The sequence below is a fragment of the Moschus berezovskii genome, chromosome 5, assembly GCF_049115385.1.
Source record: "Moschus berezovskii isolate FMDL1 chromosome 5, NW_MosBer_1.0, whole genome shotgun sequence".
In the NCBI taxonomy this organism is placed as follows: Eukaryota; Metazoa; Chordata; class Mammalia; order Artiodactyla; family Moschidae; genus Moschus; species Moschus berezovskii.
The window spans coordinates 94,257,096-94,329,184 of NC_142464.1; the positions used below are offsets into that span (position 1 = coordinate 94,257,096).

At 37.6% G+C, this 72,089-nt stretch overlaps 1 pseudogene; it reads right to left on the reverse strand.

The window, feature by feature from the left end:
* Positions 1-565: 565 nt before the first annotated feature.
* Positions 566-38,994, reverse strand: LOC129561647 (UDP-glucuronosyltransferase 2C1-like; annotated as a pseudogene).
* Between the last annotated feature and the right edge of the window lie 33,095 nt (positions 38,995-72,089).

Below are 72,089 nucleotides of genomic sequence, written 5' to 3' on the forward strand. Positions count from 1 at the left end.
TGCTTTTTACTGTGGTGCTCGAGAAGACTCTTGAGAATCCCTTGGACTGCAAGGAGATCCAACCAGTCTATTCTAAAAGAGATGAATCTTGGGTGTTCATTGGAAGGATTTATGCTAAAGCTGAAACTGCAATACTTTGGCCACCTCATGCGACGAGTTGATGCACCGGAAAAGACTCTGATGCTGGGAAGGATTGGGGGCAGGAGAAGAAGGGGATGGCAGAGAATGAGATGGCTGGATGGCATCACCAGCTCGATGGACATGAGTTTGAGTGAAATCCGAGAGTTGGTGATAGACAGGGAGGCCTGGCACGCTGTGATTCATGGGGTCGCAAGGAGTCAGACACGACTGAGCGACTGAACTGAACTCATAGATGTCAAAGTCCATGGTGAATCATTTACCGAACTTGGTTAATACATCACATCATCTGAGTTAAACTGAATAACGTTTTTGACATCAAGGGCAAATTATTGGCAAGCATACTGAAGACAGATTTTTAGAAAAGAAAGGAAGAGATATTTTTTTTTAATGGAGAATTTGGTGGAATTTCAAGACAAAATCTTGGCTAGAACTCCCCATATTCACCTATAGGATTAGAGAAGAAAGAAAAAATAATAATATTCTATGTTTAGAGACATGTTTATTTTTATTAAAATTCAATTTATGTCTTCATATTTGCTGCAGATTTTAGGCTGATGCTAGTTAGTAAGATGCCTAGGTGCTTGTGCTTAGTATAGTAGTCACAGTACAGCTCATGAGAGGACCAGGAGAAATATTGAGACAAAGTAAAAGAAATAAATGGATTAACTCCTGAATTTCTGAAGAAGAAATCATCCCCAAAGAAAACAGCATTTATGGGAAGTGCATTTTCTGTCCAAAGTATTTGCAGTGCAACTCTAAACAGTTTTCCTCTTCTCTGCAAATATTTATATTGTAAGTAAAATTAATGTAGGATTCAAGTTAAGTAAATTTTTTTGTAGTTGTTGATATCTGACTCTTTGTGACCCCATGGACTGCAGCACACCAGTCTCTTCTGTCCTCCACTCTCTCCCAATTGTTGCTTAGTTGCTAAGTCATGTCCAACTCTTTGCGATCCCCTGGACTGTAGCTTGTCAGGCTCCTCTGTCTATGGAATTTCCAAGCCAAGAATACTGGAGTGGGTTGCCATTTCTTTCTCTGGGGGATCTTCCTGGGCCAGGGATCAATGAGAGCCTTCTGCATTGGTAGGCAGATTTTTTACCAGTAAGCCACTAGGGAAGCTCTCACTATCTCCCAGAGTTTTCTCGAATTTATGTCCCTTGAGTCAGTGATGCTATCTAACCATCGCATCCTCTGCCAACACCTTCTTTTGCCCTCCATCTTTCCCAAAAGTAGGGTCTTCCCCAATGAGTCAGCTCTTCTCATCAGGTGGCCAAAGTATTGAAGATTTAATGGCAGCATCAGTCCTTCCAGCGAATATTCACAGTTGATTTCCTTTAGTATTGACTTGTTTGATCTCCTTGCAGTTCAAAGGACCCTCAAGAGTCTTCTCCAGCACTACAATTTTAAGGCATCAGTTCTTCACTGCTGGGCTTTCTTTATGGTCCAACTCTCACAAATATACAGGAAAAAGGATAACTTTGAGTACATAGACCTTTGTCTGTAAAGTGGTATCTCTGCTTTTTAACACATTGTCTAGGTTTGTCATAGCTTTTCTTCTGAGGAGCAAGGTTCTTTTAATTTCATGGCTACAGTCAGCATTCACAGTGATTTTGGAGGACAAGAAAGTTCTGTTTCCACTTTTCCTCCTTCATTTGCCATGAAGATGGGAACAGATGCCATGATTTTCATTTTTTTTTAATGCTCAGCTTTAAGCCAGCTTTTCCCTCTTTTACCCTCATCAAAAGCTCTTTAGTTCCTTTTTACTTTCTGTCATTAGAGGGGTATCATCTGTGTATCACCTGAGGTTGATATTTCTGCAGCAATCTCGTTTCCTGCTTGTGATTCATCCAGGCCAGCATTTCGCATGATGCACTCTGCTGCTGCTGCTGCTGCTGCTAAGTCACTTCAGTCGTGTCCGACTCTGTGCTACCCCATAGATGGCAGCCTACCAGGCTCCCCCATCCCTGGGATTCTCCAGGCAAGAACACTGGAGTGGGTTGCCATTTCCTTCTCCATGATGCACTCTACATACAGTTAAATAAGCAGAATGACAATATACAGCCTTATTGTACTTAAGTTACTTTAAAAGAGTGGGCATTAAATTCCAATCATTTACTTTGGTCCATTGTATCGATAACCATGAAAACATACAATAATCAGCTAGTTCTCTGAAGCCAAGAAATGTTACAATACAAATGAAGTACTATTATTAGTATCCAAATGAAGGCTAGTCTTTGAAAAACAAACAAACAAACAAAAATGTTTTGTATTCCAAGGGGGACAAAGTCTAATGTGTCATATGGAAGGAAATTGATGTAAATGTGCTTTACAGCAGAGTAGAAATTCTATCAGGCTTCTGATATTACTGACTGGCAAAGAAGCTCTGGTTAGAGTGTGTTCTGCATTAGTTCTTGTATAATTCTTGTAGAGAATATGAAATAATTAATGAATATTGAACCCAAAATTATGTTAGATATTTAAGAAATATTCAACCTGTTCAGTATGGAAATAAAATTAATCATTATGTTCCAGAGACTCACCAGCATCTCAACTGGTTGAACTGAAAGCAATGAATAAAAAAAAGCACTAAGTCTTTAATGGCAACAATTTCCATGTGTTTATTCATTTGTCATATCTTTCTAAAGAATAGATCATTTTAAACCTTAATTCTGAATCATGTGGCTTATTTCTGGAGTGAGTCTTTGATCTTTGTCTTGATAAGTTGAAGACTGGACAAGAACCCAGAAGAACAGGAGATAAATCTCTTCAAATCAGTGGCTGGATTATTCAGATGGACTCTGTCAAGGTTTCTAGCCCAACTATTACAAAAAAAAAAAAAAGGCAGAAGAAGACTACTCTCTCTTTTTCTTCTTTGCAGTCTTACCAAACTTCCAGCTACAAAATAGGCAACATTTAGTGATCAGGAATGCAACAGTTGCCACACAAGCTAGCAGGAAGCCAATCACATCCAAAGAGTGGTACTGGAACCAGGTGAGGTCATGGAAAGCTGGTCGAAGGTGCTTGGCTCCTTTGTGGAGCATGACAAACTCAACCCAGAAGACTGCTCGGTTCAGGGGTTTTACAGGATGATCATGATGAATTCTTGATAACTTCATAGCATTCTCTTTATAGCTAAAATTGAATATATAAATAACAACCTGTAAAGTTTATTAAGGACATGATATACCTAAAACAGATATATATTATTAAAAAATAAATTGCATAATTAATTATATGATAAGTTGTGTCATAATTTATATCTCTAGAATATGAAAAGCATATGAAAATTTATTTCCTCTTGAGATATTTCTAGATATGATGGATGGCTGGAATCTGTTGGATGCTTTAAAGTTTCTTCAAAGTAAAGGAAACTATAAGCAAGGTGAAAAGACAGCATTCAGAATGGGAGAAAATAATAGAAAATGAAGCAACGGACAAATAATTAATCTCAAAAATATACAAGCAACTCCTGCAGCTCAATTCCAGAAAAATAAAAGACCAAATCAAAAAGTGGGCCAAAAAACTAAACAGACATTTCTCCAAAGAAGATATATAGATGGCTAACAAACACATGAAAAGATGTAAAACGTCACTCATTATCAGAGAAATGCAAATCAAAACCACAATGAGGTACCATTTCACACCAGTCAGAATGGCTGCTATCCAAAAGTCTACAAGAAGTAAATGCTGGAGAGGGTGTGGAGAAAAGGGAACCCTCTTACACTGTTGGTGGGAATGCAAGCTAGTACAGCGACTATGCAGAACAGCGTGGAGATTCTTTAAAAAACTGGAAATAGAACTGCCATATGACCCAGCAATCCCACTGTTGGGCATACACACTGAGGAAACCAGAATTGAAAGAGACATGTGTACCTTAATGTTCATCACAGCACTGTTTATAATAGCCAGGACATGAAAGCAACCTAAATGTCCATCAGCAGACGAATGGATAAGAAAGCTGTGATACATATACACAATGGAGTATTCAGATCAGATCAGATCAGATCAGTCGCTCAGTCGTGTCCGACTCTCCGCGACCCCATGAATCACAGCACGCCAGGCCTCCCTGTCCATCACCAACTCCCGGAACTCACTCAAACTCATGTCCACAGAGTCGGGGATGCCATCCAGCCATCTCATTCTCCGTCGTCCCCTTCTCCTCCCGCCCCCAACCTTTCCCAGCATCAGAGTCTTTTCCAGTGAGTCAACTCGTCGCATGAGATGGCCAAAGTATTGCAGTTTCAGCTTTAGCATCAGTCCCTCCAATGAACATCCAGGATTGATGTCCTCTAGAATGGACTGGTTGGATCTCCTTGCAGTCCAAGGGACTCTCAAGAGTCTTCTCCAACACCACAGGTCAAAAGCATCAATTCTTCGGCGATCAGCTTTCTTCACAGTCCAACTCTCACATCCATACATGACCACGGGAAAAACCATTGCCTTGACTAGACAGACCTTGGTTGGCAAAGTAATGTCTCTGCTTTTTAATATACTATCAAGGTTGGTCATAACTTTCCTTCCAAGGAGCAAGCGTCTTTTAATTCCATGGCTGCAATCAGCATCTGCAGTGATTTTGGAGCCCAAAAAAACAAAGTCTGACACTGTTTCCACTGTTTTTCCATCTATTTCCCATGAAGTGATGGGACCAGATGCCATGATCTTTGTTTTCTGAATGTTGAGCTTCAAGCCAACCTTTTCACTCTCCTCTTTCACTTTCATCAAGAGGCTTTTGAGTTCCTCTTCACTTTCTGCCATAAGGGTAGTGTCATCAGCATATCCGAGGTTATTGATATTTCTCCCAGTAATCTTGATTCCAGCTTGTGCTTCTTCCAGCCCAGCGTTCCTCATGATGTACTCTGCATATAAGTTAAATAAGCAAGGTGACAATATACAACCTTGACGTACACCTTTTCCTATTTGGAACCAGTCTGTTGTTCCATGTCCAGTTCTGACTGTTGCTTCCTGACTTGCATACAGGTTTCTCAAGAGTCAGGTCAGGTGGTCTGGGATTCCCATCTCTTTCAGAATGTTCCACAGTTTATTGTGATCGACACAGTCAAAGGCTTTGGCATAGTCAATGAAGCAGAAATAGATGTTTTTCTGTAACTCTCTTGCTTTCTCCATGATCCAGCGGATGTTGGCAATTTGATCTCTGGTGCCTCTGCCTTTTCTAAGACCTGCTTGAACATCTGGGAGTTCACGGTTTACATATTGCTGAAGCCTGGCTTGGAGAATTTTGAGCATGACTTTAGTAGCGTGTGAGATGAGTGCAATTGTGCGGTAGTTTGAGCATTCTTTGGCATTGCCTTTCTTTGGGATTGGAATGAAGACTGACCTATTCCAGTCCTGTGGCCACTGCTGAGTTTTCCAAATCTGCTGGCATATTGAGTGAAGCACTTTCACAGCATCATCTTTCAAGACTTGAAATAGCTCAACTGGAATTCCATCACCTCCACTAGCTTTGTTAGTAGTGATGCTTTCTAAGGCCCACTTGACTTCACATTCCAAGATGTCTGGCTCTAGGTCAGTGATCACGTTATCGTGACTATCTTGGTCATGAAGATCTTTTTTGTACAGTTCTTCTGTGTATTCCTGCCACCTCTTCTTAATATCTTCTGCTTCTGTTAGGTCCATACCATTTCTGTCCTTTATCGAGCCCATCTTTGCATGAAATGTTCCCTTGGAATCTCTAATTTTCTTGAAGAGGTCTCTTGTTTTTCCTGTTCTGTTGTTTTTCTCTATTTCTTTGCATTGATCACTGAGGAAGTCTTTCTTATCTCTCCTTGCTATTCTTTGGAACTCTGCATTCAGATGCTTATATCTTTCCTTTTCTCCTTTGCTTTTCGCCTCTCTTCTTTTCACAGCTATTTGTAAGGCCTCCTCAGACAGCCATTTCGCTCTTTTGCATTTCTTTTCCATGGGGATGGTCTTGGTCCCTGTCTCCTGTACAATGTCACGAACCTCCATCCAGAGTTCATCAGGCACTCTATCAATCAGATCTAGTCCCTTAAATCTATTTCTCACTTCCACTGTATAATCATAAGGGATTTGATTGAGGTCATATCTGAATGGTCTAGTGGTTTTCCCTACTTTCTTCAATTTAAGTCTGAATTTCGCAATAAGGAGTTCATGATCTGAGCCACAGTCGGCTCCTGGTCTTGTTTTCCCTAACTGTATACTGCTTCTCCATCTTTGGTATTACTCAGCCATTAAAAGAATACATTTGAATCAGTTCTAATGAGGTGCATGAAACTGGAGCCTACTATACAGAGTGAAGTAAGCCAGAAAGAAAAACACCAATAGAGTATACTAACACATATATATGGAATTTAGAAAGATGGTAATGATAACCCTGTATGTGAGACAGCAAAAGAGGTACAGATGTATAGAACAGTCTTTTGGACTCTGTGGGAGAGGGCGAGGGTGGGATGATTTGGGGGAATGGCATTGAAACATGTATATTATCATATGTGAAATGAATCACCAGTCCAGGTTCAATGCATGATACAGGGTTCTCGGGGCTGGTGCACTGGGATGAACCAGAGGGATGGGATGGGGAGGGAGGTGGGAGGGGTGTTCAGGATGCAGGACACATGTACACCCAGGGCGGATTCAAGTCAATGTAAGGCAAAAAAAATATACAATATTGTAAAGTAAAATAAAAATGAAAAAATTTTTTAAATAAAAAATAAAAAAAAATAGAGTCTCAGTAATTACTGGAGGTAGGGAAGAAAATAAATTCCAGTAGAAAATAGCATTCTCAGGTACAGAAATAGGAATGGATTAATAGAATATGTAGCTTGAGAATACAGAATTTTGATCTAACTTTCTGAGTGTGGTATTGGGAACATGATAGTGTAGGAAGCAGCATGGAGGGGAAGGTCTATGAAAAAGGAACACTTTCCCCACTACTTCACTCTTCCCCAGGTTTTGTCTGGAGTATCAGTATTAATAAGACTTCAGCAGTAACAGGAAATTATTTCAGTATGTGATCTTCATGGTCCTGACATTACAGATGAAAGCAAGAAAGCTTCATGTGATCCTCTAGGCAAGAAGTAGGGCCTGAGACTGAATATATGCTGACATTTTTGCCTGCAGACTCAGGCTAAAGAGGGCTGTGTGTTGAAAAGCAGAAACATTACTGTGCCAACAAAGATCTGAATAGTCAAGGCTATGGTCTTCCTAATGGTCCCATACCATTGTGAGAGTTGAACCATAAAGAAGTCAGAATGCCAAATAACTGACACCTTCAACTGTGGTGCTGGAGAAGACTCCTGAAAAGTCCCTTGGATAGCAAGGAGATCAAACCAGTCAATCTTAAGGAAGATCAACCCTGAATATTTACTGGGAGGACTGATGTTGAAGATGAAGCTCCAGTATTTTGGTCATCTGATGAGAATAGACAACTCACTGGGAAAGTCCACAGTGCTGGGAAATATTGAGGGAAGAAAGAGAAGAAGGCATCAGAGGATGAGATGGTTGGATGGCATCACTGAAAATGAACATGAACTTGGGCAAACTCTGGGAGATGGTGAGGGACAAGGAGGCCTGGAGTGCTACATTTCATGGAGTTGCAAAGAGTACACACGACTGAGCAACTGTACAACAACAGAGGGCAGCACCTGCAGTGGTGAGATGGAAGGATGGCAATAGCTAGAACACTAATCCTTCTAACTTCTGTCAAGGAACAGAAGACCACACCAGGGTTTTGGTTTAAGGCTTTGAATGGCTGACTTAGAAGCAAGATTTCCTTGGGTTTGTGAAGGAGGGAGGTTATTCACCCACACCAAAGTGCAATCATCATTGATAAAGAATACAGAACATTAAATAGTAGAAAATCATGGGAAAGCATTCAAATTTTGAGGACGAGAACTATAAACCAGAAAAAAGTAAACAAAGCCCTGTTGCCCTTTGGTTTAAATGACCAAGGCAGGCCTTTTTTAATACACAAGAATTTAAGGAATAAGTACCTTTGAATACATCTCAGGAAAACAAACAATAGCAACAGAAATTCCAAGATAGACACAGACAGAAAATATTTATCAAATAAAAAGTCAATAAAATACTCTCAAAACACAAATTGGTTCATTAAATCCATATAAATATGAAATTAATGTTAAATGATATTGGAAATTATGGTCATGGGCAAGATGTGTACTTTGTAAGCTTTGATAACACTGTACTGATAACGTAGCAAAGAAATCTAAGATGTGATGTTTAAGAGACACTGATGGAACCCACATCCTGTTTTACAGAGTGAAGGAAGTCAGAAGGAGAAAGACAAATATCATATATTAATATTGTAACCTAGGAAAAAAATTGTACTTATAACCCCATTTGTAAGGTAGGAATAGAAATGCAGATGTAGAGGACAGACTTGTGTATACAGCAAGTGATGGGACACAGTCGGACAAACTGAGGAAGTAGCATTGACATATATACTATCATGTGTGGAGTAGATAGCCATTAGAATTTGCTGTATAACACAGAGAGCTCAGCCTGGTATTCCGGGGCTTCCTAGGTGGCTCAGTGCTAAAGAATCTCCCTGCCAACACAGGAGAGCAGGAGATGAACATTAAATCCCTGGGTCAGTAAGATTCTCTGGAGAAGGAAATGGCAATCCATGCCAGTATTAATCACTGGAAAGTCCTATCAACAGAGGAGCCTAGCAGACTACAGTCCATGGAGTCGAGAAGACTTGAATATACCGAAGAGATTGCCACAAACACAAAAGGGTGGAACGGGGTGGAGGTCAAAGGAAGGCTCAAGAAGGAGGGGATTATAAATATATATATTTATGGAGGATTCACATTGTTGTACTGGAGAAGGGAATGGCAAACCACTTCAGCATTCTGCCTTAAGAATCCCATGAACAGTATGAAAAGGCAAAAAGATATGACACCTAAAGATGCACCCTCCAGGTCAGTAGGTGTCCAAAATGTTACTGGAGAAGAGCAGAGAAATAGCCCTAGAAGGAATGAAGAGTCTGACCCAAAGCGGAAATGACACCCATTTGTGGATGTCTCTGGTGGTGAAAGTAAAGTCCGATGCTATAAAGAGCAATATTGCATAGGAACCTGGAATGTTAGGTCCATGAATCAAGGCAAATTGGAAGTGGTCAAACAGGAGATGGCAAGAGTGATCAATATTTTAGGAATCAATGAACTAAAATGGACCAGAATATGCAACTTCAATTCAGATGACCTTTACATCTAATACTATGGGCAAGAATGCCTTAGAAGAAATGGAGTAGCCCTCACAGTCAGCAAAAGAGTTCAAAGTGTAGTACTTGGGAGCAATTGCAAAAATGACAGAACGATCTCTATTCGTTTCAAGGCAAACCATTCAACATTACAGCAATCCAAATCTTTGCCCAAGCCACTAATGCTGACGAGACTGAAGTTGAATGGCTCTATGAAAACCTACAAGACTTTCTAGGACTAACACCAAAGAAAGATGTCCTTTTCATCATAGGGGACTGGAATGCAAAAACAGGAAGTCAAGAAACACCTGGAGTAACAGGCAATTTTTGCCTTGGGGTACAAAATGAAGCATGGCAAAGGCTAACAGAGTTTTGCCAAGAACACGTACTGGTCATAGCAAACACCACCCTCCTCCAACAACACAAGAAATGACTCTATATGTGGTCAATGTGTAGAGATGGTCAATCCCAAAATCAGATTGATTATATTCTTTGAAGTTGAGGATGAAGAAATTCTATACAGTCAGCAAAAACGAGACCAGGAGCTGACTGTGGTCAGATCATGAACTCCTTATTGCCAAATTCAGATTTACATCAAATAAGGAGGGAAAAACAGTAGACCATTCAAATATGACCTAAATCAAATCCATTACAATTATACAGTGGAAGTGACAAATGAATTCAAGGGATTAGATCAGGTAGACAGAGTGCATGAAGAACTATGGACAGAGGTTTATGACATTGTACAGGAGGCTGTGATCAAAACCAACTCCAAGAAAAAGAAGTAGAAGGAAAAATGGTTGTCTGAGGAAACCTTCACAAATAGCTGAGAAAAGAAGAGAAGCAAAATGCAAAGGAGAAAAGGAAACAAATATCCATCTCAATGCAGAGTTTCAAAGAATAGCAAGGAGAAATAAGATAGTCTTCCTATGTGGTCAATGCAAAGAAATAGAGGAAAGCAATAGAAAGGGAAAGATTTAAGATTTCAAGAAAACTAGAGATAACAAGGAAATATTTCAAGTAAAGATGGGCACAATAAAGGAGAAATGGTATGCACCAACAGAAGCAGAAGTTATTAAGAAGAGGTGGCAAGAATACAAAGAGTTCAGTTCATTTCAGTTGCTCAGTCATGTCTGATTCTTTGCTTATGGACAGCAGCACACCAGGTTCCCTGTCCATCACCAACCTCCAGAGCTTGCTCAAACTCCTGTCTATCAAGTTGGTGATGCCATCGAACCATCTCATCCTCTGTTGTCCTCTTCTCCTCCCACCTTCCATCTTGCCCAGCATTAGGGTCTTTTCCAATGAATCAGTTCAGGTGGCCAAGTATTGGGGTTTCAACTTCAACATCAGTCCTTTCAATGGATATTCAGGACTGATTTCCTTTAGGATGGATTGGTTGGATCTCCTTGCAGTCCAAGGGACTCTAAGAGTCTTCTCCAACACCACAGTTCAAAAACATCAGTTCTTCAGTGCTCAACTTTCTGGATGGTTCAGCTCTCACATCCATGCACGACTACTGCAAAAACCATAGTTTGACTAGATGGACCTTTGTTGGAAAAATGTCTGTTTTTTTTTAATATGCTGTCTAGGTTGGTCATAGCTTTTCCTCAAAGGAACAAGTGTCTTTTAATTTCATGGCTGCAGTCACCATCTGCAGTGATTTTGGGGAACTATAAAAAAAGATCATGATCCAGATAACCATGATGGTGTGATCACTCACCTAAAGCCAGACATTCTGCAGTGTGCAGTCAAAGGGCCTTAACAAAGCTAGTGGATGTCATGAAATTCCAACTAAGGTATGTCTAATCCAAACAATCCTGGTGGGCTACAATCCATGGGGTCTCAAAGAGTCAGACACGACTGAGGAACGAAGCACAGCAGAAAAGATGATACTACTGAAGTTTTGCACTTAGTATGCCAGAAAATTTTGAAAGCTCATTATTGGCCACAGGACTGGAAAAGGTCAGTTTTCATTCCAATCCCAAAGAAAGGTAATGCCAAAGAATGTTCAAACTACCACACAATTGCACTCATCTCACTCATTACTAGCAAAGTAATGGTCAAAATTCTCCAAGCTTGGTTTCAATACTATGCAAACCAATAACTTCCAGATGTTCAAGCTGGATTTAGAAAAGGCAGAGGAACCAGAGATCAAAATGCCAGCATCCACTGGATCATCGAAAAAGCAATAGAGTTCCAAATCAATGTCTACTTCTTCTTTATTGACTACACCACAGCATTTGACTGTGTGGATTACCACAAACTGTGGAAGATTCTTCAACAGATGAGATATATCTGATGGGATATTATATCTCATATCTGCCTCCTGAGATATCTCTATGAAAGTCAACAGTTAGAACTGGACATGGAACGGACAGGTTCCAAATTGGGAAATGAGTACATCAATGTTGTACATTGTCACCCTGCTTATTTAACTTTTATTTAGAGTACATCATGGGAGATGTCAGGCTGGTTTAAGCACAATCTGGAATCAAGAATGCTGGGAGAAATATCAATAACCTCAGATACACAGATGACACCACCCTCATGGCAGAAAGCGAAGAAGAATTAAAGAGCCTCTTGATGATAGGAAAGAGGAGAGTAAAAAAGTCGGCTTAAAACACAGCATTCAATAAACTAAGATCATGGCATTGGACAAATCACTTCATGGCAAATAGATGGGGAAACAATGGAAACAATGAGAGACTTCATTTTGGGGGGCTCAAAATCACTGCAGATGGTGACTGAAGCCATGCTATTAAAAGACGCTTGCTCCTTGGAAGAAAACCTATAACCAACCCAGACAGCATATTAAAAAGCAGAGAAATTACTTTGCTGGCAAAAGTCCATCTAGTCAAAAACATGGTTTTTCCAGTAGTCATGTATGGATGTGAGAGTTGGACTATAAAGAAAGCTGAGTGCCGAAGAATTGATGCTTTTGAACTGTGGTGCTGGAAAAGACTCTTGAGAGTCCCTTAGACTGCAAGGAATTCCAACCAGTCAATCCTAAAGGAAATCAGTTCTGAACATTCATTGGACGGACAGTTGCTGAAGCTGATTGCTATCATACTCCATGGGGTTGCAAGAAGTCGGACATGACTGAGCTACTTAGCAACAACAAAATGTTGTTGCAAGATATAAAAGAACACCATTGTAAATCGGTTACCCCCCAATTGAAAATAAGTTAAACAAAAAAGAGAGACGCTGATAAGAAGTTAAGTGACTTCATAGTAAAAAATCATTCAATGTTTAAAAAATTAAAACTTCTAAGAAATAATTTTAATCTCTAATGCTCATGTATAGATTTATATAAAATTTCTATCAAGAATTTATCTGACATATAGAAACATTTATTCAACCCTGGCAAATTATTTAATTTTAATTAGTTTCTTTTTTCCAAAGAATATATTTGATTTATATTAAATATAATTACATCTTTCATTACTGAGAATTTATTTGTTTATGATCACAGCTAACCACCATGATGTACGAAGTTCTCCAGAACTTATTTTATTACTCAAAGCCTGATCCCTATTTCTCAAAGCTTGTCTTTCCACTCTCCCACTCTCCTAGGCCCTGGAAAACATCACTCTACTCTCTGCTTCTATGAGTTTGAACTTTCAGGTTATACATAGAGGAACTAAAAATCCTCTTGATGAAAGTGAAAGAGGAGAGTGAAAAGGTTGGCTTGAAGCTCAACATTCAGAAAACAAAGATCATGGCATCTGGTCCCATCACTTCATGGGAAATAGATGGAAAAACAGTGGAAAGAGTGTCAGACTTTATTTTTGGGGGCTCCAAAATCACTGCAGATGCTGATTGCAGCCATGAAATTAAAAAACGCTTACTCCTTGGGAGGGAAGTTATGACCAACCTAGATAGCATATTAAAAAGCAGAGACATTACTTTGCCAAAAAAGTCTGTCTAGTCAAAGCTATGGTTTTTCCCGTGGTCACTTATGGATGTGGGAGTTGGACTGTGAAAAAAGCTGATTGCCGAAGAATTGATGTTTTTGAAGTGTGTTGTTGGAGAAGACTCTTGAGAGTCCCTTGGACTGCAAGGAGATCCAACCAGTCCATTCTAAAAGAGATCAATCCTGGGTGTTCATTGGAAGGACTGATGTTAAAGCTGAAACTGCAATACTTTGGCCACCTCATGCAATGAGTTGACTCACTGGAAAAGACTCTGATGCTGGGAAATGTTGGGGGCGGGAGGAGACGGGGACGACAGAGAATGAGATGGCTGGATGGCATCACCAACTCTGTGGACATGAGTTTGAGTGAACTCCGGGAGTTGGTGACGGACAGGGCGGCCTGGCGTGCTGTGATTCATGGGGTCGCGGAGAATTGGACACGACTGAGCGACTGAACTGAACTGAACTGAATCTTAACCAATGTTTGTCATTCACTGTCTGAGTCACTTCACTCAGCACAATTCCATGTTTTCACAAATGGCAGTATTTCCTTTGTCTTCTTTGCTAAATAATATTCCTTTACATACCTATACCACATCTTCTCAATCCATTCATTGACAGACACTTAGGTTTTTATTCATATTTTGGTTTTTGTGAATAATACAGCAATTAGCACTGGTACAGCAATTAGCACTGGTACAGCAATTAGCACTGGGGTGAAGGCATCTCTTCCATATTTTGTTTTCATTTCCTTTGGTTATATATCCAGCAGTGAGATTGCTGGATAATGAAGACGTTTTGTTGTTGTTGTTGATATTTTGACAAGCTTCCATACTGTTTTCCAAGTGGCTGCACCAATTTTCATTCCCATCTGGAGTATACTGGAGTTCTTTTTCTACATCCTCACCAATACCTCTTAGACCTTGTCTTTTGATGATGGCCTTTCTAAAACTTCTAAGCTGGCTTGAAACTCAGCATACAAAAAATAGACTGTGGCATCTGGTCCCATCACTCCATGGCAAATAGAAGGGGAAAAAGTGAAAGCAGTGATAGATTTTATTTTCTGGGCCACAAAATCACTGCAGACAGTGACTGCAGCCATGGAATTAAAAGACACTTGCTCCTTGGAAGGAAAGCTCTGATAAACCTAAAAAGCATATTAAGAAGCAGAGATATCACTGTGCTAACAATGGTCCATACAGTCAAAGCTATGATTTTCTAATAGTCATGTATGAATATTATTTCATGCCTGTGTGCTCAGTTTTTCCTGCTCATTGAAACTTCACAGATTAAAGTAGTCCAGGCTCCTCTGTACATGGGATTCACTAAGCAAGAATAATGGAGTGGGTTGCCATTTCCTACTGCAGGGGAAGATTTTCCAAACAAAAATACTAGAGTGGGGGCCCTTTCCGACTCCATGGTATGATCACTCACCTAGAGCCAGAAATCTTGGTGTGTGAAGTCAAGTGGACCTTAAGAAGCATCACTATGACAAAGCTAGTGGAGGTGATGAAATTCCAGTTGAGCTATTTCAAAACCCAAAAGATGATGCTGTTAAAGTGCTGAACTCAATATGCCAGCAAATTTGGAAAACTCAGCAGTTGCCACAGGACTCAAAAAGGTCAGATTTAAATCCAGGCCCAAAGAAAGGCAATGGCAAAGAATGTTCAAACTATTGCATAATTGCATTCATTTCACGTGCTAGCAAAATAATGCTCAAAATTCTCCAAGTTCAGCTGCAATACTATGTGAACAAAGAAATTTCAGATATTCAAACTGGATTTAGAAAAGGCAGAGGAACCAGAGATCAAAATGCCAACATCCACTGGATCCTAGGAAAAGCAAGAGAGTTCCAGAAAAACATCTACTTCTCCTTCATTGACTATGCTAAAGCCTTTACTGAATGGGTTACAACAAAGTGTGGAAAATTCTTCAAGAGATGGGAACTCCAGACCACCTTGCAAGTCAAGAACCACCTGTGTGCAGGTTAAGAAGCAACAGTAAGAAGTGAACACGGTACATTGGACTGGTTAAAATTAGGAAAGGAGTACATCATGAGAAATGCCAGGCTGGATGAAGTTAAAGGTGGAATCAAGATTGCTGGGAGAAATATCAAGAGCCTCAGATATGCAAATGACTCTGCCCTTATGGGAGAAAGCAAGGAGGAACTAAAGAGCCTCTTGATGAAGGTGAAAGAAAGTGAAAAAGCTGGCTTGAAACTCAACATTAAAAAACACTAAGAATATGGTATCCAGTCACATCACTTTGTGGCAAATAGATGGGGAAACAATGGAAACAGTGGCAGGCTTTATTTTCTTTGGCTCCAAAATCACTCTGGAGAGCAACTGCAGTCATGAAATTAAAAGGCTCTTGCTGCTTGGAAGAAAAACTATGACAAACACAGACATCATATTAAAAAGCAGAGACATTACTTTGCTGACAAAAGTCCCTATAGTCAAAGCTATGGTTTTTCCAGCAATCATGTATAGATGTGAGAGTTGGACCAAAAAGAAGGCTGAGCATTGAAGAACTGCTGCTTTCTAATTCTGGTGCTGAAGAAGACTCTTGAGAGTCCCTTGGACAGCAAGGAGATCAAACTAGTCAATCCTAAAGGAAATCAACCCTGAATTTCATGGAAGGACTGGTGCTAAAGCTGAAGCTAAAATACTTTGGCCACCTGAGGCGAAGAGCTGACTCACTGCAAAAGAACCTAATGCTGAGTCAGATTGAAGGGAAAAAGAAAATTGGGCAGCGGAGGATGAAATGGTTAGATAGCATCACCAACTCAATGGACATGTATCTGAGCAAACTCCAGGAGATAGTTGAGGACAGGGTAGCCTGGTATGAAGTAGTCAATGGCGTCATAGAGTCATCCACAACTTAGTGACTGAACAACATCAACAACAATTCTAATAAGTGTGAGGTGGGATTTTTATTTGCATTTTATGATGCTTAGTAAAGATCATGGCATCTGGTCTCATCACTTCATGGGAAATAGATGGAAAAACAGTGGAAACAGTGTCAGACTTTGTTTTTTTGGGCTTCAAAATCACTGCAGATGCTGATTGTAGCCATGAAATTAAAAGACGCTTGCTCCTTGGAAGGAAAGTTATGACCAACCTAGATAGTATATTAAAAAGCAGAGATGTTATTTTGCCAACCAAGGTCCGTCTAGTCAAGGCTATGGTTTTTCCCGTGGTCATGTATGGATGTGAGAGTTGGACTGTGAAGAAAGCTGATCGCCGAAGAATCGATGCTTTTGAACTGTGGTGTTGGAGAAGACTCTTGAGAGTCCCAGGGACTGCAAGGAGATCCAACCAGTCCATTCTAAAGGAGATCAATCCTGGATGCTCATTGGAGGGACTGATGCTAAAGCTGAAACTCCAATACTTTGGCCACCTCATGCGACGATTTGACTCACTGGAAAAGACTCCGATGCTGGGAAGGGTTGGGGGCGGGAGGAGAAGGGGATGACAGAGAATGAGATGGCTGGATGGCATCACCGACTCTGTGGACATGAGTTTGAGTGAACTCTGGGAGTTGGTGATGGACAGGGAGGCCTGGCGTGCTGTGATTCATGGGGTCGCGGAGAGTTGGACACGACTGAGCGACTGAACTGAACTGAACTGAAGTCTAGAGTTTGGTGACATTAAAAACATCTACAATGTTTGTAACCATTAACTATATGGCATGGCATCCAGTCACAGTCGTGTCTGACTCTCTGCGACCCCATGGACTTTAGCCTGCCAAACTCTTCTGTCCATGAGAATTCTCCAGGTAAGATTACTGGAGCGAGTTCCTCCAGGGCATCTTCCTGACCCATTGGATAGAACCCAGGTCTTCTACATTGCAAGTGGATTATTTACCAACTAAACCACCAGGGAAGTCCAATCAGCTCTACATTTACCTCAAATATTTTCATCATCTATTACATCAACTCTGTGTCATTAAATAACTTCCTTAGCCCCTGATAATCTCTGCCCTACTTTCTGTCTCCATAATATTGGACTACGCTAGGTAACAGGTCGGAGAAGGCAATGGCACCCAACTCCAGTATTCTTGCCTGGAAAATCCCATGGATGGAGGAGCCTGGTAGGCTGCAGTCCATGGGGTTGCTAATAGTTGGACACTACTGAGCGACTTCACTTTCACTTTTCCCTTTCATGCATTGGAGAAGGAAATGGCAACCCACTCCAGTGTTCTTGCCTGGAGAATCCCAGGGTCGGGAGTGCCTGGTGGGCTGCTGTCTATGGGGCTGCACAGAGTCGAACACGACTGAAGTGACTTAGCAGGTAACAGGTTCAAATGGAATCATACATTATTTGTATACATAAATCATACAGTATTTGTCTTCTTCTGACTTAGCATTATTTTATTTCAGGATTCATGCTTGTTTCAACATATCATAACTTCCTTTCTTTTTAAGGTTGAATATTTGCCAACCAAGGTCCATCTAGTCAAGGCTATGGTTTTTCCCGTGGTCATGTATGGATGTGAGAGTTGGACTGTGAAGAAAGCTGATCGCCAAAGAATTGATGCTTTTGAACTGTGGTGCTGGAGAAGACTCTTGAGAGTCCCTTATACTGCAAGGAGATCCAACCAGTTCATTCTAAAGGAGATCAGTCCTGGGTGTTCATTGGAAGGACTGATGCTAAAGCTGAAACTCCAATACCTTGGCCACCTTATGCAAAGAGTTGACTCACTGGAAAAGACTCTGATGCTGGGAGGGATTGGGGACGGAAGGAGAAGGGGACGACAGAGAATGAGATGGCTGGATGGCATCACTGACTCGATGGACATGAATTTGAGTGAACCCCGGGAGTTGGTGATGGACAGGGAGGCCTGGCGTGCTATGATTCATGAGGCTGCAAATAGTCGGACACAACTGAGTGACTGAACTGAACTGAATATTTCACCATATACACATATGTAAACATATATATATGTATGTATGTATGTAAATAAATTGCAAAGCAAAAATGGAGGAACAGGCATAGACAACAGATGTATGGATACCAAGGGGGAAGGCAGGTGGGATGAAATGGGAGATAGGGATTTACATATATACACTACTAATACTATGTTTAAAGTAGATAATTAATAAGAACCTGCTATAAAGTACAGGGAACTCTACTCAATGCTCTGGAATGATCTATATGTGAAGGAAATCCACCAAAATGTAATATATGTATATATATAGCCGATTCACTTTGCTGTATAGTAGAAACTAATACAACATCGTAGAGTAACTATACTAAAACAGAACTAAAAACTATTAACCCTCCAAAAAAATAAAAAACAAAATAAAACAAATTTTTTATCCATCATTTTTCTGACATGAAAATTGTTGCTATGACTTGTTCAGTCGCTCAGTTGTGTCTGATTCTTTGCAACCACATGGATTGCAGCATGCCCGGCTTCCTGTCCTTCACCATTTCCCAGAGCTTGCTAAAACTAATGTCCATTGAGACAGTGAAGCCCTCCAGTCATCTCATCCTCTGTTTTCCCCTTCTCATCCTGTCTTCAATCTTTTCCAGCATCAGGGTCTTTTCTAATGAGTCAGCTTTTCACATCAGGTGGCCAAAATATTGGAACTTCAGCTTCAGCATCATCCTTGCAATGAATATTCAGGACTGATTTCCTTTAGGATTGACTGGTTTGATCTCCTTGCAATCTTGACTCTCAAGAGTCTTCTCCAACACCACAGTTCCAGAGCATCAGTTTGTCAATGCTCAGCTTTCTTTGTGGTACAACTCTGACATCCATACATGACCCCTAGAAACACCATAGCTTTTACTATAGGGACCTTTGTTGGTAAAGTAATGTATCTTCTTTTTAATCTGCTGTCTATGTTTGTTATAGCTTTTCCTCCAAGGAGCAGGAATCTTTTCATTTCATGGCTGCAGTTAATATCAGCAGTGATTTTGGAGCCCAAGAAAATAAGGTCTGTCACTGTCCATTTTCTCCCCATCCGTTTGCCATGAAGCAATGGGACTGAATGCCAGGATCTTTGTTTTTTGAATGTTGAGTTTTAAGCCAACTTTTTCACTCTCCTCTTTCAACTTCATCAAGAGGTTCTTTAGTTCTTCTTCTCTTTCTGCCATAAAGACGTTGTCATCTGTATATCTGAGGTTATTGATATTTCTCCCAGCAGTCTTGATTCCAGCTGGTGCTTCTTCCAGCCCAGCATTTCACATGATGCACTCTGTGTATAATTTAAATAACCAGGGTGACCATATACAGCCTTGACATACTCCTTTCCCAGTTTTGAATCAGTCCATTGCTCCAGGTCTGGTTCTAACTGCTGCTTCTTGACTTGCATACAGGTTTCTCAGGAGGCAGGTAAAGTTATCTGGTATTCCCATCTCTTAAAGAGTTTTCCACAGTTTTAGCGTGGAAAGTTTTAGTTTTCCACACAAAGGTTTTAGCGTAGTCAATAAAGCAGAAGTAGATGTTTTTCTGGACATCTCTTGCTTTTTCTAGGATCCAAGGGATGGTTCCCCTTCCTTTTCTAAATCCAGCTTGAATATCTGGAAGTTCTTGGTTCACATACTATTAAAGCCTATCTTGGAGATTTTGAGCATGAACTTGCTATCATGTGAATTGAGTACAAATGTGTGGTAGCTTGAACATTCTTTGTCATTGTCTTTCTTTGGGATTGGAATGAAAACTGACCTTTTCCATTCCTGTGTCCAGTGATGAGTTTTCCATATTTGCTGGCATACTGAGTGCAGCACTTTAACAGCATCATATTTTAGCATTAGAAATAGCTTAGCTGGAATTTCATCACCTTCACTAGCTTTGTTCATAGTGCTGTTTCTTAAGGGCCACTTGATTTCACTCTCCAAGATGTCTGGCTCTAGACAAATGATCACATCATCATGATTATCTGACTCATCAAGTTACTATGCCTATTAATTTACAAATATGTGGTTTAATCACTGATTTCAATTCCTTTCAGTATATAGCCAAGATAGAATATCTAGTTCATACTATCCCATGTTTAACTTTCCAAGAAATCACAAAAATGTTTTTCGCAGCAGATGCTACTCCTCGTAGCAGTCCACCAAGCCCTATTTCTCTACATTCTCACCAACATGTTATTTTCCTTTCTTTCCTTTCTTTTTCTGATAATAGATATCCTATTGAATGAAGTATTAATTTTATGTGCTCTTGATTTTCATTTCCATAATGATGATGATGTTGAGCTTCTTTTCATATATTTTTTGACCATTTGTATATTCCTTGAAGAAATCTATTCAAGTAGTTTACCAGTTTTCAATTAGATTTTGTTGTTGTAGAGCTGTAGCAGTTCTTTTATGTATTGTGCACATTAATTCCTTATCAGATACATAATTTGAAAAGATTTTCTCACAATCTGTATATTTTATCTCACTTTCTTGATGGTATCTTTTGATGCACAAGGGTCTTCATTTGAAGAAGTCTAATTTATATATATTTTTTTCTTTCTGCATTTGCATTTGCTGTCTTACCTATGAAATCATAGTAAAATCCACTGTGATGAAGTTTTACCTTAGATTTTCTTATAAAAATATTATATTTTTACTTCAAAGTTTAAGTCTCATAGATTTTGAGTTGATTTTTTGTATATGTTATAAGGTGAGAGTCCAAATTTCTTCCTTTGTATGTGGACATCAAGGCCTTTTCTGCTAGTCTTCTGGTTTTACTCATTAACAGTTTCTCTATAAATTTTTGCTCTTTCGGTATGCCAGAGGGAAGAAGTGAATTTAGCATCTTCCTACTCAGCTGTTTTGGCTACACTTCTATCATAGTTTCTTGTAATCCTTTTTATATCTATAACACCATTAGTAATCTCTGTAGGTTCATTTCTGACTTTATTTGCATCTATTCTTTTTTTTGTCTTTGCCAGTTTAGCTAATATTTTGATAATATTACTGATCTTTTCAATCAACTAGCTTTTGGTTTTACTGATTTTCCATTATTTTTATTTTCTTCTTTAAAAAATTATTTATTTTAACTGGAGGCTAATTACTTTACATTATTGTATTGGTTTTGCCATACATTGACATGGATCTGCCCCGGGTGTACATGTGTTCCCCATCTTGAACCCCCCCTCCCACCTCCCTCCCCATATCATCCCTCTGGTTCATCCCAGGGCACCAGCCCCAAGCATCCTGTATCATGCATCGAACCTGGACTGGCGATTCATTTCACATATGATAATAAACATGTTTCAATGCCATTCTCCCAAATCATCCCACCCTCACCCTCTCCCCCAGAGTACAAAAGACTGTTCTATACATCTGTGTCTCTTTTTGCTGTCTCATATACAGGGTTACGTTACCATCTTTCTAATCTTCTTTTAATCTCTGCTCTAATCTTCATTATTTGCTTCCTTCTACAAGCTTTGGGTGTAGTTTGCTTTCATTTTATAATTCTTTAAGGTATAATATTAGAATATTAATTTTAGATCTTTCTTCATTTTAAAGGTAGGCACAGACAGGTATACATTTCCCTCTGATCCCTTCTTCCTCTGAATCTCTTGTTTTGATCTCTTGTGCTTTCATTTATTTAAAAAATATTTTTAATTTTTCTTGGGATTTATTCTTTGATGTATTTATTTTTAGCTTCAAAGCATACAAAAACTCTGTTCTTTAATATCTCCATCCAACTCTTTCTGTAATTAATGACATAAATTACATATTTAATCAGTGTTCCTAATTACATAAGCTATAATTGTTTTATGTATTTTATTTCAATTGAGAAAAATGAAATAAATTGGAGTTACAACCAAGTTTAGAATGATATCAGCTTTTGAAATTACTTTTTATCTTAACTTTACTGAAGCCATTTTTGTCTCCATGTGGGTTGCTTTACTATCTAGTAGCTTTTCATTTTGGAGAAGGCAATGGCACCCCACTCCAGTACTCTTGCCTGGAAAGTCCCATGGATGGAGGAGTGTGGTAGGCTGCAATCCATGAGATCGTTAAGAGTTGGACACGACTGAGCAACTTCACTTTCACTTTTCCCTTTCATGCATTGGAGAAGGAAATGGCAACCCACTCCAGTGTTCCTTCCTAGAGAATCCCAGGGATGGTGGAGCCTGGTGGGCTGCCGTCTATGGGGTCACACAGAGTCGGACATGATTGAAGCAACTCAGCAGCAGCAGCAGCTTTTCATTTCATCCCAAAAGAGTCCCTTTTGTATTTTTTTATAGGCAAAGTCTAGTGGTAATGATGTACCCTAGCTTTTGTTTTTCTGTTAATGTCTTAATTTCTACCTCATCTTTGAAGGAAACTTTGTCTGAAAAAATTGTCAATTAACTTTTTTTTTTCTTTCAGCACTTAGAATTTATCAATCTACTGCCTTCTGGTTTGCAGAGTTTCTGATGAGAAATTTGCTGATCATCTTAATGAAGATATCTTTTATGTGATAAATTACTTCTGTCTAGCTCCTTTCAGTATTTTTTCATTGTCTTTGGCTTTCAACAGCTTGAATTTAATATGTCTTTGTATAGGTCTTTTTGATTTTATCCTACTTGAAGTTCTCAAGCTTCTTAAACTTGTATATTCATGAAGTATTTCATTAAATCTGGAATATTTCATGCCATTATTTCTTTAATATTCTTTCTGTCCATTTCTCTTTTCCAAAAAGTCCTATAATCTCTATAATTATTCACAGGGGAGTGTCCCACAATTGCCTTAGGGTTCATTTTTCTACATTTGTTTTTCTTTCTGTTTCTCCAATTTGATAATTTTGATTATCATTTCTTCAAGTTTGCTGATACATCTTCATACATACATGTCTGATTTGAAACCTGTGATGTGAATTTTTCATTTCAGTTATTGTAATTTTTTAGCTCCAGGGTTTTTTGTTGTTGTTGTTCTTTAATTTTTCCCCATTATCAGTATTTTACTTACTTTCTACTTCATTTTCTTCTCTTTATTGTTCTCTTCTTGCCTGGAGAATCCCTATGGACAGAGAAGCCTGGTCGGCTACAGTAAATAGGTTCGCAAAGAGTTAGACATGACTGAGTGACTAAGCCCACAAAAGGCAAACATACAGTAAAGACAGGATAACATCCACACACAAATATGATATCAAAACCAGCAACGGTGACAAGTGTAGATTACAGATATTGGAAATGTATTTTTGAAATGATATTTGAAATTAAAAGATCAGCAACTTAAAACAACCATATATATAGATGCTATACCAAAACCTTATGGGAAATGCAAAGCAAAATCTACAATAGCTACACATATAAAAAAAGAAAAAGCAATCCAAGCGCAACACAAAAGACAGTTATTCAACCACAAGAGAGGAGGGGGAAAAAAAGGAGGGAAGAAAAAGACCTATGGAAATAAACCTCAAACAACTAAGAAAATGGCAACAGGAACATACACATCAATGATTACCTTAAATGTAAATAGATTAAAAGCTCTAATCAAAGGATATAAACTGACAATTGGTAAAGAAAACCAGACTCATATATATGCTGTCTACAAGAGACTTACTTTAGACCTAGGGACACATACTGACTGAAAGTGAGGAGATGGAAAAAGATATTCCATGCAAATGGAAAGCAAAAGAAAATTGAAGTAGTGATACTTATATCACATAAAATAGACTTTACTACAAGGACTGGTACAATAGAAAATAAAGGGCACTACATAATAATCAATGGATCAGTGTAAGAAGTAATAGCAGTTGTAAATGTATATGCACCCAACATAGGAGATAAATGCTAACAGCCTTTTATAAAAGGAGAACTCAACAGTAATACAATAATAGTGGGGCACTTAAACCAATGGGCAGGTTATCCAGACAGAAAATCAATAAGGAAACACAAGCTTTAAATATACATTAGATCAAATAGACTTGATTGATATATATAGGACATTCCATCTGAAAGCAGCAGAATACAGTTTCTTCTCAAGTGGACACAGAACATTCTCCAAGATAAATCACATCTTGGGTCACAAGGCAAGTTTTAGTAAGTTTAAGATAATCGAAATTGTATCAAGCATCTTTTCTGATCACAAAGCTATGAGATTAGAAATCAATTGGGGGAGGGGAATTCCAAAAAATACAAACACATGGAGGCTAAACAGTATGTTACTAAACAGTGGATCACTGAGGAAATTTAAGGATTAAAGAATCAGACACGACTGAGCGACTGAACTGAACTGAACTGAACTGACAACAAATATACAATATCAAAAACATATAGGATACAGTAAAAACAGTTCTAAGAAGGGAAGTTTTAGCAATACAATATTACCTCAAAAAATAAGAAAAATCTCAAGCAAATGTCCTAACCTTAACCTGAAGCAACTAGAGAAAGAAGACTAAACAAAATCAAAGTTAGTAGAATGAAGTCATAATGATCAAAGCAGTAATAAATGAAACAAAGAAAACAGTAGCAAAGATCAATGAAACTAAAATCTGATTCTTTGAGAAAATAAGCAAAATTAGCAAAACTTGAGCCAAACTCATCAAACAAAAAAGGATGAGGGCTCAAATCAATAAAATGAGAAATGAGAAAGAAGTTACAATGCAAAATACAGAAATACAAAGGATATTAAGAGAGTACTAAAAGTAACTGTTTATCAATAAAAGACAATTGCATGCTATGGAAGAAACAGACAAAGTCTTAGAAATGTACAATCTCCCAAGACTGAACCAGAAAAAAAAAAAAAACAACATAAACAAACCAATCACAAGTACTGAAATTTAAGCTGTGATTAAAATTCCTCCAACAAACAAAAGTCCAGAACCCTGATGACTTCACAGGCAAATTCTATCAAAATTTAAAGAATCAACACCTATCTTTCTGAAACTCTTCCAAAAATTTGCCTAGAAAGGAATATTCTGAAACTCATTATATGAGTCGACCATCACCCTGATATCAAAATCAGACAAAGATATCACAAAAAAGAATATTACAGGCCAATATCACTGATAAACATGATGACAAAATCTTCAACAAAACACTAGCAATCTGAACCCAACAATACATAAAAAGGATTGTACACTATAATCAAGTGGGATTTATTCCAGAGATGCAAGGATTGTCCAATATACACAAATCAATCGATGTGATACACGACATTAGCAAAGTGAAAGTCTCTCAGTCGTGTCTGACCCTTTGCGAGCCCGTGGACTCTACAGTCCATGGAATTCTCCAGGACAGAATTCTGGAATAGTTAGCCTTTCCCTTATCCAGAGGATCTACCCAACCCAGGGATCGAAGCCAGGTCTCCTGAATTGCAACTGGATTCTTTACTAGCTTAGCCACAAAGGAAGCCCAAGAATACTGGAGTGGGTAGCCTATCTATTCTCCAGTGGATCTTCCTGACCTAGTAATTGAACTGGGGTCTCTTGCGTTGCGGTTGGTTTCTTTACCAACTGAGCTATCGGGAATCACATTAACAAACTGAGTAGTAAAGCCATATGATCATCTCAACTGATCCAGGAAAATCTTTTGACAAAATTCAACACATATTTATGATAAAAAAAAAAAACAACAACTTTAAAAAGTGAGCCTAGAGGAAAGTTACCTCAACAAAATAAAGGCCATATATGACTAACCTGTAGCAAACATTATTCTCAATGATGAAAAACAAAGCATTTGTTCTAAGACCAGAAACACAACAAGGATGTCTCCTCTTGCCACAGTTATTCAACATAATTTTGGAGAGTGAGAGTTCTTGGTGCCTCTAGCCCTTCCTCAATGCTACTCCTAAGCATTGTATTTTAATGCAATTAAAAATGCAATGATTTTATGAAGATTTTTTTAGATTAAATATTTAAATGGGTATTATTTCTGCAAAGCAATTTTTAAAAGTAATTTGGATATAATATTTGAAACACAGTTGCTGTAATGGTCTATTTTATCTAAAGCTAGGGAAAAGGTGTCACTCAGTTATAACCTAGAATGATGTCAATAAAAAATTAGAGTTTGCTGGAATATTGTAAAGTATACTCCTAAATCTTTTACTGGATTATTAAAGCTTTAACTGTTTCAGAATCATTATTTAGGATTTCATTTAGGATTATTTTTAGGATTCATTATTTAGGATTATTAGAAGAGACATTATTTAGGTTTAATTTTAGAATATATGTTCTTATTTCCAGGTTTAATTAAGACAATGTTCAAAATCATTAATTATAAGAAAATATAGTCCCAAGACATGCTGTGAATCAAACATTATTTTGAATATCTTTTCCTTTATTCTCTGTCATGTTATTTGTAACTTGTTTATATGATTCAGATTTAAAAGATATATATAAGAACAGCAAAAGATGTTAAATTACATGGATGACTTAAAACCTAGGCTCAAAACTGATGCTTTAACAGTAGTGTATGATTAATTTTATTCATTATTTAAAGAAAATACTGCAATAGAATTTTCTGTTAATAATGCCAGGTTTAAAGCAAGATAGCAGTCAAATACCCCCTTTGATCATTTGTACTTTTTCTTTAGCACTCACAAGTTGAGACTAACAATATCAATAGCCTTTCCTGCATTTTAAAAGTATACTTTACGGTGATCGTGGATTTTAAAATAACTATCCCTGAAATAAATATTATCTGACCTTCTGTGGAATCTGGGCAAGGGCTGATGCGATCACATTAGACTTTTCTTCGGATAGGTTTTTGATCATTGACCCCAGAGTAAACACCACGATTCCATCTTTTCCAGAGCTTTGAACAAACTCTTCGAACTCCTGTGAAGAAAACAGTCTTTGAAGTATAAAAGTTGACAGTTATAATAGATTTCACAGTCTTTTCTCAATGTGTCTGAATTATTAGAACAATTCTGTACTTTCATTATGTTAACCATTTCAGTGTATAATAGATGACTTGAAATCCTTATTAGGTAAATTAAAAATTATTGTTACTAAAGGCTCATTTAGTAAAGCATATTTGAGGTATGTGTGTGTCTTTGTGCTTGTGTTTACAAATTATTGACTGCCTGTTATCTTTTGCCATTTGCTGAGTTCTTTCCATGTATCATTTAACTTACATATATGGTGATTTTATGAGATATGTATACATTTACAGATGGGAAATCTATCTCAGTAAGGTTAAGTAATTTGTCCAAGACTACACAGCAGTAGCTGGCAGAACAAATTTCTACCTTTAAGTTAAATAGTTCCGGTGCTGTACTTTATATTTAGCCTTAGATGCTAATAAGATTATCTTTCATTTTTCTGAACATCTGACCAGACAAGCAATGCCGAAATATCTATAAAGCATACTCTGAGGATTATAGGAATATATTAGAAATATATAATTTTGAATTAAAAATAAAAACAATGTATTCAACCATACTAAAATAAAAATAAATCTTTTCATCCTATCTTGAAATACTAGCAAAACTAAGCCAATTAAATAAGATAAGAAAAAAAATGTGTGAGGTTTGAAATGGAAAGACAGGGAAAAAATTTATATTAAGGGATTTCTTACATGGTTATGGAAGTTGGCAAGTTTAATCTGCAGAACAGCACATTAGGCTGGAGACTCAGAGAAGAGCCACTGCTGTAGTTTAAGTCTGAAGGTGGCCTATGGGCAGAATTCAGTCTTTTGTTCTAGTCACATCTGCAACTAATTGAATGAGGCTTACCCACATAATGAAGAGTAATTTGTTTACTCAGGGTCCACATACTTAAAAGTTGATTTCATCTAAAAAGAGCTTCTCAGTAACTTCTGGAAAAATGTTTGTCTAGATAGCTGGGTACCTAGCCAGGCAGGTTAACAGATAAAATTAATCATTACACTATGTTTACAGATGATTTAAGATATAATGTTATATTTATGCTCAATTATACCATAGTATTAGAGAAGGGAATGGCAACCCACTCCAGTATTCTTGCCTGGAGACTCCCAGGGACAGAGGAGCCTGGTGGGCTACTGTCTATGGGGTCGCACAGAGTCAGAGATGACTTAAGCGACTTAGGAAAAAGAAAAGAAGCATAGAATTCGTAAGATACTAGGAAATATTTTAAAATTTATATATAATACATTTTCACGTGTAATGAATGGGCTTTGAGCAAGAAAAGAAAATATCGAGGACTACTTCAATCAGATAGTAATACAAAATCCAAAATAAAGGCTACTCACCTTCTTACTGTAGTATATAGTCTAAGAAAATAATGACCATTAAATTCTATGTCTGTTTTCTCTGTTTGGGGATCAAATATTGTTAACAATAAACCAGAAATCATTTTAAGAGATAAATACTCATAGCTGGGTCAGGAAGATCCCATGCAGAAGGAGATGTATATTCCACTCCAGTATTCTTACCTGGAAAATTCCATGGACAGAAGAGCCTGGTGGATTACAGTCCATGGGGCCGCAAAGAGTTGGATATGACTGAGTGACTAACACTTCACAATTTATTCACGTAGGAAAATAATAGGCACATTTATTTACCTTAGGTAGGGGTTTTGCAGGCTTGCAGTGCAGTCCTCCAACAAATTTAGTATTAGGTAAGTAAGGTTGAGGAAATTCAAAATCCCAGTAACTTCGAAATAACCATATGTCAGCTTTCCCCATAATCTCACATAGTGTGGTAGGTTTTCCTGAATATAAATGAAGGATAACAAAGGGAAAGGAGTCTGATACGTTAAATGGGAGATATTTCTCCACCTTATTTTCTAAGTAAATTCTTAAAGATCAGTACTGAGCCTATGCAACCCAACTTAAATCAATTGGCCTTTTCCCCCGAAGAGAACACAATAGTCAGAATATGAAAAAGTAAGCATAGATTTAAGTATGGAACAAAACCAAAAGCTTGTTGCTTTCTCTCTGTCAATGGAGTCTTTCATCTTGAGCTAAGCCTGAACCCACTCATGTGCTTCTACTAAGTACAGGAAACAGGCAGCAATCCTCAGCTTTCTGTGGTAGAGTCACACCTTCTTTTCTGGAATTCCAATTAATCTCATCCTCATTGCTCCAAAAGCCTCTGATTATGTTGAAAAACAACTTGTGCTTTACCCATCTTTTTTCTACTGTTTTCAAGTGTGCTATCACAATTAATTACATCCTGAGTACTTTTAATACAATTCTTAAAGTGTCTCCTTTGCTATAGTTAATGAAAGTTCTTATTTTACAAGATTTTATCCTCATTGGTGAACATATTGCACTGCATAATAATCTGGTGGTGAAATAATTTCTATTTTATAATGAAGCTTACCCAGAGTTTTGGTGTCTTTTTGAAATATGTGCTCCATGTCACTGAGAGGAGGAAACCATAGCTATCTGGTTTCTCACCACATGACTTTTTGAATATTCTTCTTAATGTTCTAAGTGTGCTAAAGTTTATATTAGAAAATATAAGGGATTTGAACTCCTAGGAAGATGCATCTGCATAAGAGATCAAGGCAAATTTCAGTAAATGAGGGATTTTATTCTGGTAATGACAATATCCAGTTTCATACTAAGCACATATCTTTAGGAAAAGGTACATAGGCTTTACTTTGTCATTTTATTTTTTAATTTACTTTTGAGTTAAAAACACATTGAAGTTAATTGTTAACTGGGAATATTTCTGTCTAGTAGAAAATGTCATCTCCCAAATTATGATTTTGTTGCTCTACAGGATATTTTTGACCATTGCTTTGTCTAACCTAGGACTTTTATTCCAAAATTCCTTTATCCCCTGAAAGGTTTATAAAGAGCTTCTCAATTTTTTGTAATGAATGCTGTCATTCTTGTTTTTTTTTTCCTTATCAATTATCTGAACATATCTATGACATGTTTTAATGAATAATTTTGCAAATTATGTGTTATATCTTTAAAACTTGAAGAACATACTTAGAATACATAACATAATGAAGATTTTAAATTCTGAATACCTAAGTTATATCTATATCTTAGAGCATTTTAACATTTATGAGAGTAAAAGAAATGTGTTTCTTCTATTTATCAAGTTTTTACTCTTCTTCTCAGATTACTGATATATTCCACCAAAAATAATATTCTAAGTTGCTAATAACTATGGAAGAGTCAGGGACAGAGTAATACCCTATCTCTAAGCCTTCACTCAAAAAATTGTTCCTATACATCTGTGTCTCTTTTGTGATGAACATTGGAGTACCTGTGTCTCTTTCAATATTCTCAAATGTGAAACAAATCACCAGTCCAGGTTTGATGCATGATACAGGATTCTTGGGGCTGGTGTACTGGGATGAACCAGAAGGATGGGATGGGGAGGGAGGTGGGAGGGGGGTTCAAGATGGGGAACACATGTACACCGGGGGCAGATTCATGTCAATGTATGGCAAAACCAATACAATAATGTAAAGTAATTAGCCTCCAATTAAAATAAATAAATTATAAAAAAAAAAAGAGAGAGAGAAACAAACAAAAAAAAGTTGTTTCTAAACTGAGTGTCAGACTGCCGGACCAGAAGTAAATAAAGTTCAACCACGTTGTAGATCAGTCAAGGTTTAATCCAGTATCAGAAAATGTAACCTAGATGAGATTTTAAGTTATTTTTTCTTAGTGTTGCCTTTTGTAGCTTGAAATCTCAGCATGAATGTGTGATGGTTTCTGCCCACATTTTATAGGGCCATGTCTAGAGATATAAGTACCCGTTTTTGTCACAAAATGCCCAGAAGAAGTTTCAATGCAACATGTCAAACCTGATTAGGTCATATGACTTTTTTAAACATATTGCCAGGCAGCACAGTTCATTAGAAGCACTCATGTTTGTGAGTTGTTGAATAACTTCTTGGAGGAAATATTGAATAGATACTCAAAAAAGGAAGTGGCTATGTAAAATAAGAGATCATAGGTATATTTTCTTTTCAGTTTTTTGGAATAAACACATTTTTCAGTAATAAAAGTGTATTAGAGATACATCTGTTAAAATTAGTAACAAGGAAATTAATAAAAATTCAAATAAAAATGAAAAAGTTCCAATGAAAAAATCATTTTTGAGAAAGAAAAACAAAGCTGTAGGCATCACACACTCTAATTTTAAAGAATATTGTAAAGCTATAGTAATCAAAACTATACATAAGGTTTAAAAACAGTCACCAGGTCCGTTAGAATAGAAGCAAAAGCCCAAAGATAAACTCATGCATATATAGTCAACTAGTATTTCACAAGGGAGCCAAAAATATTCAATGAACTTACTCCACTACAAAATTATATTAAAATGGATCAGGCTTTGGTACATATACACAATGGAGTATTACTCAGCCATTAAAAAGAATGCATTTGAATCAGTTCTAATGAGGTGGATGAAACTAGAGCCTATTATACAGAGTGAAGTAAGCCAGAAAGAAAAACACCAATACAGGATACTAATGCATATATATGGAATTTAGAAAGATGCAAATGATAACCCTGTATTCGAGACAGCAAAAGAGACACAGATGTATAGAACAGTCTTTGGGACTCTGTGGAAGAGGGTGAGGGTGGGATGATTTGGGAGAATGGCATTGAAACATGCATATTATCATATGTGAAATTAATCGCCAGTTCAGGGTTGATGCACGTTACAGGATGTTTAGGGCTGGCGTGCGGGGATGACCCAGAAGGAGGATAAGGGGAGGAGGGAGGTGGGAGGGGGGTTCAGGAAGGGGAACTCATGTACACCCAGGCAGATTCATATCAATGTATGGCAAAACCAACCAATATAATATTGTACAATAATTAGCCTCCAAAAAAATTTTTTTTAAATAAATAAATAAAAAATAAAATGGATCAGGCTTAAATATAAGACCTAAAACCATAAAATTCACGAAAACAATGGGAAATAATTCTTGACTTTCATCATGGCAGTGAATTTAAATATGACACCTAAAGTATAAGTAACAAAATTAAAAATGAACAAGTGGAACTACTTGCACTAGAAGTTACTGCACACACACACACACAAAAAAGATCAACAAAACAAGAAGGCAGCCTATGAATATAGAAAAAAAATTTGCAAACTATATGTCTGTTTCTGGGTTGTTATTGATGTTCAGTCACTCACTCATGTCTGACTCTTAGTGACACCATCAACTTCAGCATGCCAGGCTTCCTGGTCCTTCACTGTCTCCTGGAACTGACTCAAACTCATGTCCACTGAATTTGGTTGGTGATGCCATCCAACCATCTCATCCTCTATGGTTCCCATTTCCTCCTGCCTTCAATCTTTCCCAGCATCAGGGTCTTTTCTAAGAGTCATCTCTTCACATTAGGTGGCCAAAGTATTGGAGCTTCAGTTTCAGCATCAGTCCTTTCAATGAATATTCAAGATTGATTTCCTTTAGGATTGATGGGTTGGATGTCCTTGCAGTCTAAGGGACTCTCAAGAGTCTTCTCCAACCCCACAGTTCTCAGCTTCCTTTATGGTCCAACTCTTGTATCCATACATAACTATTGGAAAAACCATAACTTTGACTATATGGACCTTTGGTGACAAAGCAATGTCTCTGCTTTTTAATATGCTGTCTAGGTTGGTCATAGCTTGTCTTTTAATTTCATGGTTGCTGGTACCATCTGCAGTGATTTTGGAGCCCAAAATCACTGTTTCCATTTTTTGCCCATCTGTTTCCATGAAGTGATGGGATTAGATGCCATGATCTTTGTTTTTGAATGTTGAGTTTTCAACCAGCTTTTTCATTCTTCTCTTTCACCTTCATTAAGCGACCCTTTAGTTCCACTTTGATATCTGCCATAAGGGTATTGTCATCTGCATTTCTGAGGTTATTAATATTTCTCCAGAAATCTTGATTCCAGCTATTGTTTCATCCAGCCCAGGATTTCACATGATGTACTCTGCATATAAGTTAATTAAGCAAGGTGACAATATACAGCCATGATAGACTTCTTTCACAATTTGGAACCAGTCCGTTGTTCCATGTCTGGTTCTGTTGCTTCTTGACCTGCATACAGGATTCTCAGGAGAATTTTCCAGTTTGTTGTGATCCACACAATCAAAGGCTTTGGCATAGCCAATAAAACAGATGTAGATGTTTTTCTGGAATTCTCTTACTTTTCTAGGATCCAGCGGATTTTAGCAATTTCTGTGGGATCTCTGGTGCCTCTGCCTTTTCTAAATCCAGCTTGAATGTCTGGAAGTTCTTGGTTCAGGTACTGTTGACGTCTAGCTTGGAGAATTTTCAGCATTACTGTACTAACCTGTGAAATGAGTGCAAGTGAGCAGTAATTTGGACATTCTTTGGCATTGCCTTACTTTCAGTTTCAAATGAAAACTGACCTTTTCCACTCCTGTGGCCACTGCTGAGTTGTACAAATTTGCCGGCATATTGAGTTCAGCGCTTTCACAGCATCATCTTTTAGAGTTTAAAATAGCTCAACTGGAATTCCATCAACTCCACTAGCTTTGCTTATAGTGATGCTTCCTAAGGCCCACTTGACTTTTCATTCCAGTATGTCTGGCTTTCGGTGAGTGATCACACCATAGAGGTTATCTAGGTCATGGAGATCTTTTTTGTACAGTTTTTCTGTATATTCTTGCCACTCCTTCTTGATATCTTCTGCTTCTGTTAGGTCCATACCATTTCTGTCGTTTTTTTGTGACCATCTTTGCATGACACGTCCCCTTGGTATGTCTAATTTTCTTGAAGAGATCTCTAGCCATTCCCATTCTATTGTTTCCCTCTATTTCTTTGTATAAATCACTTAGTAGGAGTTTCTTATCTTTCACTTATATTCCTTGGAACTCTGTATTCAGATGGGTATATCTTTCATTTTCTCCTTTGCCTTTTGCTTATCTTTTCTCAACTAGGTGTTACCATCTAAAATATAGGGAGAACTCACAAAATTCAATAACATAAAAATAAATAATTCCTAAAAAATTTAGCTGAAGACCTGAATAAACATTTTTTGAAGAAAAGATTCAAATAGTTAATAAGAATATGGAATAATGCTGAACGCTACTAGTCACCAAGAAAATTCAAAGCAAAGCTACAAGGAAGTAACATCTCGTACCTGTTATGATGCTGCTGTTCCTAAGTCACTTCAGTCATGTCAGACTCTGTGTGACCCCATAGACGGCAGCCCACCAGGCTCCCCCGTCCCCGGGATTCTCCAGTCAAGAACACTGGAGTGGGTTGCCATTTCCTTCTCCAATGTGTGAAAGTGAAAAGTGAAAGTGAAGTCACTCAGTCATGTCCGACTCATAGCAATCCCATGGACTGCAGCCTACCAGGCTCCTCCATCCATGGGATTTTCTAGGCAAGAGTCCTGGAGTGGCTTGCCTTTGCCTTCTCCGAACCTGTTATGATGGCAATCATCAAAATGATAAGAGACAACAAATGTTGGTGAGTAGGTAGTGAAAAAGGACAACTTTACATTGTTAATGCAAATGTAAATCAATATAGTTAATATGGGAAATGTGATGGTGATTCCTCAAAATTTAAAAATAAAGCTACCATATGATCCAAAATTTCCACTTCTGGATATAATATAAAAAAAGAAAAAAGAAAAACAAATAAACAAGCAAACAAACAAAAAACATGTCACAGCACTCTCAGGCTCATTGAAGCATTATTTACAATAGCCAAAAACATGGAAACAATTAGGTGTTTATAAATAGGTGAATGGATAAAGAAAACATGATGACAGATGGAGTGGAATATTATTAAGTCGTAAGTAACAAGGAAAACTTGCCATTTGCCTCAACATGGATGGACCTTGAGAAGATTACGCTAAGTGAAGTAAAACCGGGAAATATATCACTTATATGTGGAATCTAAAGAGAAAACAAAACAAAAATTAAAACAGGCTATAGACACTGAGAAGACTGGTGGTTGCCAGATGCTAGGTTTGGAGCATGGTCACAACAGGTAGGTGAAGGTGGTCAAATGGTACAAAGTTCCAGTTTTAAAATAAATAATTAGGGAGTGTAATATACAGCCTGGTGACTCTAGTCACTAATACTGTGTTACATTTGAAAGGTACTAAGAAAGTAGATATTAAGAGTTCTCAAGTAAAAACCATTTGTATTTATGTGTAGTGATGGATGTTATCTAGAGTTATTGCAGTGATTATTTCACAATATGTACAAATATCTAGTCATTTTGTTGTATATCTCTGTTGAAACAAAACAAGTTTAAGTCAGGACAGAAAAATTTTGCATAAAAATTTCTCTGTCAGTTGAGGCACTCCCCGTTTTAGTGTGCAATGTGTTTCTGCATTACCCATTAACAGCTGCTGCTGCTAAGTCACTTCAATCGTGTCCGACTCTGTGTGACCCCATAGACGGAAGCCCACCAGGCTCCCCCGTCCCTGGGATTCTCCAGGCAAGAACACTGGAGTGGGTTGCCATTTCTTTCTCCAATGTGTGAAAGTGAAAAGTGAAAGTGAAGTCGCTCAGTCGTGTCTGACCCTTAGCGACCCCACGGACTGCAGCCTACCAGGCTCCTCCATTCATGGGATTTTCTAAACCCATTAACTAGATCCCCTTAAAAGACACAGGAAAATTTGCTTACAAAAAAGAAAAATTTCCTCCTTGTGCCAGCAAAGTGACTCCCTAGGAGGTAACATTCCTTCCTTAACTTCTTCAGGGGTCACAATGACCCAGTACTCATATTATAGGACTACATAAACTGGCAATCAAATGTTGTGATGTATAATCCTTTCTCTCAAAAACTTATATGACAGTTCTTTCACTTCTAATGGGCAGAACATTCCTCAGAGATTCCTGACATATTTTCTCTAGGGTTATACACTTCAGTTCAGTTCAGTCGCTCAGTCGTGTCCGACTCTCCGCGACCCCATGAATCACAGCACGCCGGGCCTCCCTGTCCATCACCAACTCCCGGAGTTCACTCAAACTCATGTCCACAGAGTTGGTGATGCCATCCAGCCATCTCATTCTCTGTCATCCCCTTCTCCTCCCGCCCCCAACCTTTCCCAGCATCAGAGTTTTTTCCAGTGAGTCAACTCGTCGCATGAGGTGGCCAAAGTATTGCAGTTTCAGCTTTAGCATCAGTCCTTCCAATGAACACCCAGGATTGATTTCCTTTAGAATGGACTGGTTGGACCTCCTTGCAGTCCAAGGGACTCTCAAGAGTCTTCTCCAACACCACAGTTCAAAAGCATCAATTCTTTGGTGATCAGCTTTCTTCACAGTCCAACTCTCACATCCATACATGACCACGGGAAAAACCATAGCCTTGCCTAGACGGACCTTGGTTGGCAAAGTAATGTCTCTGCTTTTAAATATACTATCAAGGTTGGTCATAACTTTCCTTCCAAGGAGTAAGTGTCTTTTAATTTCATGGCTGCAATCAGCATCCGCATTGATTTTAGAGCCCCAAAAAATAAAGTCTGACACTGTTTCCACTGTTTTTCCATCTATTTCCCATGAAGTGATGGGACCAGATGCCATGATCTTTGTTTTCTGAATGTTGAGCTTCAAGCCAACTTTTTCACTCTCCTCTTTCATTTTCATCAAGAGGCCTTTGAGTTCCTCTTCACTTTCTGCCATAAGGGTGGTGTCATCTGCATATCTGAGGTGATTGATATTTCTCCCGGCAATCTTGATTCCAGCTTGTGCTTCTTCCAGCCCAGCGTTCCTCATGATGTACTCTGCATATAAGTTAAATAAGCGAGGTGACAATATACAACCTTGACGTACTCCTTTTCCTATTTGGCACCAGTCTGTTGTTCCATGTACAGTTCTGACTGTTGCTTCCTGACCTGAATACAGGTTTCTCAAGAGGCAGGTCAGGTGGTCTGGGATTCCCATCTCTTTCAGAATTTTCCACAATTTATTGTGATCGACACAGTCAAAGGCTTTGGCATAGTCAATGAAGCAGAAATAGATGTTTTTCTGAAACTCTCTTGCTTTCTCCATGATCCAGCGGATGTTGGCAATTTGATCTCTAGTGCCTCTGCCTCTTCTAAAACCTGCTTGAACATCTGGAAATTCACGGTTCACATATTGCTGAAGCCTGGCTTGGAGAAGTTTGAGCATGACTTTACTAGCGTGTGAGATGAGTGCAATTGTGCAGTAGTTTGAGCATTCTTTGGCATTGCCTTTCTTTGGGATAAACCTCAGATTGGCTCAAATAAAATTTTCCTTTTCTTTCATAGGTTGACTCTTGATTAACATTTTTGTCACCAACTGCAACTAATACAATGTTACATGCTAATAATACCTCAAAAAAATCTATCTGAAAGTGAAAGTTGTTCAGTCGTGTCCGACTCTGTGACCCAATGGACTATACAGTCCATGAAATTCTCCAGGCCAGAATACTAGAGTGGGTATCCTTTCTCTTCTGCAGGGGATCTCAAAAAATCTAACTAAAGGATATAAGAAAGATTCTGCTTTCTGAAGGGTAATTTACCCCTTATGTAAAACTTCCTTAACATAATCACATAATCACCTTAACATAATAAAAAATAAATTATTCAAAAGGAAAATAGAAGGGGTAAATGGATTTGATAAAATAGAGAAAAATTTTGTGCTCAGGGTCAAAAGTCACTAGTTGACCTCTAATGCAATTTTAAATAGAACAATAAGAACAAAACACTGAGGTGAGTTTAAAAAATTAGAAATATGGTCCTTCAGGGGAAAAAAAATCTTCCTGTTTTAACACTTTAGAAGACAAGAGAAAATGAAACCAAACTACATTATTTATTTTATATTTTCATGTTTACAACATTGCAAACCTGTCCACCAAGTAACCATTCCTTCACAGAAGGCAAATATAAAGTCTTAGAAGGTGCAAGTTAATCAGAAAGAAAGTAGTCTGCATAAGAGCAGAAGTGAAAAACAGAAAACTAATCCTAGGTTAGAGAAATCAAGCACACTGTCTGATTTGGGTTCTCCAGACACTCCAAAATATTATGCATGAGTATAGAGAATATTCCTTAATCATATTACCAAAACCATAAAAAGGCGTGTTATTATTTTTTAAATTCAAAACAGTGTAGCCACAGAAACTTGGATCTTCACCTAAAATACCATTTGTAAGTTTTCATACAGTCAGATAAATATTTACATTTTTCATAGTATATAAGGATACTTACTATATACACATTTCTCTTACCTAAAACCTTGCTGTAATATTCATCCCATTCTGGAAATACATAATATGAATATATCATGTCATTCACTCTATACAGTAACCAGTTCTCCAGCCTCTGTATAAAAGTCATGTTGTCTGTCAGTCTTGATGTCATACCAGGAACATATGAAGGAGGCATAGGAAGCCCAGCACAGAGTCTTTCAATGACATTCCCAGAGAAAATCCGAAAAGTGTATACAAATGGAATATTCAAGAGTTCAGCCACCAATTCCCCACAAAAACTTAAAGGGTCGGCAATACAGACATCAAACTTGGCTGCCTGTAGCCTGCTGAGTAACTCCTTGTTAGTGACAGCACTGTCACACACTCTTCTGACAGTTAATAACAATTTTCTGCTTACATTTGCCAGTTTTATTTGCATTTCCCACCATGAGAGTTTTGACATGTCAAAAGAAGCTTCATGGAGAATGGTATTGATCTCTTCCATGGAAGTTTCTTTAGTTACCGAAAGTTGGAGTATCTCCACATTATACGGAAGCTTGGTATGATCAATCAGAAGACTTTGTGAAGGTACCAGGACAGTTATCTCATGCCCACGATGATGAAGTTCTTCTAGAATAACTTGTAAATTAATCCAATGACTAAAATCCGCAGGCCATACAAGAACTTTGCCAGTCCTTCCAGAGTCAAGGAGATATAGATGCAGCACGAAAAGGATGCAGAAGACTTTCACAGTCTTCATGGTTACCTCTTCCCTGAATTAAATCTGGGCTTAAATCAAGTGCATGAAACTCACAATCCAAAGATCTCTCCTTAACTTTCTCAATCATTTCCTAGTAGGTTGGGCTGAACTTTGAATTGTGTACTTTGTATTATGGATTAAAATGAAAAATGACTGCTTTGATGGGGAAGAAAAAAAAAAGCAACAGCCTCTTTAAACTCAACCCCACAGTCAAAAACATCAATTCTTCAATGCTCAGCTTTATTTATAGTCCAGCTGTCACACCCATACATGACTACTGGAAAACCCATAGCTTTGACTAGATGGACCTATGTTGGCAAAGTAATGTCTCTGTTTTTTAATATGCTTTCTAGGTTGGTCATAACTTTTCTTCCAAGAAGTAAGCATCTTTTAATTTCATAGCTGCAGTCACCATCTGCAGTGATCTTAGAACCCAAAAATATAAAGTCTGTCATGGTTTCCCATTGTCTCCCCATCTATTCACCAAGAAGTGATGAGACCAGACGCCACGATCTTTGTCTTTTGAATGTTGAGTTTTAAGCCAACTTTTTCACTCTCCTCTTTCACTTTCATCAAGAAACTCTTCAGTTCCACTTCACTTTTGGCCATAAAGGTGGTGTCATCTGCATATCTGAGGTTATTGATATTTCTCCCAGAAATCTTGATTCCATCTTGTTCTTCTTACAGCCCAGCATTTCAAATTATGTACTCTGCATATAAGTTAAATAAGCAGGGTGACGATATACAAACTTCACATACTCCTTTCCCAGTTTGGAACCAGTCCATTGTTCCATGTATGGCTGTAACTGTTGCTTTTTGACCTGCATACAGATTTCTCAGGAGACCAGTAAGATGGTAACGTGGTCTGGTGTTTTCCACAGTTTCTTGTGATCCACCAAGTAAAAGGCGTTGGAGGAGTCAGTAAAGCAGATGTTTTTCTGGAACTCTCCTGCCTTTACTATGACCCAACAGATGTGAGCAATTTGACCTCTGGTTCCTCTGTGTTTTCTAAATCCATCTTGAACATCAGGAAGCTCTCACTTCACGTACTATTGAAGCCTCACTCAGAGAATGTTGAGCAATACTTTGCTAGCTTGTGAGCTGAGTGCAGTTGTGTGGTAGATTGTACATTCTATGGCATTGCCTTTCTTTGGGATTGGATGAAAATTGACCTTTTCTAGTCTGGTGACCACTGCTAAGTTTTCCATATTTGCTGGCATATTGAGTGCCACACATGAACAGCATCATCATCTAGAATTTGAAATAGCTCAGCTGGAATTCCATCACCTCCACTAGCTTTGTTCATAGTGATGCTTCCTAAGGCCCACTTGACTTCACAATCCAGATTGTCTGGCTCTAGGTTAGTGATCACACCATCGAGGTTGTCTGGGTCATTGAGATTTTTTTGTGTAGTTCTTCTGTGTATTCTTGCCACTTTTAAAAAAATATCTTCTGCTTCTGTTAGGTACATACCATTTCTGTCCTTTATTGTGCCATCTTTGCATGAAATATTCCTTTGGTGTCTAATTTTCTTGAAGAGGTCTCTAGTCTTTCCCATTCTATTGTTTTCCTCTATTTCTTTGCATTGATTTCTTAGGAAGGAAAGCTCTCTTTTCTTTATTTGCTATTCTTTGGAACTATGCATTCAGTTGGATATATCTTTCCTTTTCTCCTTTGCCTGTCAATTCTCTTTTTTTCTCAGCTATTTGTAAGGTCTCCTCAGAAAACCATTTTGCTTTTTCGCATTTCTTTTTCTTGGAGGTGATCTTGATCACTGTCTCCTGTACAATATCATGAACCTCCATCTAAAGTTCTTCAGGCACTCTGTTTATCAGATCTAATCTATTTGTCACTTTCACTGTATAATCGTAAAGGATTTGATTTAGGTCGTACCTAAATGGTGTAGTGGTTTTCCCTACTTTCTTCAATTTAAGTTTGAATTTGGCAAGAAGGAGTTGGTGATCTGAGCCACAATCAGCTCCCAGTCTTATTTGTGCTGACTATATAGCACAAACCATCTCCTGCAGGAAAAAATATAATCAATCTGATTTCAGTATTGTCCATCTAGTGATGTCTTTGTGTAGCATTTCCTTTTGTGTTGTTGGAAGAGTGTGTATGCTATGACCAGTGCGTTCTCTTGCAAAACTCTGTTAGCCTTTGCCCTGCTTCATTTTGTACCCCAAGGATAAACTTGTCTGTTACTCTAGGTATCTCTTGACTTCCTACTTTGCATTCCAACCCCCTGTGATGAAAAGGACATCTTTTCTTGGTGTTAGTTCTAGAAGGTCTTGTAGGTCATTATAGAACCATTCAACTTCAGCTTCTTTGGCATTAGTGGTTGGGGCATAAACTTGGATTACTGTGATATTGAATGATCTGCCTTGGAAACGAACAGAGATCATTCTGTCATGTTTGAGATTACACCCAAGTATTGCATTCCAAACTATTTTGTTGACAATGAGGGCTATTCCATTTCTTTCTAGGTGATTCTTGTCCACAATAGTAGATATAATGATCTTCTGAGTAAAAATCTCCCATTCTAGTCCATTTAGTTCACAGATTCCAAAAATGTCAATGTTCATTCTTGCCATCTCCTGTTTGACCACAGCCAATTTGCCTTGATTTATGGACCTAACATCCCAGGTTCCTTGCAATATTGTTCCTTACTGCAATATTGTTCTTTACAGCATCGCAGTTGACTTCCATCACCAGTCACATCCACACCTGGGTGATGAAAATACACTTTCACATTTTCATAAATAATGAATGAACTTTAAAAAAGAAAATTAAATACAGAAGACTACATCATCTGATAACAATGCAGAATACAAAATGCATTGTATAAACTGCTAGCAGACTAAATGAACAATAGAATAATGTAGTTAGGAGAAAATGAGAACCACATGTATGTGAAAGCACCCTTATACTAAAGATGGTATCAAAATTCACCAGGAAAGTCAGTGAGAATTTCATACAGAGTAGATTGTTTATCAGATAGTGGTATAATAATATATTGACTATCTAGACAAAACAGGGAGGTGAATGTTTACCTTGAATTATGTGTTAAAAAAATTTGAATGCATTAATCACATTAAAATATAATATTATACATTTAAAAATAAAACATAGGAGAATGTCTTTTTAACCTTAGAAAAGAGGAATATTTCAAATGAGACATTGAAAACAACAAATAAAGTATTAAAGGACAGATTCTATTATATCGGTTTGTTATTTTATGTTTTAAAAGGGAAATTAGAGATAATATTGACAGATAAATGAAGTCACAGGAGAAGACATTTGCAATGGCTAGATCAAGGACTGAGGGGCTTCACAGATGGTGCAGTGGTAAAGAATCTGCCTACCAATGCAGGAAATACAAGAGACACAAGTTTGATCCCTAGGTGGGGACAAGCCCCTGGAGTAGGAAAGGGCAAACTACTTAGATATTCTATATTATAGAAAGAATTTGTATTACTTGAAAAGTTAAAATATCCCAAATAATGTACTAAATATATGTTTCACAGAGGGAAAATAAGAATAGTTGATATGTGTATGTGTGTGCTCAGTCATGTCTGACTCTTTGCAACACCCTGGATTGTAGCTCTCCAGGTTCCTTTACACTTGAAAGAAAATGAAAGTGTTAGCTGCTCAGTTGTGGACTGTAGCCTCACCAGGTTCCTCTGCCCACAGAATTCGCCAGACAAGAATACTGGAGTGGGTTGCTATTTCCTTCTCCAAGGGATCTTCCTGACCCAGGGATTGAACCTACATCTCTTGCATCTCCTCCATTGGCAGGTGGATTCTTTACCACTGTGCCACCTGGGAAACCTGGTAAGTTTCTGAAAAGATGCTCAACTTTACTTTTAATGGAGATTACAAATCACTGCCTCACTATCTCATAGCAAGGACTATGGAAAAAACAAAATCAAACAACAACCAAATTCCATAATTCCACAAACTTATATTTTGGCATTCACAGTCAAATAGTCATTTTTTTCATGTTTTGAGTACATGTGTCATATTGAAATTCTATGATACATCTGAATACATGTATCATATTGAAATTCTATAATAAATCATGTGACAAATAGTGCTACTGCCATGAATGCTATTGAGAAATAATCTATTTTGAAGCTAAGTGATAACTTTAACCTTAAAGTTGTAATTTAATGTCAATTTGAAAACAAGTACTTTTTGTTCTGTGTGAATAAATATTATTGTTGGAATTAGACTGTAGATAAAAACATATGAGATGGTGGTTTCTACATAGTATTCATATATATTGCTTTTGTAAATGTTGGTGTTTATAACTGTAAATATTATTATAATTGGGATTGTTAATATGAATAGTGCGACTAGTGTGAAGGATATAAAGAAGTTTATTATTTTTATTTGGAGGGAAGTTTTTCATTCTTCTCCTCAAACCTTTTCCTGTATCTTTCTTACAAGGAAGATATGAAAGTTTGAATGTTATTGTAAATCCCTAGTTTCATTACAGGCTTGTTGTACTGTTAGAAGAACACACAAGTTAAGTCAGAAAAAGAAAAAACAAATATCATATATTAATGTATATATATGGAATCTAGAAAAAATGATACTTATTTGCAGGTCAGGAACAGAGACACAGATTCTGTGGAAGATGAATGGACATGTAGACATGGGGGGCAAGGGAAGGGGGGAATAATTGGGACAGTAGCACTGACATGTATACACTACAGTGTATAAAATAGTTAGAGGGACACTATCTCTTCTAAAGAAAATTGGAGATATCAAAGGAACATTTCATGCAAGGACAGGCACAATAAAGGACAGAAATTGAAAGGACATAACAGAAACAGAAGACATTAACAAAAGGTGGCAAGAAATCACAGAAGAGCTATAAAAAATGATCATAATGACCCAGATAACCACGATGGTGTGGTCACTCACCTAGAACCAGAAACCCTGAAGTGTGAAGTCAAGTGGGCCTTAGGAAGCATTACTACAAGTAAAGCTAGTGGAAGTGATGGAATTCCAGCTGAATTATTTAAAACCCTAAGAGACGATGCATAAAAGTGCTGCACTGTATATGCCAGCAAATTTGGAAAATTCAGCAGTGGCCACAGGACTGAAAAATGTCAGTTTTCATTCCAATCCCAAAGAAGCACAATCCCAAACAATGTCCAAACTACAGCACGTTTGCACTCATTTCACACGCTAGCAAAGTAATGCTCAAAATTCTCCAAGCTCAGCTTCAACAGTACATGAACCAAGAACTTCCAGATGTTTAAGCTGGATTTAGAAAAGGCAGAGGAATTGGAGATCAAGTTGCCCATATTCATTGGATCATAGAAAAAGCAAGGGAATTCCAAAAAAACTTTTTCACTGTCTATGCTAAAGCCTTTGACTGTGTTCAGTTCAGTTCAGTTCAGTTCAGTTGCTCAGTCGTGTCCGACTCTCCGTGACCCCATGAATCACAGCACGCCATGCCTCCCTGTCCATTACCAACTCCCGGAGTTCACTCAAACTCATGTCCACAGAGTTGGTGATGCCATCCAGCCATCTCATTCTCTGTCATCCCCATCTCCTCCCGCCCCCAACCTTTCTCAGCATCAGAGTTTTTACCAGTGAGTCAACTCATCTCATGAGGTGGCCAAAGTATTGCAGTTTCAGCTTTAGCATCAGTCCTTCCAATGAACACCCAGGATTGATCTCCTTTAGAATGTGTAGATCACAACAAACTGTGGAAAATTCTTAAAGAGATGAGAATATTAATACTATCTCCTGAGAAACCTGTATGTAGGTCAAGAAGAGACAATTAGAACCAAACATGGAATAATGAACTGCTTCCAAATTAGAAAAGGAGTACATCAAGTTTGTATATTGTCACCTTGCTTATTTAATTTATATGCACAGTATATCATGTGAAATGCTGGGCTGGATGAATCACAAGCTGGAATCAAGTTTGCTGGGATGAATATTAACTATCTCAGATATGCAGATGATATCACTATAATGGCAGAAACAGAAGCGGAACTAAAAAGTCTCTTGATGAAGGTAAAATAAAGAGCAAAAAGAGCTGGTTTAAAACTCAATATTCAAAAAACTAAGACCATGGCATCCAGTTCATCACTTCATGGCAAATACAAGGATAAAAAAGTGGAAACAGTGAGAGATTTTCTTTTTCTTGGGCTCCAAAATCACTACACATGGTGAATGCAGCCATGAAATTAAAAGACTCTTGCTCTTGGAAGGAAAGCCATGACAAACCTAGAGAGCATATTTAAAAGCAGACATCACATTGTTAGCAAAGGTCTATATAGTCAAAGCTATGGTTTTTCCAGTAGTCATGAACAGATGTGAGAGTTGGACCATAAAGAAGTCTGAGTGTGGAAGAACTGATGCTTTTGAATTGTGGTACTGGAGAAGACACTTGAGAGTCCTTTGGACAGCAAGGAGATCCAACCAGTCAATCCTAAAGGTAATCAACCGTGAATATTCATTGGAAGGACTGATGCTGAAGCTGAAGTTCCAATACTTTGGCTACCTGATGTTAAGAGCTGACAAATTGGTAACAACCCTGATGCTGTCAGATTAAAGGCCGAAGGAGAAGTGGGCCACAGAGGATAGATGGTTGGGTAGCATCATCAACTTAATGGACATGAGTTTGAGCAAATTCTGGAAGATAGTGAAGGACAGTGAAGCCTGGTGTGCTACAGTCCATGGGATCACAGAGAGTAGGTCATGACTTTTTGAACAACAACTACAAAGTAGGTAACTGCTGTACAGCACAGGGAACTCAACTTGGTGCTCTGTAATGCCACCCTAGATGGGTGGCAAAAGGGGAGTGGGAAGAAGTTTCAAAAAGAAGGGGATATAAGTATATAGAGAGCTGATTCACTTTGTTTTAAAGAGAAACTAATGCAACATTGTAAAGCAACTGTACTCCAATTAAAAAAGCAAAGAACACACATACATGAGTAGTTGTGGCTTTCCTTCTACTTCTTCAATAGATGGAGCCTAAATACTCACTGGAAAAGACTCTGATGCTGGGAGGGATTGGGGGTGGGAGGAGACGGGGACGGCAGAGGATGAGATGGCTGGATGGCATCACCAACTCGATGGACATGAGCTTGAGTGAACTCCGGGAGTTGGTGATGGACAGGGAGGCCTGGCGTGCTGTGATTCATGGGGTCGCAAAGAGTCGGACATGACTGAGCGACTGAACTGAACTGAACTGAACTGAAAGGTTAAAAAGTAAAGACCCTGTTCCAAAGAAAGGCCTTCAATATTGCTTTTTTATTTTAATATTTACATTGACATCATTAATTTGACAAAGCTGCCTGATGTTGATATGATTTTGGTTCAAGGGAAGAAGCAGCAGTGTTGGGTGAGACTAATCAAATGATCCAGACTAATTTACCAGAGAGCTCTGCATAGAGAGTAAGACACAATGTAGTTAAAAGAAGTGTTTCCACTTATTTATCATTGGACGTTTTATGTACTTTAACTCAGAAACAGCACATAAATACTACTGTTTGTGGACAGGTTCACATTTTATCAGTTTCTCTATCATGTTGCTTTATTTTAGAGCCTCAAATCTCATGATTACTTTTCTCTATATACCTTACTTTGCACATTCACTTTGACTCTTTTTTTTAAGCTGTAATAGTTTAAGAAGGGTCTTTATTTCTTTTACACAGCTGTGAAAATTATATATTATACATTTTGTGTGTGCAGGCTTAGTCACTAAGTCATGTCTGATTCTTTTGCAACCCCCTAGACTGTAGCCTGTCAGGCTCCTCTGTCCATACAATTTTCCAGGCAAGAATACTGGAGTAGACTCTTGTTTTTGTATGTAAATGTAAATATAGTATCCTTTAGTGTCTGCGTTTTTATATTTAGGGATACTATTGAAAATCTTGAAATACTTTAGTACCAAAATTAATCATGTGGATTGTTCAACCAAATATCATGAAAACACTTGCTATGTTAAAGAACCCTTACAGCCATGATAAATTTTGGAATATTTTTTATTATATTTATTTATGTTTTTATCAGTGTGAGAGCATGTTGTTATGTGACTGTGGTTGGGCTTTTCTAGTGTCCCCAGGGCCCCATTGTTCTCAAGTGGGCAGAAACAGGGAAAATAAGATCCATTAGAAATACTTCAAAGCTCTTATACTTTCTGAACATCCTTAAAGTTCATATAAAATAACATCAGTTAGATCCTTGGTGCCACATTTTTGGTAAAATAAATATATAAATGCACACAAACACTCATTTTATATATATACACACATGTATGTGTTCAGAAAATGAAAGTGAAAGTCACTCAGTTGTGTCCAACTCTTTGCAACCCTATGGACTATACCCCAGCAGCCTCCTCTGTCCATGGAATTCTCCAGGCAAAAATACTGGAGGGCCATCTCCAGGGTATCTTTCTGAGTCAAGGATGGAACCTAGGTCTCCCACAGTGCAGGCAGATTCTTTACCATCTGCGCCACTTTCTGGATCAATAATAAGGCTATAGAAGAATTCTGAACATTTTAAAATTATTAAATATGGCCAATATATTATTTTGTCTTATACTATCTCAACAGAGCATAGACATTTTATCAAAAAGTATGAAATAAAATTTAAAAAGACACAGAATATTTAAGTGATTGCTTTCTGAGTAGAAACAATGGCTGAGAAGAGTGTAGAATAGATATCTAGTATCTAGAATAGATATCTAGTATCGTTTAACGTCAAGATATTAATGCACTCATACAACATTAGTAGATGATAAATAAATAAATTAGTAGAGGGTAAAGTAGAAATTCTTGTTTCATGATTTAAAAATTATCAGATATTCTCAAACTTTTCAATGAGTAGTATTTCACGTACTTCTGGCCTTACCTAAAACTCAACTCTTGCCCTATAATCCTTTAAGTATATGCAATCGTTTTACCTTACCTACAGCAACCAAGGTCCAGATGGAGGTTTGCTCTGTGTCCTGCTTTCTTCTGATTGCATTTCTGATCATTTTGTTTTCTCTTCTTTTAAAACATATCCTTATCTTTATGTCTTTACTCTGTATTGTAAACTACTCATGCTGTTTAGTGTGAACTATCAGGCTGTCAGGAACAACCTGTGTTCACTGAAGCCTTAGGCATCTGGCTTATAGTCTCCTGATGAATGACACATTTTGTATTTTACTCTGGGTGATGTAATGTTTAACATAAACAGCCAGTAGAAAACCATGTGTTCTTATTCCTTGACATCCCTAATTTAAAACTACTACTCATAGAAAATGCAAAACTATGGAGTGAGTAAAAATAAGGATTTCTAGAGATTTAGGGTGATGAAAGTGAAAGAGGAGAGTGAAAAGGTTGGCTTGAAGCTCAACATTCAGAAAACAAAGATCATGGCATCTGGTCCCATCACTTCATGGGAAATAGATGGAAAAACAGTGGAAACAGTGTCAGACTTTGTTTTTTTGGGCTCCAAAATCACTGCAGATGCTGATTGCAGCCATGAAATTAAAAGACGCTTGCTCCTTGGAAGGAAAGTTATGACCAACCTTGATAGTATATTAAAAAGCAGAGACATTACTTTGCCGACCAAGGTCCGTCTAGTCAAGGCAATGGTTTTTCCCGTGGTCATGTATGGATGTGAGAGTTGGACTGTGAAGAAAGCTGATCGCCGAAGAATCGATGCTTTTGAACTGTGGTGTTGGAGAAGACTCTTGAGAGTCCCTTATACTGCAAGGAGATCCAACCAGTTCATTCTAAAGGAGATCAATCCTGGATGTTCATTGGAGGGACTGATGCTAAAGCTGAAACTCCAATACTTTGGCCACCTCATGAGACGAGTTGACTCACTGGAAAAGACTCTGATGCTGGGAAGGGTTGGGGGCGGGAGGAGAAGGGGACGACCGAGAGTGAGATGGCTGGATGGCATCACCGACTCTGTGGACATGAGTTTGGGTGTACTCCGGGAGTTGGTGATGGACAGGGAGGCCTGGCGTGCTGTGATTCATGGGGTCGCGGAGAGTCGGACACGACTGAGCGACTGAACTGAACTGAACTGAGGGTCAGGGAAGGATGAAGAAGTGAAGCACATGGGATTTTAAGAACAGTGGAGATTTCTGTATAAGGGTAGATACAGCCCATTATCACTCAGATGGTAAAGAATCTGCCTGCAATGCAGAATACCCCAGTTTGATCCCTGGGTCAGGAATATCCCCTGAAGAAGGCCATAGCAATCCAATCCCTGGAGAATTCTATGGACAGAGAAACCTGGTAGGCTACAGTCCATAGGTCGCAAAGAGTCAGGCGTGACTGAACAACTACACACACAAGTAAGTATGCATTTATGAAAGCATATGGAATGTACAGGGCTTCCCCAGTGGCTCAGTGAGTAAAGAATCAGGCTTCAATGCATTAGATGCAGAATACTTAGGTCGGGAAGATTCCCTGGAGGAGGACATGGCAACCCACTCCAGTATTCTTGCCTGATGGGCTACAGTCCATAGGATCACAGAGAGTTGGACACTACTGAAGTGACAGAGCATGCATGCATGGACTGTTCAGCACACAGAGTTAACCTTATTGTAAACTATGGACATTGGTTGATACTCATGTGAATATTGGTTCAGAAGATGTAACGAAGGTGCCACAGGAATATGAGACCCTTATGGTGGGGGAAGTTGGGCATGGGATGGGGCAAAAGACAGGAGGGAATTCTCTGCATTTTGTTCTCAATTTTGCTGTGAATGTAATGTCTCTAAAAATAGACTGTTAATTAAAACCCCCCACAAATGCTTCATCTACCTGTCCCCTGATATCAAACCAATGTATGTTCTCAATTTTGCTGTGAATGTAATGTCTCTAAAAATAGACTGTTAATTAAAACCCCCCACAAATACTTCATCTACCTGTCCCCTGATATCAAACCAAGCTAGCTGCTTGCTAGCCACTACACTGTACCTCCATTCAGGCTACCCATATATGAACCAATAATTTTCCTTCATAATTGCTTCCCTTTCCTTCACCTTAGTCAATGACAATATTCTCTACTAAATTGTCTGTACAAAAAATAAATAAAGGAGTGACATATACAAAGAAACAAAAAGCAAAGGATTAATTCTGGTACTTTCTCCCTTAATCTCCCCCTCCAGCCTATCAGCAAATCCTATTGACTTTCTTTGCAGAAATTTCATAAATTTCTCCATTTGAACTAAAAATTGCTATCATATTGTAATTTGAGATTCTATAAAGGCTTGCAAGAACTACTGCACATCTATTTCAGCCCATTTCTGTTCTTTAAATCTTGCTCAGTTTGAAACAATTCAATAGCCAAAATTTACGAAAAGGTAAAGATCAATCCTGGATGTTCATTGGAAGGACTGATGCTAAAGCTGAAACTCCAATACTTTGGCCACCTCATGCGACGAGTTGACTCACTGATGCTGGGAAAGGTTGGGGGCGGGAGGAGAAGAGGATGACAGAGAATGAGATGGCTGGATGGCATCACCGACTATATGGACATGAGTTTGAGTGAACTCCGGGAGTTGGTGATGGACAGGGAGGCCTGGCGTGCTGTGATTCATGGGGTCGCAAAGAGTCGGACATGACTGAGTGACTGAACTCAACTGAACTGAAGCTGTATCACAGGCTTCCCAGGTGGCGCTAGTAGTAAAGACTGGCTGCTGGGGTCCATGGGGGTCACAAAGATTCGGACACAACAGAGTGACTGAACTGAACTGAATCAAATTATTACCTTAATTTGGAACCAGAGCTTCATTTCTGAATTCTGTTCAATTACTGTGTAATAGAGAACCTTAGCCAGAGTTTTGGTGTCCTTTTGAAATATGTAGGCAATATCACTGATATGAGAAAACCATAGTGGTGATATGGTTTCTCACCACATGGCTTTTAAAAAATATTTTCCTTGATGTTCTACATGTGCCGAATTTTGATCAGAAAATATGAGGGATTTTTGAACTGCCTGGAATATCTATCTGCGTAAGAGATCATCAGCAAATTTCAGTAATTTAGGTGTTTGATTCTGGTAATGCCAAAGGTAGTGAAAATCCAGTGTCTTGCTTCATGTGCATCTCATTTCACTACCTTTTTGGTGTCAGCCATGAGTATAATCTTATTCTTTTTGTGACAGTTACTCTAACACCATTTTGTGACAGTTTTATTGAGATACATTTTAAATACCATCAATTCCTTTTAAATAAATGACAGTGTGGTTTTTGGTGTATTTATAAAGTTGTGAAATTATTACCACTATTAAATTTAGAAAATCATTGAAAGTAAAAGTGAAGTCGCTCAGTTGTGTCCGACTTTTTGCGACCCCATGGACAGTAGCCTACCAGGCTCCTCCGTCTGTGGGATTCTCCAGGCAAGAGTACTGGAGTAGGTTGCTGTTTCCTTCTCCAGGAGATCTTCCCAACCCAGGGATCGAACCCAGGTCTCCCGCATTGCAGGCAGATTCTTTACCATCTGAGCCACCAGGGAAGCTCAGAAAATCATTAATTCCCCCCAAATTCTCCATTTATTTAAAATAGATACTTTAAAAAAATAACAAAGGAAAAGGGGAGCAGCTATAAAATGAGAGATCATAACCATGATGGAAAGTTAATTTTTTAGGAATAAATTAAATTTTTAGTAATGATATGGTATTAGAGATGCTTCTATCAAAAATACTAACAAAGGAAACAAATTTAAAATTCATGTGAAACTGAAAAAAAACTAATAGTCACAGAAAAGAGACCACCCCACAGGCACAACACTTTCTCATTTCAAACAATATTATAAAGATATTGTAATCAAAACAAAAGGTATAGCTATGAAAACAGACACATGGACCAATAGAACAGAATCAAGAGACCAAAAATAAACCCATACACATGTGACTAATATTTCACAAAGGAGTCAAAAATACTCAGTGGAAAAAGGCAGTTTTAAATAATTTTTGCTAAAAAAAATGGATAGTCACATACAAAAGAATGAAACTAGACTCCAATCTTACTCTAACAAATTAACTGGAAATGGATTAAAGACATGAATATAAGACCTGAAACCATAAAGTTTCTAGAATCTGGGATTTTTAAAATATCACACTAAAAGCATAAACAATAGAATTAACAATAAACAAGTGGGACTACTTCAAACTAAAAACACTGACACAGCAGCAGAAATGAGCAATAAAATGAGAAAGCAACCTATGAAACAAGAGATAATATTTGCAAACCACATACTGGATACAGGATTGCCATCCAAAATCTCTAAGAAACTCAATACAATTTAGTACAAAAAATGACAATTCAATTAAGCATTGAGCAAAAGCATAGATATTCTATAGACCCAAACAGACATTTTTCCAAAGAAGATATTCAAAAAGGTAAGTACATAACAAGTGCTCACCATTTACATTCATCAGGGAAATGCAAATTAAAATTACAGTGAGATATCATGTCACATCTGTTAGTATGACTATGATAAAAAGGCAAGAGATAACAAATGCTGGAGAGGATATGGAGAAAGGGGAGCCCTTGTGCACTGTTGGTGGGAATGTAAATTCATGCAAAACTGTAGAAAACAGTATGGGGATTCCTCAAAACCTTAAAAATAAAAGCACCACAGCACTTCCATGTTCATTTCAGCTTTGTAGCATTATTTACAGTAGCCAAAATACGGAAACAATCTAAACATTTTTCAGTGGGTGAATGGATAAGAAAAATATGGATACATGTACCATGGAATATTATTAAGTCACAAGGAAAATGGACAACCTGTGAGTTGCCTCAACATAAGTAGAACTTGAGGAAATCATGGTAAGTGAAGTCAGACAGACGAAGACGATTACTATTTGGTATCACTTAAATGTGAAATCTAATAAATAAATAAAATGAACTCATAGAAACAGAGAACAGATTGGTGGTTGCCAGATGCCAGGGTTGGAAAGTGGGCACAGTGGGTAGGTTAAGGTGGTGAAAAGATACTACTTATAGTTCTAAAATAAGTCCTGGGGATGTGATATATATCATGGTGACTATAGTTAATAATACTGTATTATATATATGAAATGTGATAAAAGAGTAGATTGTAAAAGTCCTCACTTCAAAATAAGAAAACTTGTAACTATGCGTGGTGATGCATGTTAACTATAGTTCTTGTGATATTCATTTACAGTATGTACAGATTTATTTTTATTTAATTTTTAAACTTATTTATTTTAATTGGAGGCTAATTACTTTACCATATTGTATTGGTTGATTCCCCAAGTTCCATTCTTCTTTCTCAAGACTGTTTTGGCTATTAGAGGTTTTTTGTATTTCCATACAAATTGTGAAATTTGTTCTAGCTCTGTGAAAAATACCATTGGTAGCTTGATAGGGATTGCATTGAATCTATAAATCATTATGTTATACAATGAAATAAAAGTAAATTATTTTGAAGCAGGACAAGAAAAATTAGCATCAAATTTTCTCTGTTATTTGAGTCATATTCCACCCTTCCTTTAGTGTGCATTTTGAGTCTGCACTGCAGATTACATAGACACAGTAGAAGACATAGGTGTGCCTACTCAATCACCAACACAACAAAAACAATTTCCTCCTGGTGCCCACCCGTTAACACTCAGGAGATAAAATTCCTTCCTTAATTCCTTAAGGGGGCACAATGACCCACTACTTGCATTCTTGGCCTATGTAAACTGTCAGCATATTACTTTGATATATAACCCTTTGATGTATTAATATAACCCTTTGTCTCAAAACGTACACAACTGTATTTTGACTTCTAATGGAGAGAAGATTTATCAGAGAAGATAATGGAAGACTGTCTTTATGGAAGATACTCTCCCAGATTATAATCCTCACTTTGGCTCAAATAAAATTTTCCTTTTTCTTTTTTTTTTGGAATTTGATTACTGATTAATTTTTCTAGATCCATGAAATTAATACAATGTTACATGTTAATTTTATCTAAAGAATCTAACTAAATAAAGTAAGTAGGGTACAGCTTCCTCAAAGATAAATAATATGAAGTCATCCATTTCACAAGTAAATCCTTTTTAAATAGAAAAAATAAATCATGCAAAAAAAAAGGAGGGGGAGTAAATGGAATTGCTACAAAGAAGAATTATGCTCAGGGTCAAAACTCACTGCTGCTGCTGCTGCTAAGTCGCTTCAGTCGTGTCCGACTCTGTGCGACCCCATAGACGGCAGCCGACCAGGCTCTACCGTCCCTGGGATTCTCCAGGCAAGAACACTGGAGTGGGTTGCCATTTCCTTCTCCAATGTGCGAAAGTGAAAAGTGAAAACTCACTAGTTGACCTCTAATGCAATTATGAATAGAACAACAAGACAATAACAAGTTTAAAAGTCTAGAAACATGGTCCTTTAGAGAAAAATCTTCCTTTTTTCCTCTTTGGAAGACACGAACAGATGAAATGATGTTACATTTATTTTATAGTTTCATGCTTACCACACACCAAGCCCTGCAACCAACCAGCCAACCAACCAAATCTGGATAGTATGCAGACAGAAAGCCTGAGAAACAGTAGGTTAATCAGAAAAAAAACAAACAAACAACAACAGGCTGCATACAAAAAGTAAAAAGAGAGAAGTCTGAGGTTATAAAAATTAAGAACACTGTCAGATTTGGGTTTTCCAGATTTAAAAAAAAAAACAGTGGCATGAAACAGAATTTTTGTATAAATATACAGAATATTCCTTTTTTGATATGTTGTCAGAACTCAATCATAAAAAAACAAATAAAAAAGAGAAAAGAAAGAAAATTATTATTTTTTCAATCAATACAGTTAAGCAACAGGAGCTTGGGTTCTCTTAAAAATACTTTTTTGTAAGTTTTCATACAGTCAGATATTTACATTTTACATATGAAATGAGCATTATTATTGCATGCACATTTCTCTTACCTAAAACCTTGCTGCAATACCCATCCCATTCTGGAAATATATAATATGAATATATCATTTCACTCATTGCATATAAAATCCAATTCTCCAGCTTCTGCATAAAAGTCAAGCTGTCTGTCAGTCCTGATGTGGGGCCAGGAACTTATGAAGAAGAAATGGGAACGCCAGCACACAATCTTTCAATAACATTCCCATAGGAGAACCAGTATGAGTATATAAATGGAATATTGAGGAGTTCAGCCACCATTTCTCCACAGAAGCTTAAAGGGTAAGCAATACAGATATAAAACTTAGCTGTCCATAGCCTGTTGAGTAACTCATTTGTGACAGCACTGGCACATACTCTTTTGTCTGATATTAATAAACTGCTGATCACTTTTGTTAGTTTTTCTTGGAAGTCCCACCATGAAAGTTTTGGCACTTTAAAAGAAATTGTATAGAGACCAGTATCAAGCTCTTCCATGAAAGCTTCTTAGTTGCTGGAAGTTGGAGGATCTCCACCCTAAAGGGAATCTTTGTATGATCCAGCAGAAAGCTTGGCAAGGGTACCAGGATGGTTATCTCATGCCCACAAAGATGGAGTTCTTCCAGAATAACTTCTAAATTAATCCAGTGACTAAAATCCACAGGCCATACAAGTACCTTCCCAGTCCTTCCAGAGTCAAAGAACCACAGATGCAGCATGAAAAGAACACAGAAGCCATTTGCAGCCTTCATGATGAACTCTCTTGCTCAAAGTAAATCTGGGCTTAAACCAAGCGCATTACGTTCACAATCCGATGATCTGTCCTTGACCTTCCCAATCAGTTTTTAGTAGGTTGGGCTGAACTTTGACAAGTCAACCACAGGGCAATAAAAAAAAAAATTTTTTTTAAATAAATTTAAAAGGGAAAAAGATTAAAATGCAATGCAACTGTTTTGAAGAGAAGAAAGAGTTAAGTCAATAAAATAAGTTAGAAAAAAAAAAAGAATGAGAGTTTTCAAGTTTATTTTCAGTTCAGTTCAGTTCCGTTCAGTCGCTCAGTCATGTCCGACTCTTTGCGACCCCATGAATCACAGCACGCCAGGCCTCCCTGTCCATCAGCAACTCCCGGAGTTCCATCGAGTCGGTGATGCCATCCACCCATCTCATTCTCTGTCGTCCCCTTCTCCTCTTACCCCCAATCCCTCCCAGCATCAGAGTCTTTTCCAGAGGATATCAAAAGAAAGAAGTTTAAAGAAAAATCCATAATAATCTCTAGGTAATATTTTTAAAACTGCATTATCATGTGATGAATATTCACTTTAGACTAATTTTTTTTTGGGGGGGTGGGGATTTTCTTCTCTGGTTTTCTTGAATGCCAATTTGAACAAATAATTTGCACCACTTGAATCTGAATACTACTACTCAGAGTTTAAAATTATAAAGAATTCTCTTCAGTTTACAGGGTCTTATTTCTTATGAGTGAAAGCAAGAATATAATCTGTTTTAAATTGTTATGATCTGTTTTTAATATAGGTAAGACATAAATAGGAAGCAAACAATCTTTAGCAAAGTATCTTGTGATCTCTAGAAGATCATTTTATCTCCTCCTTATTTGTGGAAAAATAAAGCTGACATCTTTTTCAAGAGTAAAATTAAATATCTCATTGGATTGCAGATTGTTCAGGTTATCTATGGTAATTTTCACACTGTCCAAAGACTGAAATAAGATGAGCAAAAACTCTGTGCTATCTAATTCTATATTTTGAAAAATTTCACCATTCTCATTTCAGGAAAGTGATCATGTTAGTAGAAGGAGAGTTTTGGAGGAAAGGGAGAATGACAAGGAAAAATGAATAGTAGCATAATCATAATAATTTGTAACTATAATAGTAGTAGCTATTGTTATTGCATTGCAAAACAAGATGTGAATCCAAGTCAATGATTGTGAAGATTTCATTATGTAAAGAAACCACTGTTTCAAACCATTAACTTTTCCATTAGTTATTAGGTTCTCAGAAAATTTCAGTACTTTTTAAAGAATTAAGACATTTGACAAAATATGTCAGTATTTTGTATATCGACTTCCCATTCAATATGTGATTTGCAAACTTGTCTCCCATTCTGTTGGTTGTGTTTTCATCCTGTTGAAGGCTTCTTTTGCTGTGCAGAAGCTCTGAAGTTTGATGTAATCCTACTGTTGATGTTTCCCTTGTTGTGATTTTGGTGTTATATACAGGAAAATTGTTTTCAAGACAAATGTCAAGTAGCTTTTTCCCTACTTTTTCTTTTTAAAGAGTCTTATGGTATCTATCTTATGTTTAAGTCTTTGATACATTTTGAATTATTTTTTGTGAAAAGTGTAAAATATGGATCTCCATTATTTTTGCTTATGTTTATCTAGTTTTCTCAGAAGAGAAAAAAAACAGATAAGTATTTCCCCATTTGTTGTTCTTGCCTTCATTGTCAGTTATTAGTTAACTATAAATGCAAAGTTTTAATTCTGGACCCTGCATAGTCTTCTGCTATTCTATTTATTCATATTTAGGCTGATACCATATTGTTTTAAATATCACAACTTTGAAGTCTAATTTGAAATTGGGAGGTGTGATGCTTTTGCTTTTGTTATTGTGGATATTTTAGCAATATTAGTTCTTGTGATCCATGAAAACAGGATATTTTCCCATTTATTTGTGTTTTCTTCTCTTTCCTTCAACAAAGTCTTGCAGTTATAATGTGCCAATTTTTCACTTCATTGGTTAAATTTATTTCTATTATTTTCTTACTTTTGATGCAATCATAAATGAGATTTTTTTCAGATGTTTTATTATTAGTGTAGAAAAATTCAACTCATTTCTGTATGTTGATTTTGGCATGGCATACATACATGTTTGGTGCTCAGTCACTCAGTTGTGTCCAACTCTTTGCAATCCCACAGACTGTATACTGCGAGGATCCTCTGTCCATAGGATTTTCCTGGCAAGAATACTGGAGCGGGTTGCCATTTCCTACTCCAGGGGATCTTCCTGACCCAAGATGCATCTCCTGCATTGGCAGGCAGATTCTTTACCACTGAATCACCTGGGAAGCATGTTGATTTTACATCTTACTGAATTTATTTTACTTCACCAGGTTTGGGGTTGAATCTCTGGGATTTTGTTGTTGTTGCTCAGTCACTAATTTGTGTCTGACTTTTTGTGATTTCATGGATTGCAGCACACCATGTTCCTCTGTCTTCCACTATCTCTTGGAGTTTGTTCAAATTCGTGCCCATTGAGTCGGTGATGCTATATAATTATTTCATCCTCTGCCACTCCCTTCTCCTTTGCTGTCAGTCTTTCCCAGCATCAGGGTCTTTTCCAACGAGCCAACTCTTCAGATCAGGTGGCCAAAGTATTGGAGCTTCAGCTTCAGCATCAGGCCTTTCAATGAATATTCAAGGTTGCACAAGAAATCATGCCATCCTCAAAAAATGACAATTTTATTTCTTTCTTTCTGATTTGAAAGCCTTTTCTTTGCCTTGCCTATTTGGTCTAGCCAGGACATCTAGTACTATGTTGAAATGAATGTGAGTGAGCATCCTTGTTTTTTCCCTGTTCTTAGAGAAAAAAACTTTCAAATTTTTACTGTTGAGCATGTTAACTTTGGATTTGTCATATATAATCTTTATTATGTTGAAGTATGTTAGTTCTATATGCAATATATACAGGATTTTTATCAGGAAATGATGTAACATCTTGTCAAATGTTATTTTACAACTATCAATTTGATCATGTTATTTTGTCTTTCATTCTATCAAAAGTTTAACTACCTAAATGGAGAAGTGATGTTTTCAGTCATGTCTGACTCTTTGTTACTACATGGACAGCAGTCTACCAGGCTCTTCTGACCATGGAATTCTCCAGGCAAGAACACTGGAGTGGGTAGCCATTCCCTTCTCCAGGGGATCTTCCCATCCCAGTGACTAAATCTGGGTCTCCTACATTGCAGGTGGATTCGTTACTGTCTTAGCCACCAGGGAAACCAATGTACTGCATTTATTGATTTGGGTATGTTGCATCTCAAGGATAAATTCCACTTGGTCATTGAATATAATTCTTTTAGTGTGTTCTTTAATTTTGCTTCTTGATATTTGGATGAGAAATTTTGCATCTATATTTATTCTGAATATTGGCTAATAGCTTTCTTTACTTAGAGTGTCATCTATTTTGTGTCAAAGTAATATTGATCTTGTAAATTGAGTTTGGAAGTGTTCCCTCTCTCCTCTTTAACTTTTTGGAATTATGAAGGACTTGCATTAATTATTTTTAAATATTTTATAAAAATCATTAGTGAAGGCATCTGATCCTAGGGTTTTCTGCATTGGCAATTTTTGGATTACTGAGTCAGTCTCTTTACTCATTATGACTGTTCAGATTTTCTGTTCCTCCTGATTCAGTTTGTTCAGTTGCGTGTTCCTTGGAATTTTTCCTTTTCTTCTAGGTTTGTAATTTGTTGGCATATAATTCTATACAGTAGTTTCTTATGACACTATGTATTTCTATTGTATTAGTTGTAATGTCTCCTCTTTCATTTGTGATTTTATTTATATGAGTGCTCTTCTTTCCTTTGTTAGTCTAGCTACAGATTGCCATTTTTGTTTATCTTCATGAAAAGAGAGAGAAACACAAATACTGTATAATATTCTTTGTATGTGGAATCTAAAAAAGTCAAACTTGCAAAAATAAGAAGCCATGTGGTGGTGACCAGAATCTGAGGACTTTCCTTGGACTGCGAGGAGAGCCAACCAGTCCATTCTAAAGGAGATCAATCCTGGGTGTTCATTGGAAGGACTGATAATGAAGCTGAAACTCCAATACTTTGGCCACCTCATGCGACGAGTTGACTCACTGGAAAAGAGTCTGATGCTGGGAAGGATTGCGGGTGGGAGGAGACGGGGACAACAGGGAATGAGATGGCTGGATGGCATCACCGACTCGATGGACGTGAGTTTGAGTGAACTCCGGGAGTTGGTGATGGACAGGGAGGCCTGGAGTACTATGATTCATGGGGTCGCAAAGAGTCGGACATGACTGAGCGACTGAACTGAACTGAACTGACTGAAGGATACAAATCTGCATGTCATTGTGAAGAAATCTTAGAGAGCTAAGGAATAAAATAGTGAGTATAGACAGCAATATTAGATTATAATTATCAAGGTGGGTATCAGACTAGATCTCAATTATTCCATCCACAAAAAAAGGAATGATAATTATGTGACAGAATATAGGTGAAAACTATCATTAAAATGGAAGGGCTTCCCTGGTGGCTCAGTAGGTAAAGAATCTGCCTGGGTTTGATCCCTGGGAAGAGCCTTTGGAGAAGGGAATGGCAACCCATTCCAGTATTCTTGCCTATAGAATTCCATGGACAGACCATGGGGTCACAAACAGTCGGACACGACTGAGAGACTAAAACAGCAAGAACAACTACAATATTTAAATGTATCAAATCAATCCTTTATACCACTTAAATAGTTTTATGTCAAGCATATATCATCCTTCAAAAAATAATATATGAATTTTAAACAGAGAAAATCCCTAGATAGAGAGAATATCTTATTTCATTTTTATAATTTTTCATACTCTGTCTACTTTGTTGCCATAAGCTCAAATTATTTTCATAAATATGTCAGTGAATGAGAATAACCAATATATATCAGTGATTTTTTTTTAACTTTTCTGTGGTGTATGAATAATTTTTTATCAGAATATAATTGTTTTACAATGTTGTGTTTATTTCTGCCATACAACCAATGTGAATCAGCCATAAGTATGCATATATTTCCTCTCCCTTGAGCCTTCCTCCCCCCTCAAGAATCCCTCTAGGTCTTCACAGAGCACTAGGCTGAGCACCCTGTGTTATACAGAAACTTCCCACTAGCTATCTATTTTATACACGTGCTTGGTGCTCGGTCACTCACTTGTGTTCAACTCTTTGAAACCCCATGGACTATAGCCCACCAGGCTCCTCTGTTCATAGGATTTTCCAGGAAAGAATACCAGAGTGAATTGTTGTTTCCTACTTCAATCCCAACCCAGGGATGGAACTCATGTCTCCTGCATCTCCTGCACTGGCAGGTGGATTCTTTACTACTGCCACCTGGGAAGTCCGTTTTACACAGGGTAAGCATATATTTCCTTGCTACTCTCTCAGTTCATCTTACCCTCTCCTTCCCCTGCTATGTCCAAAATTTTTAAAGAAAGGACGTATTACCATAATATGACAAGGACGTGTCTTCTGCAGTAGAGATGAAGCAGGTTTGAATAGCAAAATGATGAGACAAAATACTGAAGATGCTTTAAATGCTGCTACAGGTAACTGGAAATACACACAATATCTGGATGTACTATGTGAGTCATAGGAAAGTTCAGTAAATTTAATACTGAGATTGATATCATCAGGGTGAAATTATACTTTGAAGAATACTCTATATTGTGTAGTCTGCAAGGTCAGTTTGAGAAAATTACTCTTTTCTTTTTTTTGTTATAAAAGTCTTCAAAAAAGTTTTATGATAATAAGTAGGATCATAAAGTATACATTTTATGATGGAAGAGCAGGGTTATTATTTTCCAGAGAGAAAAGAATAATATATTTAAAACAAAAAAGAAATTTAAAAGGTAAGAACATGGTTTTGACTAGATACTCAGAAATTTTTTGCCTCTTTATTACTATTATTGTTGGTAATAAAGTACACTGAGCAATGTTGAATTATTATAGTGTAAAAAATAACAAAAATGTTACATTAGAAAATGTGAAAGACTACAAGACACAATAATTCTGAACCAATCGCTGGAAAACTATTTTTTGTAGGAGAGTACATTGAGCAATGCGGGCTTTTTCTACTCTAGGAAGCAATAAAGCTATTTTTAATTGCAAGGATCTGGGACTACTGGATAGAATAATTCTGAAATAGTTCCAGGCAAACACAGCTTCACCAGGAGCTCTGATAAATTTGAAGTGAACTACACGAAGGTGACCAGATTCCTGCTGCAGAAAGCCCTGGGGTACCTCTCCCACTGTGGGGCAGGTGCTCTGGGAAACTCAGTGACGTGATGATGTTGGTTCCTCACAGCAGTTGTAACACATATCACATCTTACTGTGAAATCAGTTATACAATATGAGGATAGGGCAAAGGGTGTCATATTTAAATAAACTCATCAATATGGTCATCACTGACTCAGTGAACATGACTTTGAGCAAATTCTGGGAGACGGTAAAGGACAGAGAAGCCTAGCATGCTGCAGTCCATGGGGTCAAAAAGAGTCAGACCCTGCTGAAGTTACTTAGCATGCTTGCTTGCATTAAGAACAAAGTTAAAGCGGGAAACCACGAACTCTATGAACACTCATCTGCACACTTACAACTTTCTTTCAGTGTGTGAACACCTCAAATTTTTTAAATTCTAAGTTGATTTATTTTTAGTAAGTCACCATGAAAAAATCCATCTCAAATACTCATTACATTTAAAACTTCCCAAATTTTCTGTGCTAATATTTTAATTCAATTAGTGATAAAAAGTAAATATCTAGAATTTTCTTATTTACCCAATTACAACTATGTAGATAATACTTACTAAGAACGTAGGGTACATTCTTAGTTCTTTGGGTGGTGCTTGTTTTTGTCTTATTTGCAAGAACTGTAGAATCAGAAAGTAACTTGAGTAGCATGGATGGACCTAGAGACTGTCATGCTAACTTAAGTCAGACAGAGAATGATGAATTTCATATGACATTGCTTATATGTGGGGTCTAAAAATAGAGTATAAACGAGTTTATTTACAAAACAGATATAGAGTAACATGTTATAGATGTGCAAAACAAACATAGTTATCAGGCGGTAGGGTGAGGAGGGATAAATTGGAAGATTGGGATTGACATATACACACCTTTATATATAAAATAAATGACTAATAAGGACATACTGTATAGCACAGGGAAGTCTACTCGATACTCTTATACTAGCTTATATGGAAAAGAATCTAAAAAAAGTGAATATATGTATATGTGATAACTGATTCACTTTGCTGTACATCTGAAACTAACACAGCATTCTAAATCAACTGCACTCCAACAAATGGTTTTTTTATAAAAACAAACAATTTATTTGAAGAGACATGTTGGGATATTCCTATATAAAAGCTAATTTTTTTGAAGCCAGAAACATTTTTTTTCCAAATCACTTCATGATTTTATTAATACTATTACTGTAAAGTAATAACTATTACTGTTAAATTAATTAATTTCATTGATACTATTGCTGTTTGACTACACCAAAGCCTTTGATTGTGTGGATCACAATAAACTGTGGAAAATTCTTAAAGAGATGGGAATACCAGACCACTTGACCTGCCTGCTGAAAAATTTGTATGCCTGTCAACAAGGAACAGTTAGAACTGGACATGGAACAATGGACTGCTTCCAAATTGGGGAAAGGGTAGGTCAGGGCTGTATACTGTCACCCTGTTTATTTAACTTCTATGCAGAGTATTACACGTGAAATGCCAGACTGGATGAAACACATGCTGGAATCAAGATTGCCGGGAGAAATATAAATAACCTCAATTACATAGATGACACCAACCTAATGGCAGAAAGTGAAGAAGAATTACAGAGCCTTTTGATGAAAGTGAAAGAGGAGAGTGAAAAAGTTGGCATAAAACTCAACATTCAAAAAAAGAAGATCATGGCATCCGGTCCCATCACTTCATGGCAAATAGATGGGTAAACAATAGAAACAGTGATAGATTTTCTTTTCTTGAGTTCCAAAATCACTGCAGATGGTGACTGTAGCCATGAAATTAAAAGATGCTTGCTCCTTGGAAGAAAAACTATGACCAACTTAGCATATTAAAAAGCAGAGACATTACTTTGCCGATAAAGTTTCATCTAGTCAAAGATATGGTTTCTCCAGTAGTCATGTACGGATGTGAGAGTTGGACTGTAGAGAAAGTTGAACATTGAAGATTTGATGCTTTTGAATTGTGGTGTTGGAGAAGACTCTTGAGAGTCCCTTGGATTGCAAGGAGATCAAACCAGTCAGTCCTAAAGGAAATCAGTCCTGAATATTCATCGGAAGGACTGATGCTGATGCTGAAACTCCAATACTTTGGCCACCTGATGTGAAGAACTGACTCATTGGAAAAGACCCTGATGCTGGGAAAGATTGAAGGCAGGAGGAGAAGGGGATGACAGAGGACGAAATTGTTGGATGGCATCACCGACTCAACGGACATGAGTTTGAGCAAGCTCTGGGAGTTGGTGATTGACAACCTCGTGACAGATTAGCTTGGCATGCTGCAGTCTGTGAGGGTGCTAAGTTGGACTCGACTGAGCGACTGAACTGATTACTGTTAAGGGCTTCACTAGTGGCTCAGACAGTCAAGAATCTGTCTGCAATGCAGGAGAGATGGATTACTAATATCATAACTATGATGTATATATTTTCCCTCTTTTATTTCATAATGACTTTGGAAAGAAAACATCTTGAAAACATATTGGTAATAATAGCATAGTCCCCATCTGTGGTTTTAAAAGTGGTATTTTTAAAATTTTGCACAAATTTTACAGTAAATGAACACCATAAGAAGAATATTTTCTTACTTTTTAAAAGAAGTATGTTTCACTTGGTAGTTTTATATAAAAGTACATTTCTCTAATATCCTTTTACATTTTTTTTAATTTTTAATAATCTAAAGCTGATGCTGGGAAAGATAAAAAGCAGGAGGAGAAGGGGACAACATAGGATGAGACGGTTGGATGGCATCACGGACTCAATGGACATGAGTTTGAGCAGGCTTTGGGAGTTGGTGATGGACAGGGAAGCCTTGTATGCTGCAGTCCATTGGGTTGCAGAGTTGAACACGACTGAGCAACTGAACTGAACTAACTGAAAGCTGGCATTAAAAAATGAAGATAAATTTTAAGTTAATATGTATTGAATATTTGGGCTTTCCAGGTTGCACTAGCCATAAAGAATCCACCTGACAATGCAGGCAACATAAGAAACATTGGGTTGATCCCTGGTTCAGGAAGATTCCCAAGAGGAGGGTATGGCAATCCATTTTACAGAACAGAAAAGTTACCTCCTTTGTTATTGCTACAGTGTAACGATACCACACTTTTGTGAATCAGAATCCATAAGCTATACATCTTTATTTATCCTTCCTCCTTGTCTGTTAGTCCATAATCATTTCAAAAGTAGAAACAGAGATAACTCCAAAACCTGCAAGTGAAATGTTGAGTACACTCTATATTCTAATATGACTAACAAGAAAAACAATAACAATATTAGGAAACATTTACCAATGTATACTAGGAATACATCTAAGAATCAATATATTATCCCTCTAGATAATCATATAAGATACTATTGCTATGTATTCCATTTAACAATGAAAATCTGAGGAAGGGAAAATAAAAAGCAGGCAGCAAAATAAGTATCAGATTCAAGATTCAAACCAATGCAATTAACTTCCATACTTTAATCACTGCTTTGTCATCACAAAATGAATGTTTTGTTGCAGAAAATTTGTGGAAAAAAAAAAGAAAGAAGGGGAAAACAGAGTAACTGTATCTGGGTCCTGAAACAGGTATGGTCCATAGATGGAATTCTTCCAGCTTATTCCAATAGGAAGGAGTTATGTTAAGGCTTCCATCCTCCTGTGATAAAGTGATTTTTCAGAGTTTACCACTTCAGAACAAAATATGCTTTCAAGGAATATTCTAGCCACCTAAGAGTTAGAAATATGTCATGTCAAGAGGAAAACAAGTGAAAATAAAATAAAGATTATATGAATATATATACATGTGTGTGTGTGTGTCTGATAGAGTGCCTGAAAAATTATGGATGGATATTCTTAACATTGTACAAGAGGTGGTGATCAAAACCATCCCTAAGAAAAAGAAATGCAAGAAAGCAAAATGGTTGTCTCAGGAGGCCGTAAAATAGCTGAGAAAAGAAGCAAAAGGCAAAGGAGAAAAGGAAAGATATATCTATCTGAATAGAGAGTTCCAAAGAATAGCAAGGAAAAATAAGAAAGCCTTCTTAAGTGAACAATGCAAAGAAACAGAGGATGGAAAAGACTAGAGATATCTTCAAGAAAATAAAAGATACCAAGGGAACATTTCATCCAAAGATGGGCACAATTGAGGACAGAAATGGTATAGACCTAATAGAAGCAGAAGATACTAAGAAGACATGGCAAGAATACACAAAAGAGCTGTACTAAAAAAAAAGGCCTAAAGACCCAGATAACCACAATGATATGTTCACCTAGAGCCAGACATCCTAGACTGCAAAGACAAGTGGGCCTTAGGGAGCATTACTATGAATAAAGGTAGAGGAGGTGATGGAATTTCAGCTGATCTATTTCAAATCCTAAAAGATGACTCTTCTAAAGTGTTTCAGTAAATATGCCAGCAAATCTTGAAAGCTCAGCAGTGGCCACAGGACTGGAACAGGTCAGTTTTCATTCCAATCCCAAAGAAGGGCAATACCAAAGAATGTTCAAACTACCACACAGTTGCACTCATCTCACACGCTAGTAAAATAAAACTCAAAATCCTTAAGGCAGGTTTCAACTGTATGTGAACCAAGAACTTCTAGATGTACAAACTAGATTTAGAAAAGGCAGAGGAACCAGAGATCAAATTGCTAACATTCATTGGGTCATAGAACAAACACAAGAGAATTCCAGAAAAAATCTACTTCTACTTCTTTACTACACTAGAGCTTTTGACTGTGGATTAGAACAAACTGGAAAATTCTTAAAGAGATGGACATACCAGACCACATTACTTGCCTCCTGAGAAACCTTTATGCAGGTCAAGAAGCAACAGTTAGAGCTGGACATGGAACAATAAGTTGGTTCAAAATTGAGAAAGGAGTATGCCAAGGCTATATATTGCCACCCTGCTTACTTTAACTTATATGCAGAGGACATCATGTTGGATGAACATGATGAACAGGCTGGATGAACACAAGCTGAAATCAAGTTTGCATGAGAATTATGAGTAACCTCAGATATGCAGATGACACCACCTTTATGCTGGAGAAGAAAATAGCAACCCACTCCAGTACTCTTGCCTGGAAAATCCCATGGGAGGACCCTGGTAAGCTACAGTTCATGGGGTCACAAAGAGTCGGACATGACTGAGAGACTTCACTTCACTTCCACCTTTATGGCAGAAAGTGAAGAGAAACTAAGGAGCCTCTTGATGAAAGTGAAAGAGGAGAGTGAAAAAACTGACTTGGAAATCATCCAAAAAACTAAGATCATGGCAACCAGTCCCATCACTTCATGGCAAATGGATGGGGAAACAGTGGCAGATTTTCTTTTCCTGGGCTCCAAAATCACTGCAGATGGTGACTGCAGCTGTGAAATTAAAAAATACTTGCTCCCTAGAAGAAAAGCTAAAACAAACCTAGACAGTGTGTTAAAAAGCAGAGACATTACTTTGCCAATAAATGTCCATCTAGTCAAAACTATGCTTTTTCCACTGGTCATGTATGGATGTGAAAGTTAGACCATTAAGAAAGCTGAGCATCAAAGAATTGATGATTTTTTTTAACTTTAATTGGATGCTAATTACTTTACAATATTGTATTGGTTTTGCCATACATTGACATGAATCTGCCCCGGGTGTACATGTGTTCCTGTCTTGAGCGCCCCTCCCACGTCCCTCCCCATATCATCCCTCTGGGTCATTCCAGTGCACCAGCCCCGAGCATCCTGTATCATGCATCGAACCTGGACTGGCGATTCGTTTCACATATGATAATATACATAATTGATACTTTTGAACTGTGGTGTTGAAGACTCTTGAGAGTCCCTTGGACTGCAAGGAGATCAAACCAGTAAATCCTAAAGAAAATCAGTCCTAACTATTTATTGAAAAGACAGAAGCGGAAACTGAAACTACAATACTTTGGCCACCTGATGCAAAAAGCCAACTCATTGGAAAAGACCCTGATGCTGGGAAATATTGAGGGTAGGGCTCAAAGGGGAGGACAGAGGATGAGATGGTTGGATGGCATCACCAAATCAATGGACATGAGTTTGAGCAAACTTCAAGAGATGGTGAAAGACAGGAAAGCCTGGAGTGCTGCAGTCCATGAGGTCTCAAAGAGTCAGACTTGACTGAGTGTCTGAATGACAGCAAACGTATAGCCTGCTTATTTCTTTGGCAGCTGGCTGAGTGCTACTAGAGACCAGATTGAGACACATGTGGACAATGCAAATTATTTATGTGGCATGTCCATATTTCATGTGGAAGATCATTATAATCATTGGAAAACTATTTCTTATTCAACTCTTTACATGAACCATCAGGCATTTCTTCATTCTCGTGAGCAATAAAGTGGATTCTGAACTGGACACATTTTGTGTATGAAGCCCTATCACCTGAGTCTTTCCTGGAGGGTGAGAATCATCAATTAGTAAAGAAATAGCATATTAAAAGGCCATAAATTGGAGTAAAAATGTCACAGATATAAAAGACATACAAAATGAAGATGGAAAAAGAGAAAATGACCATTTATAATGTAATAGTTCTCACATAATCAATTATACAGAAATATTGGCCTAGAAATATATCAGCTTTATATTAGTAAAAGAAGGAAGATCTAGTGTATGTTCCAAACTCTCCATGAGTTTGAAGATCATCCCTAACACTACCTACATGATGAGATTTTATATCTAGGAGTCCTGGAAAGTAGACAAGATCTAAAATGAAGTATGTTAATCATGGTAAAAGATCTAAAATGTAAGTTAGATTCCCTCCATGGAAGAATTATAATTTACCATCTGACAATTGCTTTAAGGTTGAAAGGTAGATGGCTACATTGCATGGTGTCATACTGACTGCTGACATCATATATAAGGGGATTAAATCTGAGGATATAAAAAGATCATCTCTGGGAATAATTATGGAGGAATTGAGAGTGAAACATTAAGATCTCCACATCTCTGGCTACATTTACAGCCAGAATCTAGAACCGTGGCAAAATTGGGATGAGATTCAGAATCAAAGAACTGTGGAGTAAATGAAACTGGGACGCAAAAAGTCAGTAGCTATTCAATGTGCATTGCAGAACTGATGATTTTCTACTCCATAGGCAGCAGACTCTTCTAAGTCACAACTGTATTGCTATTCAAAATAGCACAGTTAATATTCCCATAAATTTAAGGAGTATGATAGATCTGAATCTGCAGGTGAAATCATTATTTTTGATAAAGTAGGTAGAACATTACAGAAACAAATAAATTCCTTCACATAAAAGGGAAGCAAGTTTAAAAATAAAATCATGACACCATATGAATCACTTTTATTTATAATATATAGAACTTGACTTTGTGCTCACACATATGTGCATGTACACATGTATAAAAATACTTGTACTTACCTATTATTATTTTCAAATAAGTCATGATACAGAGAAAAAAAACTGAGCAGAATTTCCTAACAAAGCCACATATAAATTATTAGTATTCATAGTTTTAAAAATAAGATATTTTTAATACATACTGTTTTAAACTGACTAGGAAAGCCAGAGGTTACCCTTTCACATATCTTCTTCTTTGAAGAAGACTTGGACTGCAAACAGAATCAACCAGTCCATGCTAAAGGAAATCAGTTCTAAATATTCATTGGAAGGACTGATGTTGAAGCTGAAACTCCAATACTCTGGCCATCTGATGTGAAGAACTGACTCATTTGAAAAGACCCTGATGCTGGGAAAGATTGAAGGCAAAAGGTAAAAAGGGCAGAAAGGATGAGATATTTAGATAGCATCATTGACTCAGTGGACATGAATTTGAGCAAATTCTTGGATATAGTGAAGGACAGGGAAGCCTGGCATGCTGCAGTCCATGGGGTCACAGAGTCAGACATGACTTATTGACTGAATAGCAAAGATTATTACACCAAAAGACATTATCTTATTGCCAAAATAAATCATTTAACGGTATGGTAAGTTATCACTTTGATTACATGATTTGATTTTAAGATAAAAGGCATTAGTGCTTTCATTTTTTATATTTTATATCTTAAAGTATAATAATTAACTATTTCAAATTTCACAAAATTATTTTTTTTCTGTTAGATTTCTTTGTAATTAATGTCCCATCTAAGGAAAAATGTATATTTATCTTGTTCCTACTTGTGCCACTACTCCTGCTAAAAAAATAAAAGACTAATGCCCAAATGACTTACATTTGTCCTAAGATAGTTTTATGTTTTTTCTAAAATAATTATATTTTTGATAGACTTATATTTGCTCTGTGAAAGTAATTTTAGGTCTATCTTGCCTGAGTTATAAACATCAAAGTTCATAGTAAATTATTGCTGACTTAGGAGTCACCTAGAGCCAGACATCTTGGTATGTGATGTCATTTGGGCCTTAGAAAGCATCACTACAAACAAAGCTAGTGGAGGTAATGGAATTCATGTTGAGCTATTTCAAATCCTAAAAGATGATGCTGTGAAAGTGCTGCACTCAATATGCCAGCAAATTTGGAAAACTCAGTAGTGGCCACAGGACTGAAAAAGGTCAGTATTCATTCCAATCCCAAAGAAAGGCAATGCCAAAGAAGGCTCAAACTACCGCACAATTGCATTCACCTCAGTTCAGTTCAGTTCAGTTCAGTCGCTCAGTCCTGTCCGACTCTCCGCGACCCCATGAATCACAGCATGCCAGGCCTCCCTGTCCATCACCAACTCCCGGAGTACACTCAAACTCATGTCCACAGAGTCGGTGATGCCATCCAGCCATCTCATTCTCTGTCGTCCCCTTCTCCTCCTGCCCCCAACCTTTCCCAGCATCAGAGTCTTTTCCAGTGAGTCAACTCGTCGCATGAGGTGGCCAAAGTATTGGAGTTTCAGCTTTAACATCAGTCCCTCCAATGAACATCCAGGACTGATCTCCTTTAGAATGGACTGGTTGGATCTCCTTGCAGTATAAGGGACTCTCAAGAGTCTTCTCCAACACCACAGTTCAAAAGCATCGATTCTTCGGCGATCAGCCTTCTTCACAGTCCAACTCTCACATCCATACATGACCACGGGAAAAACCATTGCCTTGACTAGACGGACCTTGGTTGGCAAAGTAATGTCTCTGCTTTTTAATATACTATCAAGGATGGTCATAACTTTCCTTCCAAGGAGCAAGCGTCTTTTAATTTCATGGGTGCAATCAGCATCTGCAGTGATTTTGGAGCCCAAAAAAACAAAGTCTGACACTGTTTCCACAGTTTTTCCATCTATTTCCCATGAAGTGATGGGACCAGATGCCATGATCTTTGTTTTCTGAATGTTGAGCTTCAAACCAACCTTTTCACTCTCCTCTTTCACTTTCATCAAGAGGCTTTTGAGTTCCTCTTCACTTTCTGCCATAAGGGTAGTGTCATCAGCATATCTGAGGTTATTGATATTTCTCCCAGCAATCTTGATTCCAGCTTGTGCTTCTTCCAGCCCAGCGTTCCTCATGATGTACTCTGCATATAAGTTAAATAAGCAAGGTGACAATATACAACCTTGACGTACACTCACCTCACACGCTAGTAAAGTCATGCTCAAAATTCTCCAAGCCAGGCTTCAGCAATATGTGAACCGTGAACTTCCAGATGTTCAAGCTGGTTTTAGAAAAGGCAGAGGAACCAGAGATCAAATTGCCAACATACTCTGAATCTTGGAAAAAGCAAGAGAGTTCCAGAAATAAGTCTAGTTCTGCTTTACTGACTATGCCAAAGCCTTTGTATGGGTCACAATAAACTGTGGAAAATTCTGAAAGAGATGGGAATACCAGACCACCTGACCTGCCTCTTGAGAAACCTGTATGCAGGTCAGAAAGCAACAGTTAGAACTGGAAAAGGAACAACAGACTGGTTCCAAATATGAAAAGGAGTACGTTAAGGTTGTATATTGTTACTCTGCCTGTTTAACTTATATGCAGAGTACATCATGAGGAACGCTGGGCTGGAAGAAGCACAAGTTGGAATCAAGATTGCCGGAAGAAACATCAATAACCTCAGATATGCAGATGACACCACCCTTCTGGCAGAATGTGAAGAGGAACTCAAAAGCCTCTTGATGAAAGTGAAAGAGGAGAGTGAAAAGAGCTTGAAGCTCAACATTCAGAAAACAAAGATCATGGCATCTAGTCCCATCACTTCAT